Genomic DNA, 72,089 nt, shown 5'->3' with positions numbered 1-72,089 from the left:
CATCACAATAGATGCCAGCATCACGCTGCCTCCGTCTAATAAGCACATTTACAACTTCCTGTTTGGAAACCGAAACAGATGCTTCTGACATTTGCCTGTGCGTGCTTAATCGTTGTACTTCTGAACACATTTCCCAAATCTCAGTGATTTATCCACACATCGCTGTGTGTGTGTGTGTGTGTGTGTGTGTGTGTGTGTGTGTGTGTGTGTCGCGTCGCCCTCCAGCTGCAATTGCGAGTGTGCGCTGTGTGCAGGGCACACTACTGAGTTTAAAACCACAGCTGAAACATGAATTGGAGTCAATTCCCGCAATTTCCTTCTTCCCATATTGCGCTGCAACGACACTAGGATTGAGCCCCCCGAAGGGGGGCGAAATTCTAGTTGTAGACATACAATTTTAGCGTTGGGGTAAAAACAAATGCAGTGCTGCTGAATTAAATCACTGTCATCATTTTATGTGATGTCAGAAGACGATGTCAAATTTCATACAATATTGGTGTCCTAACCAAAAATAACCAATCTACAGTACAAGGTCACAACGCATTGCAATGTGTTGTGAACTTAGTATGTAAAAAAGTATGTAAATGTTTATGCATGGTTCTTTCGATACTATTGCAGACATTTACCATGTAAAATATTGTATTCAATAGTAAATGTATTCAATTATGTTGGGCATATCTAGATTTTGAGAGCAGTACAGTACAGTGTATGCATGATGCGTTTGTTCATGCGCATGTGCGTATGCACGAAATTCATTCTTCAAGAGAGATTTGGAGTGTACAATTCACTATTTTGGCTGGCTCAGTTTTGTGGCTTTGTTTTAGATTTTCTCAAATTCCCCAAGTCTTGGCACTGCATACATTATGCTGAGCAATTTAGAAATGTGAAACCTATGACAGTATGTTCCCATGTGGTATCCCTTGGTGCTTTACGTCATCCTAATTCTTCATTTCATTTGACTTAGCTAAATGTAACCCTGCTGACATGACTGAGGGGACAAATTCAAAGCATTAACTGTCACTGTCCCTTATGGGCGGGAACCCCTTCTGGTGTTTTACGCCTTCAGGACGGGAACTTTTTTGGGGTTCTTGCTATGTACAGTACAGTATAGCAACATTTTTTTATATTTTAGTATTTAGAAAGAGTTTTTAAAATCGGCCTCAGTCCTAAATGGGTTAAGAGAAATGAGTTGGGTGCAGTTTTATTTTTAGGAATATGAGTGAATAAATCAATTGTGTTTTTCCATTATGCAAAGGACACCAAGTAGAATGTTATCTGAATTGTCATATGATATACACAAAGGCAGAAAAGGATAAATTCCTAATGATTTTGGATTTATAGCATTCAAGAGCAGAGTGATTTTCTAAATAACCTGTATAGTTATAGTCCAGGCCTTGCAGGAGGAAAAAGGCAGGCATATCAGTCTCCTGCACATAGTTTGTGCATTGAAATGTGCAACAGCAGCAGATTCAGTCTGCATTTAATGAAACACACACAAACATTTCACATGGGGGTCTCAAGGTGATAATGGAATTTGATAAGTATCGATTTACCCAAGTAATTTTCACCCCTCTTACTGTACATCAAAAAGTATTTGACAGCACCGTTATTTGTTTGAGATAAGGTTATCCATCATGAGATGGGAAACTGAAAGCACAAAAGATTCAACAGTGATTTTTTTCCCCCTAGCTTTTTCTTAAAGAATGGTATTGCCCCCCTTTTTCTCCTTTCTCCCATTTATTATAGTTTCATTCTTGTTACCTTCTTATAACCATCAACTCCTTCATACTGTAGACTCCATTCTAAAGTTGAGTTGATACACAACCCCCTGCCCAGCCCCCAAAGCCCCACCCAGCACACCTTTGATACAAACTACAACGACATCATGTAATCCTGCAGAGTGCTGCTCTGATGGGACCACCCTATTTCATATTTATACCTATGTGAGGAGGAGATGGTGCACTTGAGCTAGAGAATTCCCTGGCCTCCCACAAAAACGCTGCCACCCTTTAAACATTCAAGTCATGGTTCAGTAAGGTGCCTGCTGTCAATTTTATTTATAAACCTCCCTGGCCCAGTCTTTCATTCAGACAGGCACACTTCCACCCCAACCTGGCCCCCCCCATCCCTGAACCAGCTTCCATATACGGTACACACACACATGGAGTGAGCTGCAGACAACGGCTGCTAGATATCCTCAAAGGCAGTGGGTAAACATGTCTCACAACAGCACTTAATGCAATCACTGGGCTAAAGAAACACATGCCTCAGCAACAACACGACGCAGCACAATTCAGGGTGTTACGGTGAATAAGAATGCCTCAATCTGTCCCACAGCATGATGGAAAGTGTGTATTTCTTCTGAGAGCCACATCTCAGAAATTACCTTCCATTTCTTTTGGTCCTTTCATGCCACTCATGCAACAGACGCTCGGGCTGTAACAGCTTGATGACTCCCTGGGTGTTGTCGGGACTCTCTCACAATAGGCTCTGAACTCACCAGCGCAAAGTGACGGTTCCCTGTGTGGGGAATGGGGATGTAAAGTGGAGCCTTGATAAAAAAAAAAAAAACAGATGCCCTGGAGAATGCCAGGAGAACGCTCACACTGTGTGGATCACAGTGACATAATGAGGACAATTGCATGAATTCCATTCCATTATTAATTTGCTGATTTAGTTTATGTAAGATCAACATTTTGTGTGTTTGCATGCATGTGCATTCATGAGGCTGAGAATGTGCAGAGAAATGCACTGGTACCCTTGCAGAATATGTTTTTCCAAGACTCATTTGCATATACTGCATTCATAAATGACCTTTTTACCCCCCACTTCAGGTTTATTTATTTTTAAATGTGTACTGTTAACCCAGTGAAGTTGTTGTGCATTCATTCCTTTTAAAACAGATATAGCAAAGCAAAGTCAAACATTTAGTAGTAAGGAATTGTAAAAATAGTGACTTACAAAGGCTGAAAGTGATCAAAACCCATGGTTGGGTATTTTATTTAACAGGAGGTGAACAGAACAGAAATCACAAATACAGACTAAAGCAGGGTGACACCAAACAATGAATCGACAAGGACTGACTGGGGAACAAGACTAATATACACAGGAGGGCTGATTACACCTGAGAAACACATGGGGAAGACATGAACATGGAACCAAAACAACTAGAACAACATAGAATCAAAACAAGTAGAACATAACATAGAAAAACAACATCTAGATGAGCAAAGTCTAGACTGTGACAATTATCGTGGTACATCTAGCAACACTGATGGCTGTTCACGATGTTTGTAAATAGGAGACAGATTGTCCCCTTGAAGTAACCTTGTTATGTTTCCTTTTTTGTTCTGTGGCACCACTTTGTGGGACCTGAGAAGGTCCTCTGTGGCTTTCACCAAATTCTGCTGCAGCCAGGACAATATACATAGAAAGTTTAGCTCTGAATGGTCCAGCGGTTTGAGATTAGCTCTGGACACACACACACACACACACACACACACACACACACACACACACACACACACACACACACACACACACACACACACACACACACACACTAGGGGTGCAACGGTTTTCAACCGAAAACCGAACCGTTCGGTTCCACATACACGGTTCAATGCGCTCTAATGAACCGCGCTATTTCGGTTTGCATTAATTAATTTATTACAGCTGCGAAGAATGTATTTCTCGGTCACACACTGGCCTACTTAGAAGTCTAGCACTCTATCGGTCACACACCGTCCTACTAAGAAGTCTAGCACTCTTTCGGTCACAGAAGTGTAGCACTCTGTCGGCCCACCCCCTACACACACACACACACACACACACACAGAGAGAGAGACGGCATGATGAGGAGAATCCAGCACTCGTCTTTAAACGTCGTTCTTGGAATAATTATTGATCGTCATACACAGAGACACACACAGCGGAGTAACCTCGCGCCAACAGGCTTCTAAGCACGGTCGTTGTAAGTTTGTTCAGATCTGATTCTGCATCTGCACTCGCTGTTTGAGTGCTAATTAAGAGGGAGAGTGAGAGCAAAAACAACCTGCAGCAGGACGATCATTCCGTCAGAAAAGTACCAACAAAATACTCCCATGTCCAATCCATGACTGTAGATAGAAGCCCTTCTTCTAATAATATAAGCATAATATCCTTAAATCCTCATGTAGACTTATTGTAAACTTTTGTAGGCTATTTTTCTGAGACACGACGCATTCACTGTGAATGACTCCCCTCCCAGGAGACACTCTCCTCTCCTCTTTCCTGCATGTGCTTAATGCCCCGTGTGAGCGCATAGGTGCATTTATTTCCCCTTGAAAATAATGATGAGGCACATTAAAATAGCAATATGAGGTTTTTTCCCCCCTTTAAAATAATGAAAAGGCAGAAATGCCTAATAAAATAATATATGCTAAAAAAAGAGAAGAAAAGAAAATGCTATAAATAAACTTTTTTGAGTGGTGCAAGCCACTGCCTGGCTGGCTGGCTGGGTATGAGCATGAAAACAGCGTGGTTGTTTTTCACCACCTGTGCACAACCTAACACACACGCACATTATTAACTGTATATATGATGATTTCGTGTGTGCCAGTACAGTGACACTAGTACAGTACAGTACAGTAGAGGGTACAGTAGGGCGCGTTCCTGGGGATCACTTCACAAGGGGGTATTTTTTTTTACTGTACCGAAACCGAACCGAAACCGTGGCCCCCATACCGAGGTTCGAACCGAACCGTGGTCTAACTGAACCGTTGCACCCCTAACACACACACACACACACACACACACACACACACACACACACACACACACACACACACACACACACACACACACACACACACACACACACACACACACACACACACACACACACACACACACACACACACACACACACACACACACACACACACACACACCAACAATAAATTGTAGAAATTCAGTACAGCGTGTTATTTTGACCCCTCTAAACTACTTTTAGGTAAAATAATACATAACAGTAAATGTGTTTTGTAACAACAAGGCCCATCATGAAAAACTGTCATCCTGCTTTCTGTTTAGTTTGAAAGACTAGGACTGAAGAGTTTGAAAACACTGACATTCACATACTGTTTGTTTTGCTATATATTGTGATAAACAAGACTGAGTTTTAAAGCCCGGTAGTAGCTCCTAGAATCTGTACTTCTCCTTACACCCAAGGGCCAATTGGCAAGTGGGGTTAGCCTGGGTAAACCCACTCCCCCTGCTGGACAACATTTCATTCTGCCAGGAGGGGAATGCAAATCTGGCGAGGGGGGAGGGGTTTACCCAGGCTAAAGTGGGGTGCTAGAGGAAGGATGAATCTGCCAAATTGATTATGAGATAGCATCTTTTGCTAATGTAACTACTGTATTGCACAAGTTTAGTCTATTGCACAAGTGCTGAAATATTGCAGCTTTAAAGACTAAACCATGGTCAGCGTATTTGGTCAGCTAGCAAGCTCCCAGCTAGCAAATCATATGGCAGATCTCTGACAGTTTAAACTAGATTCTGAACGGTCACTCATAGAGTACACAGAGATGGAATGACACCATGGTTCTGCCTGGTGTTTGCGTAAATTATGTATTTTTCTAAACAAATTCACATTTCTCACATTTCTTTTGAGAGACAATGGTCTCAAAAATAGGATTTTATCTGGGCAGTCCATCTCTCGGATTTGTCAGTGGACCATAGATTGAATAAAATATCTGTGACTTGGTTGGATGTGTTTGCTCAGTGATGCTTCAATTGCATTTACTGCCTTCGCAGATGACTGCTCTTGTATAGCCTGGTGGGAGATACAAAATCAAGCTACTTTCAAGCCCAGTAACTTGGTGTAGTGTTCATTTCTAGAGCCCAATGAAATCTGAATGAGAAAGTTGTCATAATACTTGAGAAATCCAAGCCAAAGCAATTGCGTTTCTGAGGAGAGGAGATTCCATTTAAGGCAGTACATAATAATAGCCTATTAATGCCGCAATGTTCTTTTCAAGTTAATGAGACACAAAATGACTAGGCTACTTAAAACATTTTGCGTTTCAGTGCAGTGCTCTACTACTACTACTGAGGAAGTGTGGGAATTCAATCATGTCGTGACTGTCATGCACTTCTCCCTGGATGATGAGTCTAATCCAGTACTATTCAATCAAATGAAACTTTTTGGTCAAGCCATTTTTCAGTGTCACATTCTTTTACGTTTGATCCATGAGGTAAGCCTGTCCCATTGGCATCATCCATCATCATCAAGTCAAGCTTGGCTCCCCTGACCACAGCAGTCATTCTCTCGAGATGAATGCCTCCACGGAACATCTGTCAGTCAAAGAAATGTGGACGCTTTGCTGCATTTCCTTCAATTAAGCTCATTGAAATTCATGAATCTTAATCTCCTCGTTCTTACACACTTGCGTGCATGCACTTGCAGTAAACTCCCTCTGTCTCTCTCTGACCTGACCAGATCACTGTTTTTCTACCCTCCCATTTAGCACTTATCTAGAGTCTGCACTTCCTGTTCATTAAATATTTACATAGAAACCAGATAGTTATTGTTGTTTACTCGTTATACTGTCTACTTTGTTGCACATACAATAGGAGTGATACACTTGCATTCTAATTCTGAGAGTTGAGCCAGAAGGCAAAGCTCTCCATCTATCGAACAATCTTCGTTCCTACTCTCACCTATGGTCAAGTGTGGGTCATGACCGAAAGAATACAAGCGGCCGAAATTAGTTTTCTTCGACGGGCGGCTGGCATCTCCCTTAGAGATAGTTGAGTGACGAGAGAGACTCGGAGTAGAGTCGCTGCTTCTTCGCTTGGAAAGGAGCCAGCTTAGGTGGTTCTGGCATCTCGGGCGTCTCCCTAAGGAGGTCCTCGAGGCACGTCCCACTGAGAGGAGACCTCGGGGCAGACCAAGGCGCAGTTGGAGGAAACACATTGATTCACTGGCCTTGGAACGTCTCTGGAACACTCCTGGTGGAGCTGTTGCCCCCCGCAACCCGACTACGGATAAGCGGTTGAAGATGGTTGGATGGATGGATGGACTGACAAATACTCATGGCTCTTCACTGACCTTGTACTTACAGTAAGTGGCTCTGATAAGAGCTAAATTGCAATATTACCACGTTCAACCATCATCCATATTGTGGACATGTCAAAGATGTTCAAGGAAAATAGTAACAAAGGGTTAAAATAGCAGATCTACAAGCTCACGATGCACAACGTGATGTGAGCTTTCAGACCTGCAATTTCTTGCTACTTTTTAACTTGATAAAATGTTTTAAAGTTTAATTTATAGCTTAAGTGGATAACTTTTTTGTGGCTTACAATAATATGCATGTTGTGTCATCAGATGCATTTAGATTGGGTCTGCTTTCATCATTGATTCACTGATTCAAGCTCTGCCAAATTTAATCTATGGCAAAGAGCCAGCATTCAAAATTGAGATTCATTTAATTTTTCTCTCTTTTTTTAACAATGTAAAGCCAGCAGAGGAAATAATTAATTCAGTGTTCAGTGTTTACTTGGCACGTGTGCACCAGGGGTTGAGAAGTGTACAGGTATATGCAAGGTGATACGTTTTTTCTTTTGCATAAACCTTTCAAATGTGTAGGTCAACAGCTCAGCAGTGTAGTCAAACGATTAGACCCTTGAGGTCTAATAGATGTTATATTCTAAAGACATCCTCTAATTACCAAAAAGAAAAATCATAATCAAAAGATCTGGTGGTCTAACTGGATCTCCCCCTGAAAAGATCAGCACATTGAACAGCTGAGAGAAGGTGTGTGTTCCCTAAAGAGGAAGGTAGAGCAAGACATGCAACAGATTTTGAGATGTTTTCTGTCACCAAAGGTTGAACACTATTCAGAAACAGAGGATAACAGCGTTAATTGAGGTCACAGCACTGAGGCGTATACTCTTCTTTCGACACAATTTTCTTTGGAACAGGATTTGCCCACAGGAACTGGGGGAAAATTGGAACAAATGAGCCCACTTCTCTTTAGAGAGTTAAGAGTGGATTGGGAGAAATGGGATCGTTTCATCAAATTATATCGATGTTTAGCGTGATCCCCTCTTGCCAACAATAATAAGGACTTGCTGCCAAGGCGTAAAAAAAATAGGTGATTAATCTATTGGTGTGTTCCACTCAATTACTCCATTTTCTCTACGGAGCAAATAACAGAATGAGGCTTAAAAGTGTTTTTTTTTTTTTACATCCATATAATACAAAAATAATGTTAATTTCCAGTATAATTACAGTTACCTACTGTCACTGTATATTTCAGTAGGAGATGGTAAGATATTTACTGTACAATCTGTAGACAGATTATGCATCAGTATTTAGGGTGTAATGATTGTAGACATTCTAAACCCCGTCTTCACTTGATGTGACTGAATCACACCTTTTAAATAAAGAAGGAAAGTCAAACGGTTTGTTTGATTTCTCTTCCACTGTTCTTTCTCACCTTCAAAGTTCATTTGGGGCTAATGAACATGACGAGAGCTACACAGTCCCCAAGGCTTAAGGAAATATTTCACTTGTTTATAAATGCTCACCATATGGTTGGGGCATCTTTACATTTGGGACCTGTGAAAGGGTTACCTTCACATAAGACCTCTGGTGTATAATTTAGCTTGTGTGCTGAAACAGTTAATTCTTGTGGAATTGTTTCAGTTTGTATTTCAAAGGTACCGACAAATTATCACACAATTAAAATATACACACAGATTGCACAGCAAACAATAAGAACCACAGAGGGCATTACAAATAATTAATAGGAAATAAAAAACATTATCCAGTTTGAGATACAGTGACATGCATTTAAAAGCACAGAATTCATAAAAAGGTAGTCAACACATGATATGATAGAAACTCATGTTTCTTCAATCAATTATTTACAGCAGAGTGAATGTTCCTCATGGACAAGGCAGCATCCAGACAGACTCCAGGGGATGCTAAGGTTAATGGCATACATACATTAATAAGCTGAAAGGCAGGAGGTCTTTCACAGTATAACAGAGATAAGAGAGCATTATTGTACTGTAGCCTTAGCCTATATGCATAAAATCTGAACTAAAAGCAAGCATGAGTTACAAAAGGGTATAGGAATACTTACTAATAAGAGGGGTCATAAATGCCAGTCATTGTCTTACGGCCGAGCTACACCGACAAATTTACTGCGTACATGCGTACACACGCGTAAAGAACCAACGTACAGTATGTCAATGACACCGGCTACACCAGACCACCAGACACGCAGATAGCGTGGGCCCCGGATACGCGTGCTCTAAAAATAGGATCTGTATTTGCCGTTATTGTTAAACCAATTTATTATTTGATTAGCTTGCATTTATTGGTATGGCCCTGCAAAGCAAGCCTTTAATAGCCATAATGTCGACTCTGCACCAACCACATTCTAAAATGTTTTTAGAATTTGGCAGTCCCTCTGATCCTGTGTTGTAGCAGATACTACAGTTTGGCTGGGCTTAACTTCAAATACAGTACAGCAGCATCATCAAAGAGTGTTATTCACACTCACTGTACAACTTTGCACGCAGCATATGCCTGTAGTGCACCCCCCCCCCCCCCCAACACACACACACACACACACACAGTAGGGTTGTTTGTAGCCAAGACGCACATTTAGCATTGCACACGGGGCATTCTCGTGGCCAAGTTGCTATCTTCCGCCACCAGCCTTATCCCTAACCTGCTCTAACCGTTACATTATGCACAGGTGGGGTTTGGGCGTGATATTAATAAAACCAATTACCATGTAAGATGACAAGATGGTAGAGCAGGCTGTGCAAGCCATTATGCCTAGTGCTATCTACACTCCCCCTCTCTGCCCATGGAAGAGCAAAGAGGTAGTCCGACATTGATTGCCCCCTGCTCTGAAAACTGCCATCATTACACCCATCATCAAAAAATCCCACCTTGGATCCGGAAGTCTTCACCAACTACAGGCCCATATCAAACCCCCATTTTCCTATTAAAAGTAATTGAAAAAGTTGTACAGGTTCAGCAGAATGAGAACCACCTCAACAATCTCGCTGAGAAATTCCAGTCTGGTTTCCGCACAGTTCATAGCACGGAAACAGCTCTGGTCAGGGTCACAAATGACCTGATGGCAGATATGCTTGACTGATAGAACTAGATTCGACACTGTGGATCACCAGATCCTCCTCAACCTTTAGGACCAAATTCAAGATATACCTTCTGACCCATCAGTTCCTCCACGGCAATGCCCCCAAAACTTCTCAAACCCTCCACACAAAACCTTTGCTCATCCAACACCAACTTTCTTGCTCTTATTTTCTTTCACAATGTTTCAAATATTCAATATATTTTTCAATTAACATTTTTCTACAAAAATAAAAATACTATGAAATGCTCCTTTAATTATCACAATACAATGAGGTAAATTGCACATTAAATGTCCAAAAAGGGTGTTTTGTGCAGTAACTTGGAGATATGTGTATCACTCAAGCATGTTTAGTATCTCTCCCTGGCTAGTAGCCCTAGAATGTCCGTGATCATAGTCATACATATATTTCATATATTCCTTATACGCTGTGTTTAGTCAAAAAGTTTGACTAAACACACGTTTTCTGATTCCAAGTATTAGGAATTCTTTAATTGTGAGTACCGAGTACACACGGAGAGCCGACCACATTCATGCCCTGCAAGTCGTGCAGCTTACTGGGAGCACCGATCTTTGGCTCTTACTGTACAATACAGAAATGTACGTAACATATGAGAGACATTCTAGGGCTACCTGGCTAGCAACAGGTGAGAGATGCACTAAAAATGTACCTCTTCAGTCACTCAAAATAGCATGCACCTTATAGCAAACTAAATAATCAGTGTTTAAACATCACATAAATTATGTAAACAAAATAAATGCTGCCAACTTGTGGCTAATGCCTCAATTAACATACTGTAACCATCAGTTGAGTTAAATCAAATTGTCTCACTCACCGCTGATCAATGAATGAATGGCTCAGAACTGCAAAATCACCTGGCTGAAATTTCTGAATCAGTGATTTGCAGCACATTCGGTCGGTCTCACACTGCTCAAGCGGTTTGCTAAAGGTATTTCTTTCTGTGTGGTTCTTCATGTGCTGTTGTAAACACACAGAAAACAAGCTATATGCCTATACATGAAAGGAAAAAACAAAACAAAACAAAACAAAAAAAAGATGACAGGAAGTAGAATACCACTGGGCTGGACATAAAAGGCTCACAGGCTCACGGATTGGTCACTTAGGGAGGAAATCACAGAGTCAGGTAGTTTTAACCCTTTGCTGAAACCTATCAAACACCTTGTTGTTTGCTTTGGAACTTTTTTGTTTTGTTTAGTTTTTTCCTTTCATGTATAGGCCTATAGCTTGTTTTCCATTTTAAACAAAATTGTAGAGCAACATTTTAGGTATAATTGTATAACTTAAATGTACTGTATGTTATTTAAAAAGTTTTTTAATATCATTTTTACACTATAAATCAACTGAAAGTGCGTATTCATCCCATGAACTATTTTAAATTCAGACTGGGTGCTTTCAAGCCTGGGTTACATAGCGGGGAGCACAGCACCCAGGAGTATAAATAAATCTTTGAAAATAGCAGATCTACAAGCTGCAATGTGATGCTTTGTGAGCTTGTAGAACAGCTTTTTTCAAATGGCAGTTCTACAGTAGGGCTGAAGTGGTTAATGTATGTTTTGTAATAATAATCAAAAAGTAACTAGTAACTATAGTTTCTTGGAGTAAAATAACAATATTTGTATTATATATACTGTATATTGGAAATTGGAAATACTCAAGTAAAGTACAAATACCTCAAAATTCTACTCAAGTTCAGTACTTAAGTAAATGTACTTTGTTACTAATTAACGGGTAGCCGGTAGTGCCAAGGCCCTATAGGGATAGGGCACAAGGGCAGGGTGAAAGATAGGGCCCAGATCTATGTTCACAACCACACAAGTCACCTTTAAGCAAAAGGAATTGATGACGCCCACATTTGTCAGCTCAAGCCAAGGCTCCAGTAGTGGTCTCAGGCACACAGAACAGATTTCTTTTCCCCCCCTGTGAACCTGGGAAGTGCACTCTACAGGCTGCCTGTCAGCTGTCTTGTGGTACTTGCAGAGGGCTCATAGTCTTTTTAATTCTCAGCCAATCTTCTGTCCATCACACCATTTTATCCCTACTTTAGAGCTCAGCTCGGGTCCACATGCTGTCACTTTCTGACATATCTCACAGCCTACACCTCGACAATAGGAGAAAATATTGTCAGCACCCCCCACAACCCCATCCCAACGCGACTTGAGTATGAACAACAAATCATATCTGAGCTGAATATATAGGGCCCTTTGAAGTAACAACAAAAACAACATCCTTTAGGTCATTCTCTGCAATGCATGTAGCCTACTGTACTGTATGTTTGTGTTTAGTTTATTTAATTGCCCTGAGAGAGAAATCGCTCTGACTTTATTAGTCATAATATGTGAAGATAATGAGCAGAGGTGTAGGCGACATGACATGCTTGAGCCTATAGGCAAAGGTAAAGAAGCCATTCCTTGAATGATAAAGGTTCACACAAGATTTCTCATGAATAAAGGATTAGCTACCAGCCATGAAGCTCTTTTCCAATTACTTTGCATATTTATGTCTAAGTTTTGCACTACCAGAACAGCAAGTTTTTAGATTGTGCAGCGCACTTTTACAAAATGGAAATGAAGGTTGCACATTTGACATGACAAAAACTGTAAGGTGAGCTGTTACATATTGAAATTTTGTGAAGTGGATGTGAACATTTAATAATGTTTATAAAAATCAAATTATTAATTCATGAATTCAATATAATGTTTTGCATATTGTAGTTAATACTACTAATATGTACAATATACTTGTAATGTAACTTTGACTTCATGGGACTCTTCTAAACTCAAAAGTATGTGATTTACACAATTATGAGTGGCATATTTAAAGCTATTTGTGGCATATTTACAGTGAAACACATTTATTTGTGACTGTGAGCCATGTCAGAAAGGTTGCAGTGAGCTCTGGAGGCTGTCATGGATGCCTTGGATCATTCAAGACAGTCTTTAATGCTAAAGATAAACTACCTAATCCAGTGTGAATTTAATTGGCTCAGGACCGGATCTTCCCTCCTGATATCAACTTTAGAGTACTTGAGTGTACACACATAACTTTCATCAAAGGTTCCAACTCTTCAAAATGTTGCACTGACTGAAAGTGAGACCGACAGCCGCCCCTTCAAATAGCCTACCTGCATTGTATTCAGCAAAGACGATGCTTTACGTCTGCATAATAATCCTATTTACTAAGATTATGCATCTGCCACGGCTCTCAGTTTGGAGACTGGCTTTATCAACAGCAAACCATGACTATTTATGCAATTTTACAGGCCCAAGTAGCTCAAGGTGCTTCTTTTCAGATTATGGGTACTACAACCGTTGTATCAGTAGCCTAGTTCTGTGACGCTCATACAGAAAATAAATAAATGAATGTTTGTACAGTATGTGTGAGTGGGGGGATGTGTGTGGAGGGGGTGCGTGCACATTTGCTGTCCGGAGGCCATCAGAAAACAGAAAAACAGAAATACTGTATGAAACTGAATAACTTAACTCGTACACTTCTTTTGACTCAGAAATATATATATTATAATTGCAAACTATTAATTAGATTCTGTTATTCAGCTCTAAAGTGTCAAAATGTCATTCAGTGTAACTGTCTTAATTGGCAAAAATAATGACAAAAGTATTTTTTAAATGTTCAAATCCACCCTTGAACAAGAAGGAGAGGTAAATCCATCCAAAGTTGAACATAAATGAACACCCATTGCATAATTGTGCTAGTGCTCACGCCAACATTAAAAATGGGTTATACTGTATAGCGTCGCAGTCGCAGAAAAAAAAAGCAGGGTACAACACTTTGTCTTTGATCGGCCCAAAACATTGCGTTTATTGTCATGATTTGTCACGAGCTGAGTTGGCTTAATTTGTCCGCGCCGTAAACGTCTTTCGTCGTCATGAAAGGGGGTGGGACTGCGACGCTCTATACTATAGTCTATCTAAAAGGTATTTAAAATCACTTATGTCCGGAATTTTGTCAGAATGTCATTCAGTGCAACACAGGTAAAAAGCAATTTGAAAGCATATTACAGTACATGATGTTATTGCGACCGGTCGCCATTACTATGAAAACCTGCATTTCCGTGTCACATCACACCTCTATATATGGTCACGCCTCGTGACATCACGCCTCCATATGTGGTCACACCTCATGACATCACGCCTCCATCTACATGAAGCTGACCTGTTCTGACATTCCATACTGTATGTTGATCCCTCCCCACCCGTCCTTCCTCTTCGATGTCTCCCTTTTGACTGTTATACCTGTCCATTCAAACTCTAGACGGGCCCGACCCAAAGTTATTAGTGCAGCTTAGATCTCCATATATGGAGCTGACCTGTTCTGACTTTCCATATGTTGATCCCCCCACCCGTCCTATTTTAATTGTCGTTTTAATACCTCCAAAAACCCTGTCTGTCTGTCTGTGATTGATTGTCAGCACTGCGTAGTCTGGGAGATATTCTGGGTAATATAAAAAGGAACATCGGAGTGTCATTTTTGGTTGGTTTGGTAGCCACTGTGTTGTTCTGAGGCTTGACACTCTCTTGGAAGGGGAAGGTGTACGTGTCTTAAGAGAGGTACAGTAGGGAGAAGCCTGTGTTGCTTGCTTCCTAGTTTCGCCTAGCCAGACAACAATTGACCATATGCAGACCGCGGGCATCTTGCCATTATGTTAATGGAAGGGTGGTAACTATAGGTACAATTTTCAGCCCATACATCCAAAGAGAAAAGTCCTATCTGATTGTGTTATACGACGTCAAACTCATCAACATTGCAGCTGTACGAAAAGATTTAATTATCCTCTTGGCATTATCCTGGCATCTGTTCGTCATTTCCGTTCCTGAAAATTTGATTTTGATTTATAATATATTAGGAGAAATTTGCACGACTAAAGACGAAACGGAAGCGGGGAGGGGGGGTCACATCCACTCATCCGTGCTCATTCAGACTGTACAACGGAAGCATTTGAAAATTGTGAGAGTCAACAGTCTGGCCACGCAAGACTACTTTCTTCCTGTAGTTTGTCAGGTTTGGGGCGTGAAATATTTAAGGTTTCCCCACACTGTGTTTAGGTTCCTTTGCGCCTGGCTGAACTATAAAGCCTGATTTATACATACAGTTGTGTGCTAGTGTCTCGCGCCGAAAATAGCAGATCTACAAGCTATATCGGCTAATCAGAGGTTCCACAGACATGATTTTACAGACTATCCGAGGGCACTGGCAGATTCGTCTGGTTTTCAGGCTACAATTTTAGCAACCATGTTTAGTGGCTGAGTTTTTTCCATGTTTGACATGGCAATTTAGCTACACTGATTGATTGATTAATTGATTGATTGATTGATTGAATACTTTAGACATGTAAACAGCACGAGGTACAGTCAGACATTTAGGCTACAAGGATAAAAAAGGATCAGCTGCCTTATAACCCCTTGGGAAGAAACAGAGGCTGACCAATCACCACAAGCTTATCACCCTCACAGCCATGGCAAAAGATGGGGATTTGATAAAAGATTAAAAAAATAGCGGACTAGTTGGAGGGTTTCAATGTGAATTTTTATTGAGTCTTATCATCTCATAGAGATATTTTGCATGTTAATACAACGGTATTCAGATTCTAAAGCAACGTAAGTTTGCTAAGCAACAAGAAACAAACTATTTTTTCAATGGGGGGGGGAGGGGGGGGGGGCAATACAAACATTTTTCTGAAATTCTCATCACAAAATTGAAAATGTGGAAAAAAAAGGTTACACAAATTTAAATAAATGGTCAACTGTTACTGCAGAAAGAACCATGGTATTGCAGCTATTGGCAAATTGCATTTTTTGTCAAAAGCTAAGGTATTACCAAATGCTTTTTAAGACTGCAGGCAAATCTGATTTGTTTCTCAAATCTGATCTCTAAGACTGACTGATTGACTGATCAGATTATATTTGTGTAGTATAATTCACGATTCAGTGTAAACATCTTTAGAAATCAGATTTTAATTGCATTTCAAACCACCTGGGAAAATGGTTCAAATCTCATCAAGTGCAATACAAGTCCGAACTGTCAGGGAGGTGATAACTTCCTTTAATGTCATTCTGATGTCCAAAGTAGTTCAGAAAGCCTGTCTGAAACGGAAGATTTTTCCGATATCGGAAGGAATATGTAGGCTACAATATTGACCTTTAGTTTCCAAGTGCTTCTTTCACGGTTCAGAATTAATAAAACCAATCTGATTCCAATCAGGATACGCCACAAATCTGACCTGTCAGTGTGAACACAGCCGTAATGATTCTTTACACTGTTTACAGTAACAATCAAAACATTTAAATGATACTGATACTGATACATCAACAGTTAACATAACTAATTGGGACATTAACAAGCATGATTGAGACATTAACAAGCATATTGAAATAAAGCATATTGAAATAAAAAGGTGCAACTTAGAACTTACAACTGTATAGTATGGTAGTAAACATACCCCCATGGTAGCTTGGATATGTTTGATCCATTTTTGTTATCACAGTGTTTCTGCTTCATACTGTACATTGCTGACAATAGCTGAAAGGAAAGAAATATAGCAACTGCCGTTGTTATGTGTTTTAAAAAAACAATTTAAAGTTAGAATGACTCTTAATATATTTACCAATAATAGTGTGTGTGTGTGTGTGTGTGTGTGTGTGTGTGTGTGTGTGTGTGTGTGTGTGTGTGTGTGTGTGTGTGTGTTGTTTTGCACACTGCTTTTTAATTTGCGTAATATGTTAAAACATCAGCTCAATAGTTTATTGAACACCTAGAAATAAAAGTGGTATCAAAGGGTGTATTTTTGTGTGTAGAAGTGTGCTTTTGGACACTGACTAACAACATTCATGTGTCCACTTGACAGCCTGATTTAAAGGATGAAGAAATTGATTGAACCTCTTCAAACAGGATGCTAAGAGCATCACTCATTTCATGATGACAGATTTGTGTAGAGTCCTTTGCCGAGGGTAGTCCCATCGATTCAGACCTCAATAACAAGTGCTTCTCCTTTGTCCTCTTAATTTGTCTGTTTTGATGTGCCATTGCCCTTTTATTAATGATCGCAGACCAAATGTATTTTGCTTTGCTTGTATGACTCTCATATCTGTCTCACCCTCATCTGAAATAGCACATTAAGAGTGTGTTTAAGCGTATGAGAAATATCTTGCGTTTGAAAAACGTAAACCTATGTTTAGGTTTTAAAGCTGCTAAGGTATGCCCATTGAAATAAAAAATATGGATGTAGGAATGGAAGTAGGGCTCTGTGGACATATCTGTACTATAATGTATTATTAACTATTAGCTTATGTCCATGGTCGTAGCACAACAAAATGTAAGAAACTCCCCCCCCCTCCCTATCCTTGCTTGGTGTCTAATGCACCTCCTGCCTTCACCTATTTTATCTGTACCGTGTGGTGGCAAATTATCTCCTTGTTACACTTATATCAGAATGTAAAGAAACAATATTTTTACACAAGTATGACACAAGTATGTCTAAATAACATTGTACTTCAATAAAACTGCCCTTTTGCAAATTATATAAGGCAAGGCACCTTTGTCTCTAGTCTAGAGCAGTTTTCCTCATCAGCTTTTCCTTTTGGACCCTTGTCCATAAAGCTGCAAACTCATTCCTCAGGTTGCAAGACATTACCCAAGACATTTATGTGTAAAATAAATGTGAATAAGCACAGAACCAAATCGTTGACTTTCTGGCAGCATCCACTTTTCTATACCGTTGTGAGTAGTGATAACAAGTCAAGAACCAACGTTCTGGACTTGAGTTTAAAGTTGAGATCAAGTTAAAACATGATGATGGGAAACCCAAAAAATGCTCCAGTTTCATATGCATTCATAATAATCAAAAGTAAGTGGGCTCGAACTAAAGCTAATAATAACCTTCATTAAGACTTGAGCATCATACTGGTGCTGAAATCAAAGGTGATTTTAGTTTTATCGGTATATGGCTGTTGCAAATGGTTCCACAGTACATTTTGTGGTTACAGCCCATTGCTGAATAATGGTTTATTACACAATTCTGAAATGTAGAAGCAACTTTTAAAATATAAGGATACATTTCTCTAAATAAATTAAGGTATTGTAATTTCAAGGTATTGTAATCTATAAAGTCAACATTGAACATATACAAAACATTAAAACAAATATCTTTCTTGGATCTGAATGAACATGTCCTTTTGAGTTGAGACCTGTAAAAGAAGAAAAGCAGGCTAATATTAGCTCTAATGGCACACAAACCTAGTCAAAAACAGTCAAAAACATGTCTCCGTCCAGGTCTTACATGGAGCTTTAGCATCGAATAAGCAAAATTAAGATCTAGTATGCATGTAGATGTGAAGTTGCTTATAAATATATCATGTTACGACACTGGTTCTCAAACTATTGGACCCCTGGCTAAGGGCCACATTGAGAAATGGATAAAAAATTTATATTATTACGTTTTTTTATTTAATAGTCTTTGACAATTGACAATAACGACAATTGGTTAAATAGCACGACAATCTTTTCCCCCTCTTTTCACTTTGAAAACCACTGTAATAAGAAATGCTGCAGTCTCTTACTTGACATCTTTGGTATCCGGATGGGACCGCTGCTGCTGCCATCACCTCCGTCCGTGAGCGCTTTAATCTCAATGAGGTAGTCCTCTCCAGAGGGAATCTGCAGCTCCACGCTGGTCTTATTGGTCTCCAGCACGTTAGTTCTGCCATACCAGTTCTGACGGTACACAACCTGAGGATGAGACAGAGAAATAGCGAGGGTCCCAGAGCTATCATTCTAAAATCCTAAAAATCTGAGAAATTAAGAAGCCAACACAGTAACATTTTACAGTGAAAAGCGATTCAAGCTGCTGGCAGATACCTAGATTGGTAGAGCATTGTGTGCAATCAAATACCATCCTCTATATACTGTACAGTACCTTTGTGTATTGCATTCGTGTACATTATTTCAGTTTAGTGCAAAATACCAGATGTAATCATGGGTTAACTTTCATAACAGGTCAAAAGAAACATACCATAATAATAAGGCAGTGAGTAGCCAAAATTAACTGCAGCAGATTAAGTCTTAGAATGGAGGAAACAATATATTTTCTTTAATTCACTGAAGCACCATCGCTGAATTATTAAACTGTTCTGCTCCACACACACTGTAGACCTTACAAAAGGGCTTTTCAGATTCTTTATCAAATGTGTTGACAGAAATGAGCAAGTTTATGTATCTCTGGGCAATTTGCAATCATACAGTAAAAAAAATAAAAAGGTGAATCACATTATCAAAGATACTGCTCTCTTTTACATAATATGCAAAGTGAATAATAAGATTCATTGTTGTGCTGGTTGGATGAAGCTGAATTCCCTCTGTGGCACGATGCTATTCGGTTTATCACCTGGAACAGATCTTTTAATTTTGAAAGGCCAGACAGGGCCAATCCATAATGTGACACTGGAGTGCTGCAAGACTATCTTTCCACTGCAATGAGAGAACCATTTATTGAGGTGACAGCTGCTGAGGCTGTATTTGTTTCCCCAGTTCCAGCTATTACTCTGACAAACTCTCACCTTGTATCCCGTCACCTCAGACTCATTCTCCATTGCCTTGACATGTTCCCAATTTAGAAAGATCTTGGAGTTGGTCAAGTTCCACTCAATATTCCCAGGGGGCTGACTTGGAGCTACAAGATATGTAATTATACAGTTGCATGTTACTAGCAAATACAGATAATTAATTCCAACATTATCTCATTATGTTTAAGGCATTTCAGTAATCAGTCTTTATTTAATCACCCTGTATTTCTGTAAAATTAGCATTTAATTTTCTAGCATGCTTTCAATACATCCAAAAGCTAGCATGAACATGTCATTCTGGAATCGGATTAAATCAGAATGTCATCTTCACAACACCTCAAGAGAAGCATACTGTAGTAGTATGTCTTTCTATCTTTCTCAAATAATGTTTGGTGGCAGTAATGCTTGTTTAGGTATAGTTTGCTTGATCTCAGGTAGCATCTATAGTATACAGTACATGTAAATGAACTGTACCTGTTGTCACTTATCAGATATTTGCTTTACCCGTTGGTACAGTACCCCCCCAAAAAAGAAATAAATAAAGCATTCTGATTGTGTTCTGTACCAGCTGTAGACTCACGTGGTTTTTTGGTGGTGATGTTAAACACAGGGGTGGACGGTCCCAGTCCAGCACTGTTCAGAGCCCTGACTGAGATGAGATACGCTGTGCTTCCCTTGAGGCCAGAGAGCAGGGCTGCTGTTTCCTTGACCCTGACTCTTTCTGCTTCACTCTCTAGAGTCCCATCTTCCCAACAGAGAACCTGGCCCAAAACAAACAAACAGGAAAACAGTGGCAGTTATATTTCTAGACAACTTAAGTGGGAAAATAGCCTGGCTACATCCTCCGAATCGCTAGCCACGACCATAAAAACAAATGCTCTGGCGAATATTAGAGTGAAACGAAATGAAACTTCAAGCTTAGTGTCAGGCTAGTGGCATGTGGCACCAACTAACGGAAGACAAAACACAATGACCCAATTACTGTCCGGCTAAAGCGATACTTTGCCCATTTTTAGACATCGGATTCTGTTTACTTGCGGAGTAAAACATATACTTTTATTCAGCGACACAGCAGGCAGGACATACAACCTTTCGACCGTTGTCGACTGTTTCACGGTCGAAACGTTGTATGTCCTGCCTGCTGTGTCGCTGAATAAAGCTTTTCTGGAGCATAACTATCCCATGATAAACCTTTTGTTTGTGTAGTGTTTAGAATGAGTAGTGGAAAGTCACTCATTCAAACACACTTCAACAAGCTTTTTTCACAGGATGTTATACTTGATAAGTAACATCCCATTCTGTGCCTCTAGTGACAGTTGGATTTGACATCCACACCAATGATGGCAGGTAAATGTTTGATCTTGTGTACCCACAGCCCCCTTGGAGGCATCTAGCAGTAGAAATGGTACCATCCTGTGGTAAAAAAAAAAAATCTAGTATTGTGAGCTTAGTCAAGAGTAAGACCAATATATTATGGGGACATGGTGTGTAAGGTGTCTTGTAGTCCCAAAGAGTCCAGATATGAAATTATTTTATTGGCAGTAAACATGCATCACAAATGTTGAAATGTGGATCATCATGCTTAGTTTTTTGTTGCAGTTAGTGCAACATTTTAATCACACCTTAGTGAATATTGTAAATATGATTATTTCCGCAAATGTTCATCCAGATTCCCAGAATAGGGACGCTATGATTTAAGTGTTCAACTATAATGGCTGGCATTAGGGAGACTCTCACTGAATGCACGATCGCTTTCACTTCAAAGTGTGCATCTCACTTATCAAGTAGTCTGGTGCATTTCAATGTCTTAAACAAGAGACATTGATTATCAGTGTTTTTCTCCATATTACAACTATTCTCATCACAAACGGAAGGACACAATTCAAAGAGATGATGTTCTGGTGTCTCCCAGGGTCCGCTCACATGCTGTGAGCTTGTAGGTCTGCTATTCTTGTCTAATGTTATCAGAATAGGGACTCTGGGTTCATGTGGTTAGAGATCCCTTTATCTAATAAAAAAACACTCTGTTGGCGGTCAAAGAAGGCTAGGGACACAGGTGCGCCATATCCAATCAACTCAAAACTATATGTAAACATGACTATAAATAATTATATCTATGTATGTATGTTGTCCTATTATGTGTCTTTGTAATGTGTTGTGCACAAAAGATATTGATAGGAAAAAAGCCAATAAAAAAATGTATCATAGTAATACTTACATTGTGAGGATTAAAGTAGGAATTAGAGAACAAGCAACACCATTATTTATAGGTGCTCTAAATAATGGACTGGTTTATTGTTATCCCTGTCGTCTAAGGTGACTTTTAAAATTGAAGGCCGAGCATTGAGCATATCATTATATATTTTTCATAGTAAACCAGTAAGACGCCCTGAGGGCACGCATCCGCCTGGGTGACGGCATGCGGCAGACTGCTGGGCGAGTGCTAGCACTTTGGCATGGGCGGTCAGATAAACATATGGAATTCATTCTGTACTGGCCATATATGGAGCGTGTCTTGAGTCTACAGGGTTTTATGAGGTCCGGATCAGGAAACGAGAGACGTAAATGCATGTGGATGGAAATGTTATAGCATTTGCACTTACAGTAGCAATGCAGCCTAATCTCAGTTTGACCACCTCCTAATGTGACTTGAGTGATCAGGTTACTATCTGTATTCCATGCATCCTGGATATTCTTACGCCCTGGACATTTTATACAGCTAGCTTTATCCAGACGTGTAAATGTGTAAATTGGAATTGAAGGCATTCAATGAAAAATCCTTCAAGAGGCTGCATTTCTTTTGTTCTGTTTTGATATTAAAATTATGTGTTCATTTAACTCTGAGAGTATACAAATGTGGTTACATACAGTAATATGTAGAGTTAATTGAACACTGAGGCAGGCTCAGTTTAAAGCACAGGCTTTAAACAAAGGGGTTGCAGCCCAGGGGGCCTGGCAGGCCACAGGCGTCAATCAATCAGGCTCTAATTTTATTTTCTGTCACAGTCTTTTCCATCTCGTAACTGTGTGTGTGTGTGTGTGTGTGTGTGTGTGTGTGTGTGTGTGTGTGTGTGTGTGTGTGTGTGTGTGTGTGTGTGTGAGTGTGTGCGGGAGCAGGCGACATGACAAACAGAGAGAGCGTCGGGCTCAAGGCAGGCTAATGAACAGTCCACTGGGGCCTGATAACTCAACAACATCAGGTAATGAATGGTTTTCTGTGAATGTATGTGTTCACTGTAATTGTTGACAAACGTATTGCAGAAGGTCAGGAAACTGACCAGTGATTTCTTAACAATATCCAATTCCTCACAGAATAAATATAAATAATGAAGTACTCAAAAGACTTGTAAAATGACTTACTTACTTACTTTACTTATGCCAAGGGGAATGACCCTTTTCAAAGAATGTAAATATAAAAATTAGCGTAAACAATGTGGCAAGGGAACAATTACAGATCATAATGAAAAGGAACATCAGACACATAATTGCCATCACACACATTCGACCATGAGAAAAACATTACATTTCTTTAGATCGAAAATCAAAAATGTTTCTAAGTATAGCTATGTTTTAACGAATTAAGCTCTCAGCAGCTGAATGCCAATGCTATATATACATTCCAAACACAAAATTAAGACATTTGAGTAGTACTGTCTGATCATTGGTGTATGTGTACGTATTGTGTAATAACGATTGTTGAAAATGTCTGTGCTTTCCCTCATCAATTATTATGTTGAAAGTGTGCATATGCTATATTTGTATTAACTTGTACTGTACATATCATCATGATGGCATTTTTCAGCTGGTTTAGGATATTGCATGGTGGTATTTGGCGAAAACAAGCCACCTTCAACTGCCCATAACTTTTAAGGGATTATCGCGATGGCACATTTATTTTCCCGACTCTACAGCCTCTTTCAAAGTGATTGGTGGATGGATCTTTGGGAAGAATAATATTCTATGATTTTTCAAAGGTTCGTGAAAATGTCCGGAATGTCTGGCAAGGGCAGCTATAGACAATGTAATTTTAACTCTGGAAATTAATGGGTTAATTTACTCATCTTGAAACTGGACCCAGATAATACTCTCTAGTCTACCTGATACAGATTCATTCAGTATTTAGCAGAAAAAGTACACAGAAGATAGAACAGCAGTGTGTGTGTGTGTGTGTGTGTGTGTGTGTGTGTGTGTGTGTGTGTGTGTGTGTGTGCATGTGTGCGAGCGTGCATAGCCGGGGGCCTCATTTTCTGAAGAAATTTTACGGAAATGTATTTCTTGAAATTCTTCTAAAATAACTAATATGCAAGAGAACTTTTGAGTATTTGATGCCAAGTGAAACCACAGGGGAGCTCTACTTTCACTATTCTGCCATTGACATACTAGAGAACTTATTATAGTGATCAAAGTTACTAATGCTTTTTCAACCATTTCACCAACATCAATCATGTTGTCTATGAAGGCTTTCTTTTCTTTTATAACAATGGCATCCTCGCTAACACATATTACTTCCCAAAATATATACTGCAAACCTGAAATCTTCATGCTGTGCTACAAGTCGAACAAATAGTCACATTAATCATTGCTTATTGCTAACCACAACATTTCCTAACCACATATTTTGTCCTTCTCTCCAACTGCAATATATGTACAGTATTGTCTTCATAATTTACACGATCTCAAATTTGAATGCACCAATACTGCTTTTTCACTGAGAACAGCTGCACTGCTTCTCTTGGATCAACCTCAAATCATCTCCTCGCTGCCCTTCCTCTAGGCCTTTTGAGCAAACGCAATGTATTAACTACATGACCAATGCTATCTCCCTTTAGAGTTTCAACATCCATAGCTAGGGAAGGTGTTTGTTTATCCTGCAGTGAATGATGTTCACACCTTTCGTTTCTGTGAGCAGCACTCAGGCAGGTTGGTGCGCTGGGCTCTGTGGGAAACTGGAGCAGCTGTGAACAAACCCCTTCGTTTCCCCAGATTAAACTGTGAAAAATCTGCTGCTCAAACACAAGCCTTTCGTCAGTGTTGAAACACTTCACACAAACATCCATCCACAGTCACCTTCTAATGAATGACAGCTTATTGTAGTGCCAATCATTTAAAGATTAATGTCTGATTATTTTTTTCCTCCTTATTATTATTATTATAGGTATTTCTTTATTCATACCTCATATCCAATGATCCTCCCAGTGCTGGAGCCGGGAGGGATGGGCTCCCAGTACACTTCAATCTCAGAGGCTGACACGAAACGCACCCACAGACTGGACGGAGCCTCCAATGGCTCTGAACACACGCGCACACACACACACACACACACACACACACACACACACACACACACACACACACACACACACACACACACACACACACACACACACACACACACACACACACACACACACACACACACACACACAGGGCAGACCATGAATTATGAATTCCAGATGGCAAAAATAGAGAAGGTGCACATTTGCATATTAGAATTACGTAACAGGTAAGTGGGTATACCTTCTTCTGCAGAATACACGATGACCACAGAGCTAAAAGGTCCTTCACCCATGCTGTTGAAGACTCCGACTCTCACTTGGAACTGGGACAGCGGTGAGATGCTGTCATTCCTGTAAGTATATCTGGACGCATCGGCCGATGCTAGCACTGTCTGGATCCAGGTGCTGGCACCAAGTGGGCAGAAAGCCACAACATATCCAAAGTCCTCTCCGTTTTGCTGTTCCTCTGGAATTGGCTAGAGAAGTGAGAGACATGATATCCCTTCCTCGCCTCTGTTACACAGATTAACCCATTTAGGCTTGATGTCGAAATAAAATAAAAATGTCTTCTGAAAGAATATATTTTCAAAGATTTGTGTCTCATTTTCACAATATTAAAAAAATAGCAGATCTACAAGCTCATAGCTACGAGCTTGTAGATCTGCTATTTTTCAATAGCTAAATTATAACATAATGCTTAGTTAAAACAGCAAAAGCGGTTCCCACCCAAAAATGGGTTAAGTAGATGGCCCTTATGAGTCACTTTTTACACTCTGAGTTAAAATAACACAGTGGATTTTACTCTGTGTACTTAACACATGGGAAATGCAGCTGACATGTAAAACTAAAGTTTACCTTATAAAACAACTAAACAAGGCATTCAAAAGTGCAAATTTGGCACCGTTTTGTATTGAGCAAAGTTTGTATAAAATATTCAAATTAACTACATACCGGTACTTTAATGTCCTTCAATGCGTAATTCTTGATTTATGTATACGCAATTGGCATTAATTGGCTCAGTATCTTTTATGATTTACACCACACGAGAAACAGCAATCTGCAAATCACTTCAGCTCTGCTTTTAATTAAAAAATCTGCTCAATTGAAGCCACACTGCTGCAAATGATTCTAACAAAATCCCATTCATGTCAAAAGATGTGAAACGCAGTCTGCCACAATGAAGGCCATTTCATGCCTGTGATCCTCTCACCTCCCATATGATGACAAGCTCTCCTCTACTTCCTCCACCTCCACTCACGTTTACGGGTGCAACTTCTGGAACTACATAAACAATGAAAATAAAAGCGGGGAATTCATGTCATTTTGGTTGTAACTCCACACTGTCTAAAGTGATAGAATTTTAAGTAGACAGCTTTGCCCAAGTTTACCTCAGGTACTGTATGGACAGCATCTTATTTCCATAAGACACTATAGTTTCCAGGTTAATCACTTAGCAGGGGAATCACATATGCATGATCTGACAGTGGCATGACCACCCATGTATGCTGCTGCTCATAGGCAGGCACAGTATATCGTCTCCATGTGTGAGACATCACAGGGGACCTGCTCCGTTCTTGATTGAACCAGCAGGATGGAATCTGTCGCCTCAAAAAGAGACGCTGTCATGCCATTGCTTTATGGCGTGCATGGTGTATTTGATATGCTTCGTCTTGATACAGACATTAATTCAAAGTGGCAGAATTTGCAGTACTGATGTAAACAGCAGTGTAAGTATGAGTGCTTAAATGCTTAAAAATATAATGCCTCTTGAGTCGTGACTTGTGACAATTGCTAGCGCAGTGAAAATATGTCATCCTGTCATCACAAACAGATGTATAAATTACAGTAACTCTAGTCTTGTCTATTCTGTTTGCTAAATCAAATCAAACATTGTTTGTGTCAATCAGGCTATGCGGGTAATGTATTTCTTCTTCATTGAGTTGGTTAACAATGACAAAACCTCATTAGCCATGCAGTGGACTGGTGTGAAAACCAGTTAAAATTGTAGGATTAAAAAGAGCTGTCATACAGAGAAATAAATAAAGCAGACTGCAAACTCACATTTCCTCACTGTGATTGGTGGGGTTGGCAAGAAGTGAAACAATGAAGTGAGGGGTTACCTGCTGCTTTGGTTCGGATCTGTGTCGATGGCATGCTGGCTTCTCCTACACCCACACTGTTGATTGCTACGACCCTGAATTCATAGTCCACCCAAGGGTTCAAATCTTTCACAGTTGCATGCAACATCTCTCCACGCACAGAATCAGGAACTAGGATTAAAGAAAATTGAATTCAGATATCTCAACTAACCAATATAGTACAAACACTGAATGCAGTGACATGACATTCAAATAGACATAAAAAAGAATCTTCTTTCTAACACCTTTTGGCTAAACAGAATCATCAACTCTTCTTCAACCAAATTACATTTCCACATGTGAATAATAATATAAAGGGTCATGGTTGCTGCAAAGTACTTTTGATGGTGGTTTAGCTGATATATTTCTCTGTTAATTTGTTATAAAGCTCTATATTCTGATAATAATCTACAATGTGTTTGTTTAGTTACGTGAGTCTCTCTGTCTCTCTATTTAAATGAAAATTACACATTTTTGGGCATTTCCATTATGCCTTAATCCAAACTACTGACTTCCAAAGTTTGTGGTAACCAGGGCCCGAAAAAACTTTTTCATGTCCAATAATGTAATAGGATATGTCAAACAGTTTTTTAACCCTTATTACAGGCCAGTAACAATGCAGTACTCTAGGTAATAAACCGGTCAGATGGTATCCAAAAACGACTCTCTCATTGAGTACTTTAGTACATTTATTTGAAAAGTTCTTTGTAGGACAAATAATTGTATCCTTCCACCAGTTTAAGGACCACGCATTAAACTGTAGGTGTAGCAATAAAGCCACTTTCACATAATTCAGTACAGTGTTGCTGTGAAATGTCTTACATTACACTATATTACTATGACTGTGTCTACAAAGTACCAGTATAAATTGCAGTAGCCAGGTGACATTGGTATGCTACAGTACCTGTTCGGACGTTTTGCCACCCTATGGAGAAGGGGGTCCTGGCCTGCAGCATGTACATGGTGACAGGGCTGTGGTTGTCAGGTCCAGACCCCCAGGACAGCCGGACTGTGGTGTCAGTGATTCCACTCACAAGCAGACTCTCGGGGGAACCGGGAGGCCCTGCCAGGCCCCAGAGACAACAACACTCAGCTTTACATTAGAGCAGCAGCCCAAACAGCAACATGCAATCAATCAAGGTTACATGCAGTAGATTCACGCATGGCAGGCCCCAAAGAAAAGGCATTTAGCGCTTCATAGCTCCAGCTAAATATGCATCAACTGATCATTGGTGAAAATACAGTGTCTGTTAGAGAGAGGTGTCAAATGAATTAAGCAATATCACAAGAGGCACAACTGTGATTCGGTCATAGGCATGAGGCCACAGGCTAAGGGCCAAGCCTCCTCATACAAGACCTCTAGTTTGAGGGTGCTTAACTGGTGCACTTGGCCGACAGCTAGTAGCTACTCAGCGCAGTGTTTTGTCCGAACTCCATGCAGGCACTAACGGAATCTTCGTCAGCGTATTTGGAGCCGAGATGGTTGTCATGTATATGGCATTCCTGATGTCAGCAGTTTACTGCTGTCAATGTGCAAGTTTGACTATTGACAGCCATTTCTAGGGGGCCAAAAAGTCTTACATACATGACTTTGCCATCCATAGAACCCTGCTGCTAAAAACCTACTGTACAGCTGTCTACAGAGACAGTTCTCATCTGAAGGGAGTTTCCAATAAACAATAAGTAGAAATGTGCAAAGTCCCTACTTCCTTCAAAAGAGCATACTGTAGCCTACCTCTGACAATCAGGTCTGCTGCTGCTGAGACGGTGTCAACTTCAGTGTGCACCATACACACATACTTTCCAGAATGCTTCAGTTGGATGTTCCTCACCATCAGGTCACCAGCAGATCCCTAATGAGAAGACATATTTCATCACCGGTGACTAGCTACTTTGAATCACTGGTGCATTGCAGTGGGTAGTAAAGAGACTTTTGGCCTTTGTAAATCACATAGCACAATGTTCTCAATTTCTATGAGCCTTTTTTTTTTTTTAAGAATGGCTCACTGAAGTTTAAAGGTGAAAGCGATGATGCTCAGTATGATACAGGTTTTAGCGTGACATGTCTGCTCCTAGAGAAGCATAAATCCTGTAATCAAACAGGGTTGCGCTCCTTTGTTGAGAGAGCTGACAGATGATTTACTCACAAGATCACCTCTACACTGGGGAGATTTCATCTCTGTCTGCAGGCTTTATACCTAAGGCCTAGTCTCCTGTCATGACTGCATGAAGCGTAGAAGCTTTATAGCACATGAGCTTAAATATAGAAATCCAACTTCAAATATTATGTCTCGGTTTAGGGGCTTCCACTATTTTGTCAAAATTTCTGATTATTTACAATACTCTTTTACTACTCCACTTCTCACGCCACAACAGGGAATTATTACCATGTATTAGAAACTGTACGTACCCCTCCAATCATCTCAAAATGATCCTGCCTGCTGAAATCAATGGGCTTGCCATTAAAGAACCATTTGAAGACAGGATCCAGGGAGGAATCAGTGAATACCTCGCATGGCAACACGATGCTTTGTCCCACTGTGGCATCCAAACTCAGAGGAGGAACTATGATTCTGGTTGGCTCTGTTATATAATTCACACAAACACAAACACACACACACACACACACACACACACACACACACACACACACACACACACACACACACACACACACACACACACACACACACACACACACACACACAGTCGACCGACGAGGAGATGAGACACGCTTCACTTCTCAATAGCGTGTGCTGTTTTCATATCAAAGCTGCATTAAAACAAAACCAGCTAATCATCGTGTAATACACTCAATATACCTTGTGTTGGGTATGCTTCTTACTTCATACGAGTTAACAAATTAGACAGAAAATGCAGGGACAACAAGAAAGAATAATCCCAAGACAGGCCGAAAGCCTTGGGCACGCTGCGAGGGACAGACCCAGGAGAAGTGAAGAGGATAGGGAACCGGGAAGTTCTGACAGACCCAGGAGAAGTGAAGAGGATAGGGAACCGGGAAGTTCTGAGCACTATACAAGACAAAAGTGTCTTGGAATTATGAAGTGTTATGATAGGCTACTTATGAATCATTATGAAATGCTTCATAATGTATTATGATTATTGTAATATAAGGCATTATGAGTACTTGCATGCTTATAAGTATAACTGTAATTAGACAGATTGTAATGCATAATATGGATTTTTATAACTCATTATACACATGGGGTTTAAGTAAAATGTTCCTGAAATTACCCTGGGGGATAAACAGTTTTTATCTTACCTCGTGCACTTTATTAGTTACAACATATTATTTATTGCTGCCTGTGGCACCGTGTCAATGTAAAAAGTAGATAAGTAGAGAACATAATGAATCTTAATTTGTCTGCTGTGCTAATGGAAGGTGGGAGAAGGTGTAATAAAGTGACCTCCACTTAACTTCCATCTGGAAGAGAACGTTTTGCCTAAAATCCAACAATGAATAATTAAACACAGCTATCACAATGTCAACTCTTAATGGGAATAAAAACACCCCTCCCTCTCTCTCTCTCTCTCTCTCTCTCTGTGTGTGTATAATCACCCATTATTTAAATATTCAAATCCAAAATTGCAAAAGCAGCTCTTTTCAAATTAAAATGTTGGTGGCAAAAAAAGAAAGAAAGATCTTCTCTCTCAGTAATATAGATGCCAACGGTTGGGCCCCACACTCTGCAGTCTGGACCATAACTCACAGCTGACAAAACCATGGATGACTTATATTTCTGTCAAACCAGCAGGAACATAAAATGACTATATATTTTATTATCAATTTCATGCTTGGGTTAGTATTTTTTTTCCCCCTTAACAAAGGTTTAAACCATCTGCTTAAATGGTAGTAAAACCTGTGGGCAGAAAGGTACCTTTAACCACCAGCGAGCCCGTGCTACTGGACGTTCCAAACTGGTTCCTGGCCACGCAGGAGTACCTCCCCGCATCCGTCTGACTGATGTTGGTGATACGCAGGGTGCCGTCATCCATGATTGTCTGTCTGGAGAGGTTGAGAAAACAGAAACCATGCTACATGATTCCATATCACAGGCTAGCCACTAGCAATCAGTTACACAGTAAAATCGTATGTGTTCATTTAACACGTACAAAACAACATGGAACCTTATTATTCGTCCATTTGGTTACATTCGAACACGTGTGTAAAATGAATACTGAAGATTTACAGTAACTGTATGCTTTGTTCTTTAATTAATTGAAGAAACCAGGCAGGATGCTATTAATTACATTCACAGCTTTTAGTTTTTTAACTTTTTTCCCCCTCTGATTCATTTTAATGGTGCTTCAGAGACACCATCTTCAATAGGAGCACATTTGCACACAAAACATATCATTGTCTGAGCAGTGAGCACAACATATTTACATGGAATTGCATGGAATGTTTCTATTAATTAGACACACAGCGGTAGACAATGGACAGAACTACAGTACAGTGCGCTGTAGAGAGAGCGTGAATGGAATATTCACCGGTGGCTTCATCATTCTAGAGTACAGAGTCACTATCAACACAGTAAAAGACCTCCCTGAAAGGTAATAAACTGAGATAGTCAGATAGAACCATCTCACTGAAAAACACTCTCTGGTCTCAGGAAGGGAGGGAGGTTTTGGGGATTGAGATGTTGAATCTAATGGAACAGTGCATGACTATAAAGCTGCACTCAAAACAGTAACCTCGTTGTTATTGTTTCTTCCCTCGTGTTTCCTGTTATGAAGGGATATCCTGTGGAAATGTAGAAAAGAGACTAATAAATTAGATAGCGCTTTGTTCAAGTGTGAAAAACAAGGAGGATCCAGCAGGCGTTTCCCTGGATAGCACTGTAATCTATATTCCAGAAGCAACAGACAGTACATGGAGACTTATTTTGGCATGTTATTTTCAAAAAGACAAGTGAGAAAGCATGTAACATATGCATAAATGATGCAGATAATGTGTTCACATGTGACCTTTGGTTGCGGCAAATCAAACACAAAAGCTGCAAGCTATGAGCAGCCCAGCTTGGAAATCAAACAATTTCCCTTTAGCTGCTCCTCAGAATAAATATGTATTCACTCGGCCTGAGCAGAGACCCAGAGAGCATGTCTGACAGTGGGTGCTTTGCACTGATTTATTGACAAAAATATCAAACGCTGAGTGATGGAGGCGCACTGAGAACATGACCTGAGGGGCAATGAGCTGCAAAACAAATAGAAACGTAAAGAACTATCTGCTTGGTGGACAAATCCCGTTCCACAACGAGCATTTCTATTCTCGTCCGGACGCACTGCCTGTGTAATCACTTCTTTCTCCTTTTCCCCATGACCAACCCTTGGAAAATATGATAACTAATCAATCCCACAGCTCACATGTTAAGGCAGGTCCAGTGAGTTACGGAAAGCCTATGGAGACGTGGCAGCACATTATTGATTTGAGACACAGTCCAAAAGAGTGGGGAGACTGGTGAGAATGACAAGTCATGGCGCTACGCTGTCTGTTAACACTAAAAAACATTTGTCCCATTCTGCAAGGGGGTTAAATATATAAGGATATTGAACTGTGAGTGACACAACTCTTTCACTTCTGATTCATTCATTTGTATTTTAAAGGGTTATTTCATTTCATCATCTACGTCTTATGTGAACACCCAGACAGTTTTTAAGTTACTTGATTCAGTATTTAGATATTTGATATTCATTTTAGCTGCCCCCGCCCCATTCCTATACAAACCCATTATACCTTCAAACTCCATTTTAACCATGAGAGATTCATCAAAAACACCCATACTTTTTTCTGGTGATTGATTGTGTCCTTCTAATACGTGAGGGGGCCGTGGTTTTGGATAATGACAAGCTGCTGTGGGACCCAAGAGACTAAAGAATCCAAACAATATTTAAAAATAAATGCTCACATACTGTATGTAGGTCACGCCCATTTCCACCTACTGGAAATGCTACTCCTACAGATTTTGTCAGAAACTCACAAATACGACACATGATCTCTGGTCTGTGCCCCTGTGGGTGCATTCTTATTTTACATAGAAAACCAAAAATCATCGTCCAAATCAACCCATTTGAACCACATATCACGAGACCTCTATACAACCATAGCCAAAAGCTATTTCACGAACGCCCCCCCCCCCCCCCCCCCCTATACACACACACACACACACACACACACACACACACACACACACACACACACACACACACACACACACACACACACACCAACAAAAGCATGAAAGAGGGAGTGTGATATATTGACGTTTTTTGCGATACTGATATTGTGCATGTTCATAGCTCGATAACAATACGATAACGAGATATTGTGCAGCCTTACAAGGGGCACCACAAATGTGAAATGTTAATCCATATATCATATATTGTAAGCTATTTCAATTCCTTGCATCTCAAGAGCTGCTAGGGGCAGCCACAAGATCTTTTATATTACTGATCAACTGCCAAATCAGCTACTGTAGTTGCTGAGCTTTGGCTGCCTGCTCTATACTACTATTATTTTTGACAGCTTTGTGTGTATGCCTGTTTGAGGATGAAATGTTAATCAATCAATTAGCACAACTTTTGTTCACAAAGTTGCGCTAATATTTTAGAAATAGGTCTACAATACTAATTATTAGTTTTGTGGATTAATTTGCGTTTAGTGACCCCAGTGCCCCCCACAAAATGACCGGAACTACTTAATATTCACCAAAACCAGAGCAGAACCCCCACCACGGGACTCGGGCAATCAATTAATACAGTTGCAACCACTACATTAATGGCAAGTATTTCATACAACTTAAATTAAAAAATTGTGAACTATCCCTTTAAGTGAACATGCAGGCTAGATTGTGAGGATGACTTCTATGATCATTTTGCATTCTATTTATAAAAGAACATATGGCCCATGGGGAAATATAATTCTGCAATTATATAGCATGACAATTTGTCAAATATACACATACTGAAAATTAAGTTTAAAGGCAATCAGCTTAAGGCTGAAAGTTGGATTCCAATGCAATATGGGATTCTTCATCCAATATGATTTTGGAATTCGTCTTATCTGAGGCAGGGGATTTTAACTGCATATATTTGAAACAGCCTGGAAACATGGTCATGTGCTCCTTGAATACTGAATACACTCACTGCTGGCTAAAACAAGCTCAAGGAAAATTAAAGTGCATGACACTTTAATGATTTCTGCATGCACACAATTTGCACAGTGCCAATAAGTGCTATGCACACGCCAATCCTTTTCAGCGTTGAGGTTATTGTTTATTATCCTATGAAGTCGTAGCTAATACCCAATCAGATTCATAATGCATCTGACTGGGCTATATTTCTAATGTATTATGAAGAAATGTTGCTGTCTTTGAAACGCTTTGTCAGTGTTGCAGTTGAACACACACAGTGGAAACACTGGTGTACTTAGAAAAAAATAACATCTGGGCTTTTGACTATGATGGATGGATGTTGGAGAAAAATTGACTATTAAATATTTCTATTTACCAGAGCTGGTTTGAACTATTTTGGCAAGTATCAAGTTATGTCGCAAGTCTGTAATGACAAGTTCCAAGTCAAGTGAGGAGGCACGGCACACCCTCTACAATCTGTCAATACAGACATCTAAACTTTATTAAAGCATGTGTGGCTGACACGAAACACACCCACATACTGGACGGAACACACACACACACACACACACACACACACACACACACACACACACACACACACACACACACACACACACACACACACACACACACACACACACACACACACACACACACACACACACACACACACACACACACACACACACACACACACACACACACACACACACACACACACACACACACACACACACACACACACACACAGCGCCCCAATTCCCCAACATTACCCCACTGGGATAAAGGAACTACACAATGCCAGCATCAGGGACAATAGCTATTCTCTCAGCATAGTCCACTGGGGAGGGTGATTGATAGCAGGTGTTACCCCACTTGATCTTCTCTGCACATGGGAGTAAAATCACAGGTGCTGCGCTCCCTAATTTCCATTGACCTACTTCTAGCTCTTTAAATGGAGAGAACCTGAGGAGTCTTGGAGCAGTACAGGGACACTCAACAGGGCAGAACTGGCCTCGAGCTGCAAGGTGCAATATCCCTCTCTAACGCTGGGCAAAAATTGGACTTTCTGTTTATTTTCTTGTCAAACTGATAAGTCTGAGGTCTGCAGACATTGTGCACTCACAGCTTGGACTGGAGCTTGCACCTGGATATGGATGCCTGCAGTGACACAGTCAAGCATTGTCTATACTGTTTTCCTCTCCCCAGGCAGCTGCCTGAACCCACACAATGTTACCGTGGACAGGGTGAAGCGTGCAGCTTCAATTTCTCCCCCTCCTCTTTCACTATACACACATGAAGTGACTTGTTTTTGTAGTGAACTTGAACTATTACTTCTTGCATGGCCAGGCATCCCACGCGGCGTGCGGAAACGCACAGACAAGCACAGAGCTGCTGTCTGAGATTAGGCCTTAAATCCTAATGAGTGGTGTGTCATATATCGTAGCCTCACGATGTTGACTCGGGGATACTGTCAGATCCTGCCTCTCTGAGAGCTGAAGTTTCTGCAGACAGAATGTCTGTACTGGATCTCTGTTCTGCATCCAGCTCTTTGACATGAAGAACTCGGGGAATGAGATACAGTGCTAAGTTTCCTTCCTCATCGTATTGAGTTAATCCTCCATATAAGCGACTTTAGTTTGGGTACAGAGAAAAGCGCTATAGGCCTATAAATTAGATATTATTATTATTATTATAGAGGGTATGCGCAATTGCGCATGCATAAAGTTAATGGCAAAATCGAGTGGCAAAGCGACAGGCAAAGTGATTTTAGTTTAATGCAATCAGATTAAAATTTTCTGTTTGGATGCATGGGCTGTGAAGGCCAGAAAGTAGTTTTTTGCCACTCCGTAGGTGTTCCTGCATAACTTCCGGGTTTGATGATGATGTCACGTGCATACCCTCCATTACAGGGGTTCTCAACCCGTGGGTCGCGACCCCTCAGGTCGCAACTGAATGGCTGGAAAATGGAAATGAAGAGTTTTCATAGTACACATAGTGCATGCGTGAACTTTCCTTAATGATTATATCTGGTTTCAGTATTCATTTATGATATATTTTCTCTATGATTAAGGTTATTTTTGCAGTCAGTTTATATTGGGGGTGGGGAGGGGGGTTGCAGGGCGGGGGTCGTGAGACATGGCCAAAGCATTTCCGGGGGTCCCCGGCCAAAAACGACAGGTGGACCGTCTTGTAGTTCATGTGAATGTAGTGTTAGTGTGCTATGTAGTCTTATATCCAGCTGTGAATGTACAACATTAAACCTTCTGCAGCCAATGCCAGCCATATAACATTGTGCTCCTCTTAGAAATCCACTGAAACTTAGGCCAACACCTTATACAACAATGACATCCAACATACCCTTGAGGAGACCCATAAATAGCAATGAGCCCCAGAGATAAGAATAAATACAAAGGGAAGCCCCTTTAACCAAAGGCTATCAAAGCAGCGAGGCATTTAATACTGTACCCTACCTCTTGCTGTCCTTCAGGAGTTGGCCTCCTCTCCGCCAGGAGATGGTGGCCCTGGGGGACGCATGGGGACGGCATTCCATCACCACCTCACCGCCTCGCTGGACCAGAGTGGACTTCTTTACGGGGCTTCTGCTGAAGTCCGGCTGGGAGGCTGAGAAAACATACCCTTTACAGTGAAAAAAAGCTGCTTCAAAAATACTTTTCGCATGCTTTATTTTTCCAGCTTCTTTGTATCTGAACGGGGCATAAGGCCATTAATGCTTTGCTTTGTGCAGGGGCAACAATTATGCATCAAGCCAATTAGGGAGATTGTGAGGTGTGAAGTGAGGAGCGCTCTTATCATACATCATCATATATCTTACATTATACATCATACAGTACATCACATTCCGTGCTCAGCCAATCAAATCATCGCATTCCATGGTACAAACACACGCACACACACTCACACGTGCACACGCACACACACACACACACACACACACACACACACACACACACACACACACACACACACACACACACACACACACACACTTTTCAGTGTTCATTATAACAGTTTTGTCCGAAGTGTTTTCATTCTATTGGCAGCATGATTGGTGTGCACAGGATGATGGCCTTGTCTGTGGTTCGATCATGTCTTTGTAAACAATGCTAAGCAAACAAACTGCCAGTGCTTACCCACAACCTTGAGCTCAGCGCTGGCATGGATAGATCCATGTTCATTCTCGGCTAGGCATTGATACATGCCGGAATCTGTCAGACTGATGCTGGATAGGGCCAATATTCCATCTTCCACATGCACCCTTCCCTGGAAATATTACAAAGTTTGATCTTTGAATTATTTTATGAATTTGCATGTATTCAATGTCAATATAAATAAATTAACATTTATTTGGTAAATCAAGTTATTTTATCCATATTATATTATATATATATATATATATATTTTTTTTTTACCAGATTACAGTATGTGTCAGTTTATTTTGATAATAAATAAAGCTTCTTAAAAGCAAATAAATCCCATGTTGTTGGTTTGTTTAATTATCAAAACTGTCAACATCTATGACCTGTTCTACCAGTTCGGAATAATTATTGATTTCACAATGTTCCCAATACTATATCTGTAGTAACCATCAACAGATGTCCCGGGCCATAACATATCACAGTCACCCGTTAAGATTACCATCTAAACTACGTCACAACAATCACATTGAGGAAGGACATGGACCGAAACATTTGTTCATTGCTGCTGCTGGGTCTGGGTCATCACCATTATTAACCACACAAAAATAGCTGATCTACTAAGATCTACTAAGTTGTGAGCTTTTAGAGTGAGATTTGGTGTACACAAAAAAGCTGTCTAATTCCGTTGTAATTTAGGAATAGAGATCCTAAAAGGACTTTAAAGTAAGTGCTGGTGATCTTTATAAGCTAACTTGAGGCCTTTATTACAATCAGATAAAACAGGCATAATAAGCTTAAGCAACAGCCAATTGATTGATTTCTATGGAGCAGATCACATTTCGTGTAGTGTTTTTGATTTAAGATGGAAATGGCTTGAGACAGGTACAGTGGCTATTTATATAGGAAACTCTAGACTTGACAGGATATTCTCAATGTCAGTTAGTTGACTTGCCTCTGTTGCGAGTGGCTGCCCATTCTTTAACCATCTGTATGTAGGCTTAGGCTTAGCACGGGCTCTACATTCCCAATGCAGATTAGCCTCAATAGCCATATGTGCATCTTTCAGTGTCTGGACCCAGTGCAGATGTTCAACATCTGTACAATGGAACACATACAACATATTCAGGAAATAAGCATAGCATTTGGTGATAAAGATATTTATCTGTGATGTATGTGTCAATAATGGGCAAACAAGGAGTTGGATTCGTGAGCTGTTTGACAATAGAAGGTTATCCAATGGAATACAACTACCTTTAAGGACTACTTATTATGTGTTCCCCTGCTGTACCAAGTGAAAAAAGGAAGGGAAGGTGAGGGTGAGGATCAGACAAGAAAACAGAAACAATATATATGTATTTTTACACAGTACCTGTAGATAGAGATAGTACCTGAGATAAGATATGATGTGGTGTGCCCTTAGCATGAGGAAGTCAGATGGAACATTAATTTCAACATTATTGCTCAAAAACCACAATGAGTGAAAGTGCCACCTTGTGCTGAACTTTCACTGCAATTAACCTCCCTGCTGAAGGAATGTCAATGTTATACAGTATATGCCCACTAAGATGATTGTTCGTAAGTTTAGTATGTGCATGTTCAGCTTCTGTGAAGTCCACACTATTCAAAGCTTTTTGTACACCGATCTGCTTGCTTGCGCCGCCGCGACAGAAAGAGCAGTATGCAAAAACTCAACGTCAACATGGCTTATAATGATGGAGTGAGACTGCTGCCTAAAGTGCCACAATGCAAATCTTTGTCAGCATTGGTGTACCCACCTGTTCTGCAGTGCTGCTAAACCTAATGTACAAATGGATGTGTAGGCTAGGCTGTCTATAGCTGAGCAGCTGCAGTGGTGGTTCTACAGGTTGGCAATTGGCATACAGTAGGGTGGCAGCTTGTCACTCTATAACTTTCTACCCCAGGTGTAAACTCAATTTCAGATGTATTATTATAAACTAAAGACAATAAATTGTTTTGAACATTCCTGATTTCTTCAAAGGTTAAATCACCAATTTTTTTGTGCTACCCTCAACATATAAAATAAAATTGTCTGTGATGGACACAACTAGATAGAGCCAGGAAATCCTATACAGTCACTATGCAAGTTGTGTAGCAAATTACACCTTCCACTCAAGTCAAAGCAGGGGTTACAACTTTGATGAGAGCGTGAAGTGGAAGTAACATCTGGTAATGGAACAAAAAAGAAAAGAAGAAACGCCACGAGAGTGCACTGTATTGTGGGAACAGCAATCAGGTAAACTTGTGTTTGCTGAGCTCCTCTCCTAGTTTGATGCCAGTAAATGACGGTTACATTGTGTTGATGTGCCAGCTTGCAGTGCAGCCCTCTCTAGTGTGTCTGGTCTTACTAACTGAGCTGGGCAGTGCGTCTGTTGGTCTAACTGTGACTTGCTTGCTTGCCAGCCACTTCCAGGGCTGTGTATGCATATGCGCTTGCATGAAATTAAGCTATAATTTTCCAGCAACAACCTCTGTGTGGATGGGGAAACAACCCAGACAATAATGGGAAGGATGGCACTCCTCATAGGCGCACATCATTTTGAAACAAGGCAATGATTAACAGTCTCAGTGAAGGTTTAGGTTTAGATTTAAAATGACTATTACATTTTGAATTTAAATGTATGATTAGCTGGGCATTATGGATGCACATCTCTGATCTCTCAGTAAATATATTCAAGTGAGAATAAATAGAATTGCATATTTGAAAATGTACTTTATATAAAATGAAATCTGGGTGGATTCAATGGGCCTGATGCAGCAGATAAAATAATAACATTATCTATAATTTCAGTAGAGGACATGCTGGATCATCAGCCAGTACACGCAGAGACTCAGTCAGGTGTGACTGTGTGGCAATAGCAAATGGTTTACATGGCTCACAGGTCAGGTAGGACAGCCGCTTAGCAGAATTTAGCTTAGGGCTCCAGGGAGGTCAGGACCATGTGTGTTTGTACGTGTTGACATGAAAGGGGAAAAGTTGTGTGGGGATGAAAATACTGTACAAGCATTTGTTGATAAACTCATTGGATTGCACTTCATGCAATATAGCCTGTACTAATTCCACTTTTGTATTGAATTTGCTTATTCTTATATTTATTTCCATCAATAAATCAAGTTGTGTGTCTTTGGGCAGCTCAGAAACAGTTTAATTGGATGTGAATTGTGAAGTCAATTTCACCGTCAAAAAAGAAAAGAGGTTACACACACATCAGATGTGAATCAGATGCAGGAAATCAATTCAAAACATCATTAATAGGATTCACACCACAGGCAAAACAAAATGTTGACTATTGATGTAGTGGCAGTACACGCATTTTGGTAACACAAATAAAATAAATGTTTACTTACTGTAGACTACTAGACTATAGTACTTTAATATTATGCTAGAGTAACCCTAAAGTTTGGTTTGCTACTCCTCCCACAGTTTTGACCCATATGTCAAATTGACCGGCTTCATCGGGAATGGTGTGCTTGTATTTTGCTAAGAGAAATGTTGTATAGTTTAATTTATATAAATGTATTTGTTCATTAAATTTCCCCATTGACTGAATGGGAAAATGCGAAAACTCACATTGAAGTATTTTTTCCTTACCGTAAGCGCTATAGTTACAAAACGTGGAGGCGAGGTTCAACACACTTTCTGCTCCTCCTACAGATTTTGTCCAAATCTCACAAAAAATGGTACACATCTATCCGATTAAAACACCACAGGCAGAATTTTGGTAGTCCGTATCGTTCGGCCGTAATCGTTGTCCGAAGTTAGTGGGATGGGCCTTGAATCATAATTATGTTGCGGGTGGTTTAATCAACCCAGAGCCAAAAGCAATTCCATTTTCACCCATAGGGGCACCGCAAATGCAAAAAAGTTAACCGTTTGTTGCAGAAAAAATATTTTTGGGTGGATAAATCCCCTCCAAAATACTTACACATGATCACAGACATTGTAATTGGCTAGCAAAATTTGTGGGAGGGGCCTATATAAGCGATGGCGGCAACCACACTTATTTTCTAGTTTTAATTGTATTACATAATTTGCATTGCTTCTATTATATTGTGTACACAGGCACCTGAAGCCATCAACTCAGGAATGGAATAAAATAAATTAATTAATAAAGGATTCTTACTCTGGAACATGAGTTGTCCTCTGGCAACATTTTTTCCCCTGGAGTTCTCAGCTACACACTCATACAGCCCTGCATCCTCCGGGCGGAAATATGGTATTTCGAGAACTCCGTTGGAGTGGTTGATTTTGATCTTGCCAGGGAGTGGATTTCCATCAGCTCTCCTCCAAGAGATCGAAGGCACTGGGCTGCGGAGGTCAGGGAAGAAAAATCATGTCAGCCACTTGCTTGTTAACAGCTTACACCTAAACCCTTTTAGGACCACTCCACGTTTACACCTACACTAAATATCTTCGCTAAAACATCTGATGAAAAGCTCACAGCGCTGTTGTGAGCTTGTACTGTAGATCGGAAATCTTCACCAAATAAAGCTCCAATCATATTTGCCCCAGAATAGGGACAGTAGAGTCGTTGTAAGTTGTTTTTAAACGATATTTCTATAGGGTAAAGCAGGGCTTACACCTGCTGACTTTTCAAACGATTTAATGGTCACAGTCAAGACGAGTCACGTCGCACTCATTACTCGATCGCCAGGTATCAGGTGGTAATTTTGGTGACCCATTTTTACTGCGACATGAGACTCAGTCAGAATCAGATTCTGTTCCGATATTCTCGGCCGCGTCTGAATGAGTACCGTACAATGACGTAAACATTGTCCACGTAGACTTAAAAATAAAACTAGTGTTGACTAATCATTACAAGTGGCCCTTATTTTGAAGAGTGAAATCCGTTTCGGTTGTATAACCATGCTGCCATGACAAGCCGTTCGGAGCGCTAAAAGTAAACAAGAACCCACATAAGCTTTTAGCCAGAGTTATATTTATGATATTAGAACCATTGTCCACACTTTGGAAGTACGTTAAACATGGAACCCCCGCGGCATTAGGTGAGTAGTGTCTGTGTTGGAGCGTCTCCTTGCGGCTGTACAAGATCTAAACCGCTTTGAAAAGTCTTTGAAAAGTATTTTTTAAATCTTATAGTGTGAGAGGATGTCAGTATCTTGTCAAAACTCTTGTAGTATATGGGAGGCTTAATAGAAGAAGTCTGGTCAGTTTATTAAGTTGACACTTGAACATGATAGGGGCGAACAGCTTGGCCGTGCTGATTTTGACACTTACTTTCCTAAGGCAAAGCATTCCAGTCTCACAGACGATCCTTTAGAGACATTAAGGGTTTCAGGAAACTGAACTTCAATCTTTGGCTCATATTCCCCCATCACCGCTACATGAGGAATAGATGACAACCACATCACTCAAAGCGCAATACACACACATTACATTGTACATTTCATATTAGAAGAGTGACAGAGCTGTGCAGAGCGTGAACATGTCTGTTGATGATGTTTACAACAGCATTTGGCATAGTGCACGAATGGGTTTGGATTACACATCTGCCTTGGCTTAAGTCTTAAGTGGTACATGTACTGTAACTAGTCCTGATGGGATTTATGTGGGGCAAGCCTTGTGCTGTTTGTTTGAGCAATAGAAGGTGCGTTCGTGCATCAGTGTTTGTCGAAAAAAATGCAATTCTGGCTATGTATGTGTGCTTTCATGCAGACAATGTTTTTTGTTTTTTTCTTGCACAGATAACTCTGTATAGTGCAGAGATTGTTAACACCGAAAAAGTCATCATTGTAAAGCAGAAGCAAAAACAAACAGTGTTACGCTCTAGTCTAGACTATCTCTTTCAACTTGCCCTCTTTGCTACAGTACAAGTCAGTTCAGTGCACAAGACAAGATAAGCAGGAGGTGGCAGGGACAGGACCCGGCAGGAGGCCAAAGGAGCGATGGTGGGCAGTAACATGTACATTTACTTGAGTACTGTACTGTACTTACTGTACAGTGAATGCCAGATTTATTTCTGGCTACCTTTAGCCACTGCCAGCCTTTTTTCATATTTGTTATATTTTAAGTAGTCACAGAATATTCATCTTCACTACGATCGCACCCCGACCATTGATAATCCGAGAGACGTTCGCTGCTCATTCCGCCAAAAAAAAAAAAAGAAAAAAAAGAAACGCGAGTGAAACAGTCTGTTCAATAGAGCCCATTGAAAATGGAATGGTGGACGTGGCAGGAGTGGAACGATACAAGAAGAGAGATAGGAGCGTTTAGTGTTCCTTTTAAGAAAGCCCATTTAGTACAAAACTCTGTGGACACATCTCCGACATTCTGAAAGACAGATATCGGAGCTGAGTTGCGCTCAGGATTTATTAATTTTGTTGCCTCTACCACTGGTTAATGGATATAATAACATCAGTAATTGTCCTTTAATAAAGATTTGGGGTGAAATGTTCTAATACAGCAATACATTGATATTTGAGATAAAATTCACTTAATAATTTGTAATTCTACTTTTTATTTTTTGTCCACCGCTGCAGAGGAGGATGCTCACCGTCTCTCCGTAGTACCACAGGGGTTGGAGAGCTGAACACGCTGGCATTGGTCATCATATTTCTCACCACACATGTGTAGTTCCCCACATCGGAAGCCTCCACTTTAGCAATATACAAGTTGCCAGTCCTCTGGGACACAAAGCGCCGGGTGTCCTGTAGCAGGAAGCTGCGTTGTCCATTGAAAATCCATGAATATTTGATCTCTATTGAAAAACAAAAACAACAACAACAGAGGAGCAGAGACTGACCACAAAGAATTATGATTATTATGGCATTATTTTTAACATCCGCCTGTTATAGCCACACCAGGAGTCCGATCTTTGTAAAAACTTTTTTTTGCTATCTCTGTAGTAAATAAAACGTCTGGGTTTCCGAGGCTATCTCTGTAGCCATGTGACCAAGATTTATCTGTCAGATTTCTCATATTCCTTTCCAAAGGCTACAATTGCCTTCCAAGCTTTGCGGAGTGGCTCGTTGTGCACAAAATGCCACAAATCATTCTCCCTGGAATCCTTAGATTCTCTTTGCCTAGTCATACTACAATTTTAGGTGATAAGGTGACCAGTGGCAGTAAAAACAGAGAGATGTGTTTGGGTGATGTAAATTTGTAATTGTCGTGATGTTGTAGTTTTCGGTGGTCACCTTATCACCTAAAAGGCCTTTACTCTTCATAATCATATACTACATGTAGTCCCCGGCCAGTTAGATTTTTCAGATCCCATTCCACGTGGCTATGACTCCATGCCTTCTAAAGTTTGCAGTCCATGGGTAGGCAACCCGGCCTGGTGGAGACCTACTGTATGCTCCGAGGAGCACAGTTTACTAGTTTTATTTTATTTTGATGGCAGCCTGACAACTAGATGACACACGCACACACACACGCACGCACATGAAGAGACAGATGACATCCTGCAGTCATCCCTTTTGACATGGGCAGACAGATACTTAAAAACCCTACTCGCTTCCTAGAGGGAAAAAAGGGAATTAAAATCATTACAGAGAAAGTCAGGGCAGAAACTGACAGACCTTTCATGATTAGGGAGTATCATAGACTGGTTCTGCTTAAAAGCTGCAGTCTCAAAGCAGCAGAGGACTTGCAGGCACATAATAGTATGTCCTCTGACAGAGTTTCACTCTCAATGTTTCTCATTTTTAGACCACTTTACGTATTGATCGCTCACAGAAGCTTCAGATGAATCCCCTTTTGATGCACGGTATTGTGACGTGTAACATCAACGATATCTGACATTGTTTAAAGCCCATGGCAACAAACACCAACAGCTCTTGATTAAATGATCATTTTCTCCCTCTTAAAATATGTGTGTGTCATAATGTCGATTTAAGAATAAATACAAGGCATTCTCACAATGGCATGGCTTCTGTGCAACGTCAGTACTCGGAGGCCAGTCTGGAATTGTGTGGAATATATTTAAGAAAATATTAGATGACATACAGAACTCCATTTGAGCAAAAATTAACGGCTTGCATCTTTGGGGCCACCCCGTACAAAGAAACAACAACATTTGGATTGTAAAATAAATAAATGGACGGAAGCTTTTCTGGGGTGCATTGGAGGGCGAACCGCAAAGTGTGCCATCAGAAATCCCTTGTGGTCATACGATTCGCTCGAAAAACAGAGAGCCGAGAAAGGCTGGTATGCCGGCGTGAAATTGTGCCCGTGGCCACAGTATGTCTGGAGGAGTGCAGGCCACTTTGAGAGTCTGCTAATCAGCGGCATACAGACACACAGCCGACTCACAGCTGCGCCAAGGGATAAATGCTGCCTCGGCCACCAGCAGCCTTTATTACCCACTGATAACCTGCCCATACTGAGAGGAATGACAGTTGGGTAGTAGAGCACTCAAGGCTTTATGGATGACAGCATGGTCACAGATCATGTGGATTGGAGGGAAAAAGTGGGCTCAAGGTTAAGGAGTGTGAAGCAACAAACTATAGATAGGAAAGTATGGTCTGTGTTTGGATAGGTTTCAGGTGCAAGAACAGTGGCTGATCTGACAGAAACAATCACAAAAGTTCTTTGTCTCACAGATAAGAGGCGGAAAATGGAAGACATTGTTAGGAGAGTCTGGGAAGGGGCTGTGAGGTAAATAAAAACAAAGAGAGGGTTAGGGAGATGGAATTGAATGTGACAGGGAGGCACAACAAAGTTTGCCAAGGTTAGAAGGAATCTGGATCAGCGGAGGACAGTAGTACTGTACGCATTGAGAGTTGGGACAAAGTGTCATACTGTACCTCCATTATGTGGTGGAGGTCCACACAGCAAAACAACAGCTTGACCTTCTCTCACTGACACCGTGTTCCGTGGCTTCCTGCTGAAGTTCTGCAGAACTGTGCGCATATAAAGGACAACAGGGCTTTCTGTTAACTTTCAGCTAACCCACTTTTACTTGAAGATAATACTCAGGTGAGGGCATTTCTTTCTGCTGGAACTTTCTGCCCATTTGTTCACATTAGGGGGAAGTCAAGCCCTTGAGTCCTTATTAATATCACAATGAAAATGAGAGATCTGGGAACAGAACAGGTGACCAGGAAATGACCCTCTTTGAGAGATTACCTTCATTTTTCATTAAACACTACGCCGCTGAATAAACATTAGTTAGAAATACAACCCGGAATACTTGGAAATACCTGAATGTACTGTAATTCTTATATAAAATGTTTAATGCAATACATGACATACACATCAAAGTCTGATTTTTAACAGTGCACACTAGGACTATAGTTTGTAGTAAATGGATGCATGCAACAAAGTAAGTAAGCCTTCCTGTTTCTGTTTCATGTACAAGCTTTACACCCCCTGGACATGATGTACAAGTACCTACTTACCCCAATCCAATCCTTGCAACAAAGACGATATAATTACTTAAAATATAGCTTCAAGGCACACGTTTTCAAAATGTAAAGCAAAAATGTACTGTATGCAATTGTATTTGTCAAAGGGGCCTATGCCATAAATTACATGTATTATACGAGTAGGGTACTACATTAAAAAAATATATTTGCCATGTAATTTGCCATGTATCTAACAGTTTGTGTACAGTTAAATTAATGGAAAATGCTGATTCAACTAACTTAATAAAAACATAAAAAATAAATCTGATTATTCACGACCTTATGTAGCTATAGCTAGCTGTGGAAAAGATGTATTTCAAAATAAATGTAAGAATCTACTCACATGCGAACTGGACTTTAGCCTCCCTGCTGACAATGGTCCCAAATGTGTTAGTGGATATACACTGATACACTCCTCCATGGTTGATAGCATGAGGGTTATTGATCAACAGGTTCCCTTCTACAAGGCTGTAGTGAGGATCCAACTCTATATTAATAGCTTTTCCATTATTTTTCCACCTGCAGTGCACACAGGAGAGAGGATGTTAGTTCGCACTTTCTGCATTTCTGGAGGTGGTTTGGAGGGAATAACGTTAATGCGAACTCCTCTGAAATAGAGGGGTTTTGTTAGCCATCTTCAATCTTCATAAGAACACGGGAGCCACCGTTAATGGTGACTATCCACTTTCCACACATTCACATCTAGGCCTGATTAAGCCTGTCTATTAGCTGTCATATTGGAAATATCCTCCTATCCTTGATTTATGCCAATTATTTCCTGTGACTATAAAGATTTGAGATTGCCAGAGACATTACCCATTATTACCTCCATATATAGAATGGGAACTGTAGGCCTACTTTTATTTCTTGACTTCACAAAGAAAACATCCCTTAATGGCATACTGTCACAGTAATACCATGTGCCTATAAAGCTGTGTTCACACTGGCAGCTACAATGCTACAGGTTACCATTCTTTTTCAATGGAAGCCATATGTGACATATGATATGATGATATAGTACTTTATTGTAAGTTCACACTGACATTTTAAAGCAGCCATATATGTATGCAGAACACATATAGTATACACACATTTGACATAGCACAAAGAACAAAACAATATTACATACATAACAAGCAATGTCCACCGCCTAGATTACCCCATGGCTACTACAACTCCTTATTAAGCCTCAAAGTCGACTGGTGGACTTTAGTCTGACCTTATGTTTGCTGGTACACTATATCTCCTTCCTGAAGGTAGCAACCAGGGGGGCAGTGAAGCCAATAGTGTCTGAAGCCAGTAGGAAATCCTGACTTCCTGAAAGTTCATATAATGGCCTGTTGTGGCGCTGTCGGGCCCAAAAAACCCCATAGCTCCATAGAGGTCCATGTATTTGGGCCCAACTTCACCTAGACTGTATTACCTTAATAAACATGGTCATGAATACTTTCTGCTTCCAGTCACTAGTTTAAAGTCTCATTTCTCATGTCATAATATTCTTTTTGGAAAATTATGGTCCCATTTATTTAAAAAAAATGACCATAAAGTCGAGTATGTTCTGAGGGGCGTGGCTACCTTTACAGTCTATGATCGGGTTCCACCCCCCGCTCGAGTCAAAATAAAAACCAACGAAGAAGAAGGGGGAAGTCCCGCCTCGTTGTCTAGGCCAGCCGATGGCCAGCTGGGCCCAAACGGATCTAGAAAGATGGCGATTTACAATTCAAGGACTGACAGGCTTCATCTTACGTCCATATCAGACCCGGAGAGCGAAGACGGGGTTGGCGAAAGGGCCTTTCTGTGTCGAGTTTGCATGTTCTCCCCGTGTCCCCTAGGGTAGGTACCCTCACAAAAACATGCAGTAATCCTGGTCTCTAAACTGCCTCCCCCTGGCCAGCCGGGGCGCCTGATGGAGGGGAAAGGAACTGGTTGGAATAACGTGTTCCTTCCACGCGCTACGTCCAACCAGGGAAACTCCCCCCTGTCAGGTGTAAAGGAGCAACTTGGACACTCAGGCATGAAGGGAGCACGAGTTAAGTCCGTTGCTCTCCCCAGGTTGGCGGAGGGTGTGTAGAGCCCAGGATCACAGTAGATGATTGGCACAGGGGTGAAAATGGGTTACAAAATCGTGGGATAAAAAAATAAAAAAATAAAAAAAAAAGACCCGGAGACTTTTTACAGTCTATGGTAGCAACCTATATTCTCCATACAACACATTAGCTATAGTATTAGAGGTGATATTCCTTGCTAACCTTAGGATGCTGTTATCATACGTGGATGTATAAAGTTTCTGAAGTGGTTGTCCAACAATCTTTGCTGTTGCAGCAGTTGTGACTTTAGGGCTGCAGACAAACATCCATACCAGGTGGTACTACAGTACTGAAGAACACTCATAATAACAGAAGTGAAGAACAAAAGAAGAATCCAAAAGAAGAATCCTTCCGAAGCACAGAAGGATCTTAGACAGCGAAGGAAGTAGATTCTTTGCTTTGTTTTCTTACACAATGATTCAATCTGATCTTTCAATGACAACAGATGGTCTATTACTACTTCTAGGAATTTGTACGAACAAATCTGGTTGATGTGTTCACCATGAATAGTAATGGTGGACATGAAGATACAAAGCTACAACAGCTGCTACAGCTGGTTTCAACTTCAGCTATGATACAAAGCTATGTTTGCTGTGTAGCTTTGTATCTTTGTTTCTGTTGTATCTGCCAGTGTGAACGCAGCATACAGAACATAAAATAAGTCTCTATTTCTATATAAATCATCATGTACTGATAGTCAACTATGAGGGCAAACTTACTTATAATGTGGCAGTGGGTTTCCCTTTGCTTTGCAATTGATGAACACCTGGTTATCATCAGAGGAAAATGGAAATATGCTGTCACTGGGCTCTTGGGTGAAGACGGGTCCATGCCGTGTCTTCCTGTCTGTGTGAAAGACCACATTGGTTGTGCCATACTGTCGGGACAAGTCAAGCTAAGACAAAACAAATCAACACATGAACAAATGGCTGCCTATTCATAAATTGCTCAAAAGTAAAGGTTACAGTAAATATGCGGTGGGCACCGTGCGTGCCAATGCAATTACCTGCCAACATGGCTCTTAGAACGCAGCCTGAATTCATGAACCGTTCTGTGAATCAGATATACTTGCAGTGCATAAGAGAGCAATTAACTGATCACGACCCTGTGGTTTTTCACACATTTCTGAGCCATAGGCTATTTACAATAAACTCAGTAGTCATAAGCATGCCTTTTAGTTCCCCACTTCTCATTTACACTCCCACCAACATCCAGGTTGTTTTGGAACGCATGACTGCTCAGTCAAGCCCATTGTTTTGGTTAGCTCCAGCCAAAATATCAATACACTAGAGTAATTAAATGATGTAGCACTAATTACTCCTGTGAAATTGTATTTTTTCAATACATGCCAAGCAAACTCACTCCCGCACGCGCGCACACACACACACACACACACACACACACACACACACACACACACACACACACACACACACACACACACACACACACACACACACACTTACAGTACGGCCATGAATATTATAGTGTATTGCACACTTGTATCTCTCTACAGCTAGACAGTCTTATGCCCTGTGAAAATTGAGTGTATCTTTGTACCCCCATTTTGCGGATGAGATGCTTTTTTACAAGTCTCTAACCTTGACGAGGACAAAGAGAAGTGTTCCCTCCCGCAACATCATCATCATCATCATCCTAATGAGAGTGGGAGAGATCTTTGCCTCAGGTGAGAGCCTTCTCTCCCCAGCCTCCAAGGGAGGTGCTTCATTTTTACCCTGCTCGCTATGTCCTTTAAATTAAACAAATTAATGAACCTTTTATAGCTGGACTATTCACTTGGGAGATGCCTGGATAGTTTATGAGTGTGCATGCATGTGAGTGTGCGAGCATGAGAGAGTGTGTGTGTGTGTGTGTGTGTGTGTGTGTGTGTGTGTGTGTGTGCGCTGTATGCGTGCGTGCGTTTGTGTGGGCATGCGTGTGGCAACCTGCACTGTAAACTTAGGCATACCAATTGTAAGAGTCCATGAAAAGAACGAACATGAAAATGCAAACCACGCATGCATACAAGCGTGCCTTTAAGAATACTGTGCAATGCGTTATCCCCGTGCTATCGTAATTCTCTCCCTCTCTGCCCATGGAAGAGGCAGTCCGACATTGATTGCCTAATAATAATATTTGATACATAGAATTATCCCTCACACATTGCTGGTTATAGATAATAAAAAAAATACAGCAATCACTTGTGTTCTGGATTAATTTAACTGAATGGTTATAGCAAACGCAGATCAAACATAATTTTATTTGTGTTTGATAAGCTTAACTGGTAAGTGCTGGTAAAAAATACAACTTTTTGACACAAGATGTACAGTCACACTTGGACTGGATGTGCTGCACAGAGAGACATAGGGGCAAAAAACTGTCCATGATCACACTTCTAGACAGTGGTAAACTTGAATTTTGATCCCATAGGATTAATGAAGGAATACGTCTTTGAAATGCCACATAAATTGTGAGTGAGAAATAGAAGTTTTTCAGATGGGCTCCAGCCTCCAGGATCTTGCATGCATGCTTACTGTGTGCCCGGCCAGCGTCCCGTCATTTCCATTTCAGACACGCTCTTGTGAACAACCAAACGGATTTGGCATAGCAGGTGGTCTGAGGACCCGCAATGCGCTTTCCATTCGCAACTATATGCCCATCAGCCAGCCACACCCCCAGGCACAAATAAGGGAGTCTGCATAATGTTTAACGAATAAGGCAGCCGCTTTAGGGCCAACGCTATTAACATGTGTACGGATATCGCATAGTGCCATGGGATAACACGGGACGCACGATAGGGCCCTGTATATACAAAGGATTCTCAAAACGCGTCAGTACGCGTTTTGAGCTTGAAGATCGCTTATTTATACTACATGTGTGACACAATAGTATGATGAAGTAGGACATTAATTCGCAAAAACAATATGGAGATAAGAGGTTTATGCCCGACAGCAACGATATGCCACTCTATTTCTGTGTTTACTGTTACTGGCTGCTTAGCTACAGTGTACCTCTGTAAAACTGCTGACTTAAGATGAAATGCTAAATCAATGGAAATGGAGGCATAAATAACAATACAATACCACCCGCCCCCCTAACACTCCATATACTGTATAAATTTAAATACATTTGTCTGATGACTTGTAAACAGTTGGCTTGACTTCAATTTATATCTGTCAATGGGGCCTGTCAACTTGAAATCTCTCTCCATAGCCTTAAAGCTACACAGGTTACAATACACACACATGAGCTGAGACAGACCTTAAAGCTGCATTGTGTGATAAACAACATGAATTATGATAACCAAAAATAAATCTCTCCCTTCTCTGTCAGGTGGCACTTACAGTATACCTCCCAGTCCAACTTCACATGCACCTAACAAATCACACCGGGCAAAACATGACAAACTTTGCTACTATAGCGATTACTTCAGTTTTGTTGCCACGTTAAATGAAGAAGTAAGTACTTTAAATTTACCTAGTGATTAAATCAGTTTGGGGGTCCTTAAAAGTTTGAGAACCACTGGACAACATGAGGAAGGGTAAACAACATCATGGACAGCCAGCACATGCACATATTGGGCCGCCTTTTTCTGTCTCAATGAATCCTTCAAATGCCTTTACCCTGCACTGACACAAAGCCACTGCAGAGAGACACAGACAGAGCTGTTTTCCTCAGGCTATCCGAGCCGTGAACAATGACCCAACTGCCAGGTCATGTCTTTAACCTAACACTCGTTCACCAACAGAGCAGACACGTTTTTTTTTGGTGGGGGGGGGGGGGGGTTTGACAAATATTTTTGAAAATCTGTAATTGTATCTACTGTACATCAGTTTTTATATCTATCAATTTTTAATTGTATCTACTGTAGATCAGTATTAATATCTATCAATTTTTACGTATCTTTTCTAGAGGAAACACATGAGTGGAGAGTAGGGAATAACACACAGCATACGGTAATCAAACCGGGACACTCTACTCACCCATGTGGTGCACTCAATCTACTCTACTCTACTCTACTCAGGTTGCCCCATATTCTGTATATCCCGGGTTGCTAACTTATTCACCCATTTATATTCTGTATTATGCATACCGGTATTCTATACATCTGTCTTTGGCTGAAAAATTATATATGTAGCTAGTAGCTACAGTATTCTGTATCCTACCTCTGAGTACCTCGTTTAGTTTATTTACATTACAGTTTACACTTAAAGGGTGGACTCCCCATAATGCCTGGCATTCATGTATATATATATTTTTTTATTATATATTTTATTGGATATTATACTTAGTTTCTAGATTTATTGTACGTTAAACATGGTAGATCCTCTGTGTCATTAGGTGAGTACTAGTTAATGAATTGTTTAAGTATCACGCTATCATTCATCATCAACAACAGGTTGTTGTTGATGCCCCCCCAAAATAACATGAACAGGTTACAGGATTCTCATTCTGTTATTGTCACTGCCTGCAAGGATGGCCGCCGTGCCATTTCATATAAACTTTCTAGTTCATACGTGGGTTGTGGGTCCAGGGTGGAGTTGTTGTATATGTTGTTGTTGTTGATGATCCGCGCCGCGGTGCGCAGCGTGGAGAGGGTATCATGCATGCTGGCTGGTTGGAGCACAGCGCAACAGCCTCACTAGTATGACGCACTCTTGATTTTCTGTCCAGTCCTTCGTGTATAGGCTGGCATTTTTGTGGCAAATTATATTCATTAATAAAGAGAGAGCTGTAAAGGGGATATTTTCTATCGTCAGTACAGTGTAAATAATTTTTGTTTTTAACCATAGGTTAATTAATATGGACCGTGATAATGCAGTAGTATTATCACGGTAATAGCAGTAATACAGTAGCAGTAATACAATGTAACACTGGTGAATACTGTAGATACTGAGCAAAGTCTTTAAAGGGAATGTGTAAAGCTTTCCTACAGAAGTTGGGGGAATGTTTTTCTTATGATCTCCTGTGACTGTATCATTTTATCACTCCATACCACAAAAATATGATTCCGGCATGATCCCTTCTTGAGGAGATAATGAAATGATAACTCAGACATGCAGAGGAAGGTGTCAGACTCTCCCTGTGAGAGATATACGTATGCAGATCAGGTGTGTCATCAAAGGCCACTTGGGGGACGCCTTACCAGCCAGGCATCCGTTGAGTGACAGAAGGATTAGCAGTTCCCATGGTAACAACATCTTCATTTTCCAAGGTCAAAGATTCTGTTTCTTCCCATCCAGTTTCCAAAGAGTGTATAGTTATTTGGCTGTGGAAGAAAGAGAAGGCACATGAGCTACAGTGTACGTGAAAATGCTCACTGTACAATAAGCCTGCTGGAACTGTGGGCTGGAACTCGAGGAGAATCAGTGAGCCATTAATAATTCATTCACCTAAATAAGCATTGCCAAGACCCCATGCCTAAGGGCCAGCTAGAGCTGATCCACAAGAGCTGATATTTGTTGTACTGTATACAACACATACTGCTACAGTGTCTCCCAGGAGCATGTCAAGGGACTAGACATGCTTACAGCAGCAACAGATACAACTTGCCCCCTCGCCTATATGTGCCACTATAGCCACACAATAATGTTATTTATTTTATTAAAAAGAAACAGAAGATGTGTGCCTATTGATGTATACACATAGCCACTGTTACCGACACATACCGGTACTTTCAATATTAATAGGCCTACTACAAATTGATTCAATTTGATGGCGGCCACTATATGGTTTTAAGTTGTTATGTCATATTACGGCAAAGCTCCACCTACTGTGTTGTTGTGTTGCATTCGGATAGGGTGAAAAAATTAACCGGGGCGAATGCAACGCAACGTCAGCACTCAGCAGTGGAGCATCCTTCATTGATTAAAAAGGGAACATTCCCTGCGTTGACGCAACGCCCGACGGCTGCAGTGGAGCTTTGGCGTTACCTACACCCCCATGACATAATGAGAAACATTGTTCTTGTTTGAATAATGCAAGTGTGTTGTATTGTGTAACTGTAACAATAACAAGATCAGGGCATCTTGTAAATTGTTCAAAGTAACCAGACTGTAGAATGTAATTAACAATACAGTTTCCAATAAAGTTTATCCAACATTACTAAAGTTTACAGCTGAAAATAGAAATAAAGGCCAAAGAGAAAACATTATACTGTACGTACCATATTTATAGGCCTATATATTTATTTTCTTAGCCATGTGATTGCTATGGATTCGTTGTTGGCTTGTTTCCAAAATTCCATTCTTGACAAGAGATAGTGATGTTAGAAAAAATAAATTATGATTCACTATTTGTGAAGAGAGGATAAGGAGATTATTCCCCCGGATCAAAGAGAGTGAAGTAGATTTATTCTGTTCTCGATTATCTAGTCGGAGGGACTGAGAATCATGACCTTCCACACTTCATCTTTTCAATCATCAGTATTGATTTGGTTTCCATTTTTTAACCTTCTGCCTTTTTGTTTGTCATTCTGCCCACAGTCTTGTCATGAGCCTCAATCAAATATGGAAGGATGGGTCAATAATGGGAGATGTGGTTGATGTCTTTCCTTATGAGACTCACATACTTGAAAGATGTGCTTTGTAGGGAAAACCAATGCAGAAATTAGATCCATCTACAAGCGAGGCAGATTTATTTTGAATGCTATAACGTTTGAAAGCATTCTGTTGAATAACTGTGGTCCTCTCAAATATTCACATATTAATTTGGATGAAACAATTAAGCCTATTTTGGAGTAAAACCTGTGAAATGAAACCTAAATGCATATTTTTTGGTACTGTACAGGAAACTTTGAATCGATGTTAAATGTTTTTGGTCACTTGGTCAGCATGCCTACCCACAATCAATAATGTTGCAGGCCAGCACCTGTAAGTAATTCCAAATCAATATGTTTTACATTCAGACAAGCTTACCAAGCAAAGTCCACATGCAAAGGAACTTAGATCATACTGTTGTACGGATTTCATCTAGCAAATGGTTTCACGAAAGTCTAGATTCACTAGTATAGCATAGCCGACGCCGTAGAGGCGTGGATGGTCGACCAATATAAGTTGTTTACTTTGGACGCATATTGACCATGCTATGTGATAACTGACTTACAAATTCAATGATCTGCCCACTACTAGGCCAATGAGTGGAAAGCGCTAATTCCCACCGGTCACGATAAGTATAAAGATACTACACCATTGCATTTTTTTATAGTCGGTGTGAACACTGCCATCCACTTGACAATTTTAAAATTTAAAACTATAGTTCTCGTTATATTGCTCAGTGTGAATGGCCCTGAAATGAGGAAATGTGAAGGAGACATAATGCAGTACAGTACATCGCTGCAATGCATGGCATCTCATTACAGACTTCACATCATATCCTACGACAAATACATATTGTATGAGCCAAATGTGGACCGTGTGTACAACTGTGACTCAACTTTCCAGCATTTGATTACAAATGTGACATAATTTGGTTATGGTTATTGGTCATACTTTTTTGTTTTATTTAACTTAGTTAAGGTTAAGGGCTGCTTTGGTTAGGTTAGCATTGGGTTAGGTTTAAGCATGGTCATGCGGGGAGGGGCACCTAATTGGTCAGTGCAGCTCTGATCCCAGCTAGTTTGTTGTTGTTGTTGTTATTTAATCTATATTTTAATCTATATGCATGCTCGGGAACAATGAAAACAATGAAAACAATGAAAGTTGTGAAAGCATGCCCCACCTGGTTATGCAATACCCATTATCAAAGTACCCGTTATGGAAAGCTCTATATCTATACTGTCCATGTCCCTTTGATGCCCATATATGGAGATCCCTGATGCCATCAGTGCTTGCCCATTATGTGGGCAATCGGCATGCTTGGTGTACTGGTTGGATGGGCGGTTCTGGACAACTGGTGATCTGACCCGACTTCATGCACAATTTCACTGCACTCCCTCGGGTCCTCAGCAATATGCCAGTTGAGTTAGAGATCGATAAGGCAGACAGTTCTCGAGATACGCAGAGGAAACACACACACACACACACACACACACACACACACACACACACACACACACACACACACACACACACACACACACACACACACACACACACACACACACACACACACACACACAGTAGGTACAGTAGGTTCTTTTTATATGGTGAAAATCAAGTATAGGTTTAAGGTTGGTTTATTACACGGATCCGAGTTCACATGGCATCCATCTGATTAATTTACTTTTTGAATTCATCACATTTTCCTGGAGATCAAGCTGACTTTGTTGGCGACAGCTGCACTGTGTAATACAAACTTTGTCCTTGAGGTTACAGAATAGATTTGACTAGATGTAGTAAGGATGTACAGTACATCAAGCAACAAAAGTCATGGATATTTAGCAGTGAGGAGGACAGGGGAAGCAATGCAGTCCACTGCAGAGGTTGTCTAACAAGCCCCTGAAGCCTTTTGTCATTAGTGTCCTCGCTCTGCCCAAATGATCGATGCTAATTTATGTTCGCTGTAGTCAGCTGTCCAGTTTCACTTTCAAGCTGATCAACTTCATGTTGTCTGCTCACATTGGCACAGAAATGTCCTTTCTCCATGGCATTCAAAGTCAAACTCATGGGTCTTGTTCCCATGGATAGTACGCTATTGGTATAAAAACGCAGAGCCGAATCGGTATAGGTGAGAGGGCTGGCACGGTTCCTCTGTCAGATAGCACAACTCTGTTTTAATGATGCATAGGTCCCAGGCATCCTTGGGGAGGATGTGTTTCTTGGTCACAGTCCAGAAATTTAAAGTAGTTGCTTGTGATCCCCATGATTAATTTATATTCCCTAGAAAAAATACAATGGTAATAATTCTTGTGCCCAGCGGATGGTGGTCGCAGGTGTTACCAAGTGGGATGAAGCCAAGCTAATGGTGCCTGCAAGGGAAACTATCTGTCAAGAATAATCCCTGGACCCTAATAACACTGTGGCATAGATAATGCGCTTCCCCCCTCTCTCACTGGCCCACGATATTGAGATAGCTGCAGAAAGTGATTAAATGAGTTATGGATATTGACATGGTAAAATGTATATATCTAGAAGTATTGCCTGGTTTAGAGTTTGGCAATGATTAGCTTCCCACTGTGGAATAGCCAAATAGGGCTTCTAGGAACTCTGGTGAGCCATGTTCCACTTCATCAGTTCCTGAGTAATTGGCTAAACACGTGACTACGGTACATAAATTAACATCAGCAGCCTTGCGAGAGGTAATTAAGGGAATGTTTTTTTTGTATACCATGGTAAATAAGACGAGCAATCAGCACCACCCAGGGCTTTCTAAGCCACAACTTGTTATTTTGTCAGGCATTGTCATGACACAGTCATCAAAACCAACCATACAACACACAGCCTCTGACAGGTAAATAGACTTTAAACTTTTAAGCATACATTACAATACAGAATCCAAGCAACATTTTGGTAAATGCTCTACAGTACTGTACTTACTGTAACAGTTTTTAACTACAGTAATATTAGAGCGTGTGCCTCCTCTCCAAACATTCCTGTAAGCCTCCAGATCTCACTGTAAATCTATTCACTCACTGGAGAACATGAGCTGTGTTTCAACTACAGTAGTATGCTGGAAGAATGTCAATCATTGTGTAAGAGCCTATCACACATCACTGGAGACTAGAGACGTGGAGAATGTTAAAAGCCAACATCTACTGTAGCTACATTATTTCTATTCAAACTCAACATATTGTGCACAATGATACAGGAGGTGTAGGTATGGCATCACTACAGTGAGAGAGACCTTGTGAGAAATGAAAACAGACTAATGTCCACAGAAATGCAATACACGTATTCCAGGATAACATTCTGAATTTAAATTGGGTATTGCTGATATGAGCTAAAAAAAAAATCAGGCATTCGTTAAACGAGCTTTACAGTATGTGACAGTTTGTTTTCCACCAAACAAATTAAAATTGATACATAACAGAATTCCATAACAGAATCCCATTGTCTGTGACATGAGATTATAACACTGAACAATTGCGGTGATAAGGTCAGGCTGAATGCCAATGGACCCATTTGCCAATGGGTCAACATCTATTATAATTAGGCCTACCATGTTTTGCGTTCAGAAAAAAGTGCAGCTCATATCAATGTACATTTAGTTCAAATAGAAAATATTCAACTGTAACATAATGATCTAAATAAAATCACTGATAGATTTAAATTACATATTTAACCTACTGTACAATGGCATGAAGCGAAGCAAATGTTTCAACAAATAAGCAAACACGTTTCAATGCATGAACAACATGCAGAGTTGTCTCTATATTTTAGGATGCCCCTAAGCAAGTGTTTGGCTGCCGCTGGCCTTCATTACATCAAAGACCCACGGACCATTCTCAAGTGCTCATTTAGCTTTTAGGGCTGTATTTTGCGTGTCTTAAGTACCAGGTCTTATTCCCTAACTTGAGTAAACTAAAGACCTGGAGGTGTGGTCAATGCTCTTTGGCCACTCAGAATAGCCAAATGGCATTGACCACGCCTCCAGGTCTTTAGTTTACTCAAGTTAGGGAATAAGACCTGGTACTTAAGACACGCAAAATACAGCCCTTACAATCATACTCGGGAGTGGGGTTTTGGTTTCGCAACCCCAAGTATCATGTAGAGCAAAATTTCTGTCATGTGAATATGGTTATTTTTGTGGCAAAAAAAGCAGAAGCTTTTACACTTATTCTTATGCTGCTGTATACTAAATATAATTTCCGGATTTTGTCACTTTTTGCACTTATAGTCATGAAGTCATGACCGAATGAATAAGGTTGGATACAAGCGGCCGAAATGAGTTTTCTAAGACGGGTGGCTGGCATCTCCCTTAGAGATAGGGTGAGAAGTTCAGTCGTGCGAGAGAGACTCGGAGTAGAGTCGCTGCTTCTTTGCTTGGAAAGGAGACAGCTTAGGTTGTTCGGTTATCTGGTTAGGATGCCTCTCGGGCGTCTCCCTAGGGAGGCCCTCGATACACGTCTGACTGGGAGGAGACCCCAGGGCAGACCAAGGATCACGTCCCACTGGGAGGAGACCATCTGGTTAGGATGCCTCTGGAGCGTCTCCCTAGGGATGTCCTCGATACACGTCCGACTGGGAGGAGACCCCGGGGCAGACCAAGGATCAGATGGAGGGATTATGGGCTCCATTTTCGTCTGATCTTTCTAAATACACTGTTTTGGGATTTAGCAGTGGGGAAGGGGTGTTCCCCCACTAAAGTTGGTATTTTGGTTACCTGTCTAAATCCCTAAAACACCTCCGTTACCCTTTATCTTATGCATAAGTGCATGTGGTTTGGGCAAGGTTTGCCTTTAAGAGATCCCTTATCCGTTGCCCATGGAAGAGTGTTGCTGCCTTGAAGTATCACTTGTGCTGCACCAACGTTATTATTAGAAACGAATTAAACACTAAAAGCTAAGGTATAAAAACATTAAAAACTGTTAAAAAGAGTTAGCTAGAGAAAGCAATATTGAAGAGGTGGGTTTTGAAGGTTTGGAGGGCGGAGGCATCTCTGAGTGTTTTGGGGAGTGCATTCCGGACCACAGGGTTGGGGCAGCAAAGGCAAAAGCTCTGTCGCCCCACGAGTATGGTCTTGGGGACGTCGAGGAGGTTTGCATCACCAGAATAAAATCATGAGTTTTGCTAGAATTGTGCTATGCTCCCTTCATCTTGGTCCAATCTGCGCTGTCTTATAGTCTATTTCTTATAGTAATCATTGCTATAGATTGTTTGTTCAGTAAGAGGCGTTCTACCATTCTACCCATCTCTCCAGAGCTTTACAGAAAATATATTTCAGGATGCCAATTTTATACAATCACAAGAGAGAACTCCACAAAGATAATTTATTAGCTTTTATAAAGAGCTATTGTGTTCCAGTTTCAATTTTGTCTGCTCTTTTTATTTTTGTTTCATCACTTCCAATTTTGTTTATCCTGTATGAGTTCTCTCTCCTCCTGATATGCGCACAAGGGACATTTCTTGGTCTCTTTTTTAACCTGCTATTTTAACACTTCATAAACTTGAGATTGAAGTTTATTGGTGAAATTGCCATACCGAAATTAAATATTTTGACATTATATTATAATGATATAATTCATATTATAATTATATTATGTGTTTACTTGAGAGCATTGTTCAATATCATCAGAGGTCTTTAGTCTTTACTCAAGGGTTTGTTGATCATCAGTAGTCAATGTGCTGTGTATAGACTGTTGCACATAATGTGTAGCGGTGGCCAAAATGGGCTGCTGCTCTTTCATTGCCAATGCTTGCACTGTGAGGTGCCAATTAAAACAAAAGCAAACAAGATGTGAGCCATAGGTGGAGTGGGTTTAGGAGTGAGGGTCTGGAGGAGAAAAGCGTCATGCAGGAGTTTAGGAGGATGGCAAAGCAGGGATGTTATGTGGGAATACCCTATTCGTCACTTCCCTGTTACGCCTTTCTTGTGTTTCTCTGGTCTGATCCTGTTTCTTCTGTGCATAATTGATGTGCCTACTTTGAAATGTGGGTAAGCTTAAATTGTTATTTTTAAACATCTTTGCCAATTCAGCACTTGTATGTAAGGCTTGAACCGAAGCATGGAGATAATATACTGTATATATGTTGCATTATCCTTTAGTCATGAATTCTAGTTCAATGTTGAAAACAAACTTTGCACATGCAGCATTTAACATGACATCATTCAGCAGCCCCAAGTTCCCCAACTCTAAACGCCTTCTAGCATCCCTAGAGAGAGAATTTTGGATTACAACCAGTGTTGCCAGATTTTAGGAGAGGAACAAGCAACAAGATCTACAAAATGAGCATAAGTGATTACGCGCACACGCTCACGCACGCACACCGTGCACGCACGCGCGCGCACACACACACACACACACACACACACACACACACACACACACACACACACACACACACACACAGAGTAAATTAATTGAAACTAAGTTGCATACTGTATAACGACTCTGAGTTGTTTGAACAGAGAATTACATGGTTTATTAACGCAGTGCACTTGTTCCGGTGTATAGATCCAATTACAACTGGCGCGTACGGAAATACGCTCGGAGATTCTTCTCCGTTTTCAGAATGCTCTGGCAGTAACTGATTTCAGTTGATTTATGCATGGTCTGTAAAAACAACACACTTTGCCTGTGCAGGGTGTGATGTATTCATCAGTGTTTGGAGTCAAACACTGGACATCCATTCTTCTACGTAGGGTCGGTCAGCGCACGCACACAGTGCACCTAGGACGCAGTGCAATGAATTTTCTTTTTTTTTTTTTCACTTTTTTGTTTATTCAAGATCCAGGGTATACAGTAAATCAAAAGACATATGTGACACACCCATATGAAACGTATAAAATATAACAAAATATTGTGAGTCCGTATACGAAATATTGTGGTAGCATAAAATAAAAATAAGAAAATAAAATAAAAAGTTGCATAGTCCTATGCTAACATGGAATACAAACCACATAACCTGAGTCAAGTTTTAAAACAAAAACAAGACAAACGTACGACAAGACAAGACAAGACAACATGGCTTGGTCATTGGTCACCCAAAACATAATCGACGTGGTAGTGCATCCACACATGGCTCCTAATAATAAATATACTGAACAACCCAGCTGCGTCGGGAATCTACAGTAGTAGCATGCTCAAATCCAGGTTTAATCTCCTTCAATCTGGAATTGCTTGGAACTGCAAGTCATTTACTAGTGCAAGGAAGGGGCCCCATGTGTCCTCAAATTTGGATACAGAGCCTCTCAGGGTACATCTAATTTTTTCTAGTTTAATGAAGTGGAGTACATCTCTAATCCAGTGAAGATGGGTTGGGGGAGCAGAGGACTTCCATTTCATCAGGATCAGACGCCTAGCTAAGAGAGTGGTAAAGGCCACCAAGTGAGCTTTGTATTTTGTCAGGAATAGATCAGGGGGAGAGATTCCGAAAATAGCCGTCATTACATTTGGTTCAAATGGTACCCCAACACTACTCGACATTGTGTCAAAGATCTTAGTCCAATACCTACGTAAAGAAGGGCATGACCAGAACATATGTATACGTGGCGGGGGCTGAACGACACCTATCACACAGGGGATCAATATCACCATATATTTTGGATAACCTAACTTTAGTGAAATGCACGATGGATAATTTTGCATTGAATTAGCCCATGCCTCGCACAAATGGAAGAAGAGTGGACAAGACGTAAAATATCTTCCCAATCATCGTCTGAGATTTCTTCTCCTAAGTCCTCTTCCCACTTGTTCTTAATATTTTCTATTGAAGTAGGCCGCAAAGAGAAAATACAATTGTACATAACCGATATTAGGCCCTTCGTGCTCGGCAATGGAGTTAAGAAGGAATCAACCACAGTGGCCTCTGGAAGGTTTGGAAATACAGGGTTAAGGCTACGCACAAAACTGCGAATCTGAAGATATCGAAAGAAGTGTTGATTTGAAAGGGAATATTTCCCAGACAGCTGTTGAAAGGAGGCAAATACTTTGTCAATATACAGATCACTGAGCTTTGTAATGCCAAGTGATGACCATAAAGAGAAGGCATTATCACTCAAAGATGGATGGAATAAAGGGTTTGCTGTTAATGGGGCAAGGAAGGACTGAGCTTGTAGACCAAAGTGGCGCCTGAATTGATTCCAAATTTTCAGTGTGGATTTGACAATAACACTCTTAGAATAAGGGGTAAGAGAAAAACGAATAGGGGCATGAATAAGAGCAGTTAATGAGGCAGGCCTTACTGAGGAAGATTCCATCTCAATCCATGTTGGACGTAAAGGAGATTTCTCCAACAATAGCCAATGTTGCAAAATTCTAAGATTGGCTGCCCAGTAATAAAACCTAAAGTTAGGTAGGGCTAACCCACCCTGAGGTCTGGGTCTTTGTAACAATGTTTTACTGATCCTGGGAACCTTTTTATTCCAAATAAATTCTGAGATCATGCGATCAATTTTATCAAAAAAAGAGAGGGGGAGAAAAATGGGCAGGCACTGGACAAGATAAGAGAATTTTGGGAGAGAATTCATCTTGACACAGTTAACACGTGCAGCAAGAGATAAAGGCAATAGAGACCACCGTTCAAAGTCCTCCTGGAAGCGAGTCAGTAAAGTGCCAAAATTACATTTGAATAAATCTTCAAACTTGTCTGTAATCTGAATACCAAGGTATTTAAAACCATTTAGAGCTATTTTGAATGGAAAATTGCTCAGCGGGTAATTACGTGCGGCTGCGTTTAATGGGAGTAATTCACTTTTATCGAGATTCAGCTTATAGCCAGAGATGGGGCCAAATGAGGAGAAAATATCAAGTACCGCCGGAATGGACGTAGATATGTCAGAAATATACAAAAGTAAATCATCTGCATAAAGGGATGTCCGCTGTTCAGTGCCATTTCTAACTATACCAGTTATGCGAGGACTTGATCGAAGTGCAATAGCCAACGGTTCGATGGCGATATCAAACAGAAGTGGACTCAAATTACAGCCCTGCCTGGTCGAGCGATATAGGGGGAATTGTGCTGAACGGGTATTATTGGTCCTTACTGATGCAGTAGGAGATGTATAAAGCAGTTTCACCCAAGACACAAAGTTGTCCCCAAATCCAAACTTCTCCAATGTACTAAAGAGGTACCCCCATTCCACATGGTCAAACGCTTTGGCTGCGTCGAGCGAGATAACAACCTCCGGACTAGCTGAGGGGGCGGGGCTATATAGAACGTTAAAGAGACGCCTGATGTTAAAAAATGAATATCGATTCTGAACAAACCCCGTCTGATCCTGCGAAATTATGGTTGGAAGAACAGATTCAAGGCGCATAGCTAAGAGCTTGGACAAAAGCTTTAGGTCCACAGATAGCAAGATAATAGGACGATAGCTAGTACAAGACAAGGGGTCCTTGTCTTTCTTCAATAATACTGAAATTGAAGCTTGGGTGAGGGATGGTGGTAAACTGTGTGAATTAAATGATTCCGTATACATATCAATTAGAATAGGTGCTAATTTCTCAAAGAATTTCTTATAAAATTCAACTGGATAACCATCTAAACCTGGGCATTTTCCTGTTTGCATACCACTAGCAGCTCTTCTAAGCTCATCAATACTGACCGGCCCATCCAGCTTCCGAGCTACCTCTGGACTCAATTTGGGGATGTCCAATAAATTGAAAAAATTATCATAATCAGTGGTTTGCTCAGATGTATACAGGGAAGTATAAAATTGTTTAAATTGTTCATTGATCTGCTTAGGATCTGTTGTTACACCAGTAGGAGTCCGAACTTGTGGGATCTGATGGGAGGCAGAGGCCTGTCGTAACTGATGAGCCAGTAGTTTGCTAGCCTTATCCCCATGTTCATAATAATTAGATCTAGATTTAAGTAATAAGTCCTCTACGTGGGCAGAGGAGATTATGTCAAATTTAGCTTGGAGAGAAATACGTTCTTTATAAAGATCAGGTGAGGGTTGAGTAGAATGTATACTATCCAATTGACTTATTTGTTTAGCCAAACTACACATTTGCTGCTTCCTAAATTTACTCTCAAATGCGCTATACGAAATTATTTCACCTCTTAAATATGCCTTTAATGTCTCCCATAGTAGGGATGCTGAAATCCCAGGCGTCTGATTGATCGAAATAAATAAATCTATTTGGCTATTAACAAAGTTTACAAAAGTTTCACTGGACAATAGACGACTATTTAGGCGCCAGGGGGGAGGTGTATTATCATATTCTCGAAAATGCAGTTCAAGAACCACTGGAGCGTGGTCCGATAGTACTATTGCTTCATAGTTGCAAGAGTGTAACATTGGAGCCAATCGGTTATCCATCAGAAAGTAATCAATACGGGAATACGATTGATGGACAGGGGAAAAGAAGCTGTATTGTTTACCAAGTGGGTTCAAAAAGCGCCAGGGATCTAGGACATTGAACTCATTCATAAAAGCCTGAATGACTTTGGCGGACCTCGAGGGCACACTAGTTCTGGAAGATGATCTATCCAACTCTGGGTTAATCCAGGAGTTAAAATCTCCCCCCAATAGGAGGTAGTGTGTCGACATATCAGGTATTTTAGTAAACAATGTTTGAAAAAAGTTCTCATTATCCCAATTTGGACCATATACATTAGCCAGGATGACTGGGGTGTTGTATAATGTACCTGTAACAAACACAAATCGTCCACCTGCTCTGAAACAACATCGGAGGAAATGAAACCAATAGATTTATGAATCAAAATGGCCACCCCTCTAGATTTTGATTGGAATGATGAATGATAAACCTGGCCAACCCATCTCCGCCGTAATTTCACATGACTGGTACCTTTCAAATGGGTCTCCTGCAAGAAAGCAATACCTACATTCAGATGTTGAAGGTGATGAATCACCTTGGAGCATTTCAGTGGTTGATTTAGACCTCTGCAGTTCCAGCTACAGAACTTGAGCATACCTCCCGACTGCGGCACAGCTCTAGGTTGGGTCATACAGCAAACACAGGGATGAAAAATGCCTGAGAACACATGCTGGATGCAAAGCACATAAAATACAATATAACAAGACAGGGCGACCAAGCCAAGAGGACAAACAAACAACAAAACAAATAACCCTCCCTACCCCCCACCCCCCTCCCTCCCTACGCTGAAGCATCCCCATTAAAGAGACACGCGCAAAATGACTGCTATAACCCTTACAAAAGCCAACCTATGGCGGTGCGTTGGTAACGGGGATCGATGAAGTGTCCAGCGAACCCCACCCGACCCCCCTTCAATTGAAAGAACAAAAATAAAAACGGCTTGTATAAAAATAATGAATTAGAATAGGTGATTTGATCCTTGTTAACGATCAATCCTGCCGGTGCAGCAGATTAGAGCTGTCCAGGTGCAACCAAAACCCGACCAAACTGAACCAGAAGGCTGGTATATGAATCCTAGCATGAAATGTCTTTGATTTGTAAATAAACAAAAATATTAAAATTACAAATAACAAATGAAATAATAATGTCAGACAGGCACATCAAGGTCTTGTTACAGTAATATCAAAAAGACATATATGTATCACAATATTATATTTCAGTCAGGTCAACACACACACACACACACACACACACACACACACACACACACACAAAGAGGTAAATCAATGCTACTCTTGTCTGTGCTTCAAACCTCAGACATAACAAGCTTGGCAAATGCTGCCCTCTTGGGGCCTCTATCTGAACTAAAAGTATTGGAGGGCCAATATAAATTGACTCATTGACAGAACAGAAAATGCTAGGTTCAACCAAGCCCTATATCACTAGATAAAAAGAATGAAATAAAACAAAACAAAATTATCACTGAAACAGTGATGCCTATCCAAAGAGCCATTCCTAAGAATGTATACATTCAGCATGAACAGCACAGCGCCACTCCTCTTCCCTCCACAAATAGTAGCCCATTCACATAGCCTACTGCATTTAAATATACTAACTAACTTCCCATCTCAAAAAATAGCATACATAGTACACACATACACTTGTACCTACATACATACACATTAAATAAATAAAATAGTAAAACAAAATAATATTGTGTATCTTGTATAGAAATAGTGCAAACTAGAATGATGGCAGGAGGTTGAATGAACAAGAAAAAATATACAAAAATAAAGATAAAAAATTAAATAGAAAACAGTCAATGCTCTCCTTTCCTAAAGTGAAAATATTATAGGCACGTCTAGACCTTCTCATCAGTAAAGAAAAACTAAAAACAAACAATAAACAAGGTCAATACAATCTAATCTGTTATAAAAAATCAAAGAGGGAGAGTTTGAAAAATAAAAAATAGGCATAAAGTGTCATTAAAGTGTCCTTTACCTGAAATAGAAAATATAACTAGTCAGTGGGCCTACCGCATATGTTTTGAGGGCAAAAAAGAATGGAGTGAGCCACATCAAGTCGAGTCAGCAGATCCAGCAGCAGCAGCAGCCTCTGTTGTTGTGGGGATGTTGTTACTGACATATTCCATTGCCTTCACTGGGTCTTTGAATTCCCTGGTGGCGGCTCCGTTGAGTGTGATGAGGAAACGGCTCGGATGTACGAACCCGTACCGTACATTGGCTTGGTTTTGGAGACGAAGTCTGACATCTTTGAAGGAGGCGAAGGTCTTGGCGTCCCTCGCTGTTCGGTCCGGGAAGATGCTGATTTTCTGCCCTTTATAGTCATACGGCCCATGTTGTCGCGCCTTGCGTAGGACTTCAACACAGTCCTGGTCGTAGTGGAGCTTTGCGACAATGACCCGCGGCTTCCCGTCTCTCATTGGAGCTAGGCCTCTGTGTGAGCGGTCTACCAGGAACTCTTTTTGGTCATTTATGAGATCTTTCAGGAGTTTGGAAATGGCAGTAGGGCTACACGAGCCAGGTCCTTCACCCTTTCCTACCACACGAATATTTGACCTACGCTGCCTCGATTCTATGTCATTGCATTTCTCTTTTAATTCTTCCAGCTCAGTTACGAGGTTAGCCACCGTAGCTTCCATCGGAACTACAATATCCGTCCATGTTGACAGGCCGTCCTCCACATCTTTAACAGCAGTCTTCATAGAGTCCACATCAGAGCGGATGGATGCCGTGTTGTTTTTAAGCTCCTGAAGCTCGCGTTGTAACTCATCCCTTAGCGACTTGAATTCTTCAGAAAACACACTCTTTAGCTCCGATTTAAGTATAGAGGAAATGTCCGCTCTTAGCTCAGCAAGAATGTCGGCTTTCAACATGGCGGCGTCCATCTTCGGCTCCTCCCCCGGGCTGGATGGGTGTTCTCCGGTCTCAGAAGCACTCTGCTCCGAGGACTCCTCTGGCTCGGGGCCTGTGTATCGGTACTTGCGGAGATTCCGTCGGACCATGCCCCCTGAGTTGTAGTAGGCACTGGAAGCACTCAGACTTGCTCTCGAGTAGTTTTAAAACTAGTTAAAACTGTTTCAACACCGGCAGTGAAAATAATATACCGTAAAATAATACTTTTAAAAGGGGTCTGGCAGGAGCTCTTCAACACGCGTCCTACTCCATTGCTGGCTCCGCCCCTCACGACATATCGTGCAATGAATTTTCAAACGGCATTGCACCGACTGCACAGAATTTACGGACGACCAGAGCTCTCAGTGTGTATTTCCAAACGCACCTGATACACAGTAGCCTATATGCATAGTGCCCAGACATCTCATTCCATTCCTATAATCCACCCTCTTGTATTTTTCCTGTATTTTGCCAGGAGCAAAAAAATGAACCACATTATTCGGTCATTGACGAAGTGACAGCCAGAGTGTGTTTGTGAACAGCCACAGCATACTGTTGGCCACAGAGCTGCTCCACTGGAGCAGTTTGGGATTTCAGTGCTTTTCTCAAAGGCAGCACAGCAGTTAACATTATTGGCATATATACTAAATATACAACACCATACACCCCTATGGTGGTATACATTTGGAGTAGAAATGTGGGAAACTGCAGGATTCCAGTCTTCACATAATCTGGTGATGTGCACACATCTAGGACTTATTTTCTATATACACACACCCCCCATATAGCCTTGAATTCAGGGATATTTTTTATTTTGGGTCGAGAGCTCACAACGGGCATTGTGAGCTTGTAGATTGGCTATTTTCGGCAAAGAGGTAGAAGTATTGAGGTTATCAGGTTAAGTGGTTAACTGTCTGAAAATTAACATTAACATTAACATGATTCCAACACTGATGCTAGTGCTGTCAAACAAGTCTATGAAGCTATCTATGAAATCTATTAAAAAGTTTAATCTGCAACATAATTTGATACAATATGTAGTGGGGGGGTCATCTCTCTCTATCATACAAGGGGTCCTTGTTGAAGACCCCTGCTCTAGTGTAAGGGAGGCACGGGTCTGAGCAGGTGAATTTGATTGTGATTCAGTGGCATTGCTATTTGAATACCGGTAAGTTGTTTCCACATGATCTGACTGTAATGAAAAAAGTCTCCATATTTAATAGCTTCAAATTAAGTGCCACAGTTTGTTAAGCTAACCTCTGGCAGTCAGGTCAAATGTAATTACAGTTACTTACTGCATTTGGAGTAAGTAATAACATTTTTAAGATCTTTTAAAGAATAGTTTGTAGAGCAATTGTGGTATTCCATGTATCTGTATGAGTGAAATTCCCGGCTCAGGATCGCACAGCTGGATCACTGAGTAAGAGTGCACACTGGACTATAAATAAGGCTGTAGTCAATCTCCCAGCTGAACCCCAGTTTGAATCCAACATGAGGCGCTTTACTGCATGTAATCCCCCCCATCTCTCCGTCCTTTCCTGTCTCTGTGTTTCGCTATGGAAATACAGCATAAAATCTATCAAAAAACATAATTGACTGGCATCATAGTCATTCACCTAGATCAAGTTATAGCGTGACATTCCCAGCAGTCATAAAAAAAGATTGAAGGTAAAAAAGGTAATATTTCTTTGTGTACCAAATTACCGGAGGTATAAGTCAAATGAAACGAGAACTTTATTCTTCCAGTAATCTTAAATAAATCAACATTTTTGACATTTTATCACTTAAAAATAGCAAAGTCAGGACATGTTGTGAGTTCTATCTTCAGCTTACAGTACAGTAGGTCTCCTTGGGACCACTGTAAATTACTGTGAACCTACAGTAATTTGTTTTATACTGCTTGTAAATGAGGCTCAAAGAATATGTTATTATTAAGCTACCACTGCTCCTCCACCTGGTCACACTCATTTACACTTACAGCATGTAATAAATCATGATGCCTGGCAGACAAGCATGTTTCCAACTGATTGAGTACTCACAGATTAAGTGGAGTCAGCTCACTTCTTCCTCAGCGGCTGAGACACAATTGGTTCTTTGGTCCGCTCTGAGAGAGTGAGATAGAATGCAAAGAGAGAGGCTGTTGAGAGGCTGTGTAAGTTCTGAAGTATGATGCGACCTAAAGGCAACGCGTATATTTTAGCATGGCATGTAGGGGAGAGTCTGTAGCAGGAAGGGATATGCCCCTTCAACACTGTGTTTAATTATGGTACAGCATGAAGTGGTGTTGACAAGCTTGGGTCCTCACTCCTCACTGATGAAGATGCAGGAAAAAATGTCAAGTCCCTCATCTGAACAGGAGGGACTTGAGGAGTGGATTCATAGTCTTTATTATTTTTTTATTTTGTAGTGCGACTTTTTCCACTTGCACCTGCTTTTTTTTCTTCCAGATCAAAAGATACATCTATAAGCTGTTATGTAGACACACAAAGCAATCATAATGACCTGAATGTCGTCATCCACACCACAACAGAGCCCTTTTACTCTCAGTGTAATTTTGTTTCCAGCAAGGCAAGTCTCCAGCAGAGCTATCACAAAAAGATTGATTGTTTCTGCAGGTGGATAGAGTCCAGCTTGGCCTTAATAACAAGGACTCTGCATAGTTTACAGTGGAACATTAGAGACACAAAAAAGGTTTAATATCTCTGGAAAAACAGGCAAGCAAGGAGAATTTGAGGGTTGAGGCAAACATGTACAAAACGTATGTATTATCTAAGGGCTTTTACAGATACAATAATAATAATTACATAATAAAACTACAATCTAACCTCATTTATAAAAATCCCCTGGGGGGAGACATACAGCATTTGTTTTAGAATAATGATCTTCACCTGAAGTCTACTGAATTTAAAGAGAAAGGTTTAGATAACTGCATGCTCACATGTTCAGAAATGTTCTGTACTGTCTAATGTGCAGTGAATGCTGTTGCATTGTTTTGCAGAATGTTTAAAGATGATGTACAGTCAATGTACTGTAGGCTATTTTAAAGTTTTCGGGCCATGGATGTAGAAGATTGAAATCAAATTCCATTGCATCAGTCTAGAGTCTACTACTCTACTGTAACAAAGACTTGAGATAATAATAATAGAAAGAATGGATATACTGAGAAATCCTGAATGTTAACTTATACTTACTTACTGTACCATACACCCAGGATTGGCTGGCTAGAGAGGAACACTATTTCTGATTGATTGATTGATTCATTGATTGATTGATTACATAAGTCCTTTCCAGTGAATGGATGTGTTGTGCTTTTCCTAAAT

At 40.6% G+C, this 72,089-nt stretch overlaps 1 protein-coding gene across 1 annotated transcript; it reads right to left on the bottom strand.

Annotated features, from left to right (window-relative positions):
- Window positions 1-17,793: 17,793 nt before the first annotated feature.
- On the bottom strand, window positions 17,794-54,220 carry cntn6 (contactin 6). The gene is made up of 22 exons (XM_080788279.1): window positions 54,116-54,220; window positions 49,689-49,815; window positions 47,226-47,401; window positions 46,283-46,378; window positions 44,029-44,232; window positions 42,753-42,855; window positions 41,638-41,822; window positions 38,448-38,590; window positions 37,490-37,619; window positions 36,809-36,959; window positions 31,077-31,204; window positions 29,588-29,760; window positions 28,913-29,030; window positions 28,082-28,240; window positions 27,160-27,309; window positions 26,250-26,320; window positions 25,281-25,515; window positions 24,937-25,052; window positions 20,344-20,524; window positions 19,758-19,870; window positions 18,762-18,930; window positions 17,794-18,389 (listed from the first exon to the last, which is right to left on the bottom strand). The coding sequence occupies exons 1-22, from the start codon at window positions 54,174-54,176 to the stop codon at window positions 18,304-18,306; spliced, it is 3,075 nt and encodes a 1,024-aa protein (XP_080644405.1). The 5' UTR covers window positions 54,177-54,220; the 3' UTR covers window positions 17,794-18,303.
- Between the last annotated feature and the right edge of the window lie 17,869 nt (window positions 54,221-72,089).

Source organism: Protomyctophum bolini, assembly GCF_963924005.1.
Source record: "Protomyctophum bolini genome assembly, chromosome: 2".
Classification (NCBI taxonomy): Eukaryota; Metazoa; Chordata; class Actinopteri; order Myctophiformes; family Myctophidae; genus Protomyctophum; species Protomyctophum bolini.
The sequence above is the reverse complement of the archived record's forward strand: the minus strand, read 5'-3'. Positions and strand labels throughout refer to the sequence as shown.

Bases quoted from the DNA above. Each gene is read 5' to 3' on its own strand.
- cntn6 (XM_080788279.1), bottom strand. From the start codon at position 54,176: ATGAAGATGTTGTTACCATGGGAACTGCTAATCCTTCTGTCACTCAAC. The intron at 49,816-54,115 runs GTAAGGCGTCCC...TCTTTCACACAG, and splicing joins ACTCAACGGATGCCTGGCTG to ACAGGAAGACACGGCATGGA. The intron at 41,823-42,752 runs GTAAGTGTCAAA...TGACCTCCGCAG, and splicing joins GAATGCTTTGCCTTAGGAAA to CCCAGTGCCTTCGATCTCTT.